The sequence below is a fragment of the Bos taurus genome, chromosome 29, assembly GCF_002263795.3.
Source record: "Bos taurus isolate L1 Dominette 01449 registration number 42190680 breed Hereford chromosome 29, ARS-UCD2.0, whole genome shotgun sequence".
Classification (NCBI taxonomy): domain Eukaryota; kingdom Metazoa; phylum Chordata; class Mammalia; order Artiodactyla; family Bovidae; genus Bos; species Bos taurus.
Window position 1 is genome coordinate 37,672,374 of NC_037356.1, and position 72,089 is coordinate 37,744,462.

A 72,089-nucleotide genomic window follows, 5' to 3' on the forward strand; every position below is an offset into this window, starting at 1 on the left:
TTGAGTTGTTGTGTTTTCATTTTCATTCGTTTCTATGCAAATTTTGATTTCTTTTGTGATTTATTGGTTATTCAGCAGCGTGTTGTTCAGCCTCCACATGTTGGAATTTTTAATAGTTTTTCTCCTGTAATTGAGATCTAATCTTACTGCATTGTGGTCAGAAAAGATGCTTGGAATGACTTCAGTTTTTTTGAATTTACCAAGGCTAGATTTATGGCCCAGGATGTGATCTATCCTGGAGAAAGTTCCGTGTGTGCTTGAGAAAAGGGTGAAATTCAATGTTTTGGGATGAAATGTCCTATAGATATCAATTAGGTCTAACTGGTCTATTATATCATTTAAAGTTTGTGTTTCCTTGTTAATTTTCTGTTTAGTTGATCTATCAACTAAACAGGTGTGAGTGGGGTATTAAAGTCTCCCACTATTATTATGTTATTGCTAATTTCTCCTTTCATACTTGTTAGCATTTGTCTTACATATTGCAGTGCTCCTATGTTGGGTGCATATATATTTATAATTGTTATATCTTCTTCTTGGACTGATCCTTTGATCATTATGTAGTGACCTTCTTTGTCTCTTTTCACAGCCTTTGTTTTAAAGTCTATTTTATTTGATATGAGTATTGCTACTCCTGCTTTCTTTTGGTCTCTATTTGCATGGAAATTCTTTTTCCAGCCCTTCACTTTCAGTCTGTATGTGTCCCCTGTTTTGAGGTGGGTTTCTTGTAGACAGCATATGTAGGGGTCTTGTTTTTGTATCCATTCAGCCAGTCTTTGTATTTTGGTTGGGGCACTCAACCCATTTATGTTTAAGGTAATTATTGATAAGTATGATCCCGTTGCCATTTACTTTATTGTTTTGCGTTCGAATTTATACACCCTTTTTGTGTTTCCTGTCTAGAGAATATCCTTTAGCATTTGTTGGAGAGCTGGTTTGGTGGTGCTGAATTCTCTCAGCTTTTGCTTGTCTGTAAAGCTTTTGATTTCTCCTTCATATTTGAATGAGATCCTTGCTGGGTACAATAATCTGGGCTGTAGGTTATTTTCTTTCATCACTTTAAGTATGTCTTGCCATTCCCTGCTGGCTTGAAGAGTTTCTATTGAAAGATCAGCTGTTATCCTTATGGGAATCCTCTTGGTGTTATTTGTTGTTTTGCCCTTGCTGCTTTTAATATTTGTTCTTTGTGTTTGATCTTTGTTAATTTGATTAATATGTGTCTTGGGGTGTTTCACCTTGGGTTTATCCTGTTTGGGACTCTCTGGGTTTCTTGGATTTGAGTGATTATTTCCTTCTGCATTTTAGGGAAGTTTTCAACTATTATCTCCTCAAGTATTTTCTCATGGTTCTTCTTTTTGTCTTCTTCTTCTGGGATTCCTATGATTCGAATGTTGTAGCATTTAACATTGTCCCAGAGGTCTCTGAGATTGTCCTCATTTCTTTTAATTCGTTTTTCTTTTTTCCTCTCTGATTCATTTATTTCTACCATTCTATCTTCTAATTCACCAATCCTATCTTCTGCCCCTGTTATTCTACTATTTGTTGGCTCCAGAGTGTTTTTGATCTCATTTATTGCATTATTCATTATATATTGACTCTTTTTTTATTTCTTCTAGGTCCTTGTTAAACCTTGCATCTTCTTAATCCTTGTCTCCAGGCTATTTATCTGTGATTACATTTTGATTTCAAGATTTTGGATCAACTGCACTATCGTTATTCATATTTCTTTATCAGGTAGATTTCCTATCACTTCCTCTTTTGTTTGGTTTGGTGAGCATTTATCATGTTCCTTTACCTGCTGGATATTCCTCTGTCTCTTCATCTTGTTTATATTACTGAGTTTGGGGCGTCCTTTCTGTATTCTGGCAGATCGTGGAGTTCTCTTGATTGTGGAGTTTCCTCGCTGTGTGTGGTTTTGTACAGGTGGCTTGTCAAGGTTTCTTGGTTAGGGAAGCTTGTGTTGGTGTTCTCGTGGGTGGAGCTGGATTTCTTCTCTCTGGAGTGCAATGAAGTGTCCAGTAATGAGTTATGAGATATATATGGTTTTGTAGTAACTTTGGGCAGCCTGTATATTGGAGCTCAAAGCTGTGTTCCTGTGTTGCTGGAGAATTTGCTTGGTATGTCTTGTCCTGGAACTTGTTGGCCCTTGTGTGGTGCTTGGTTTCAGTGTAGGTACGGAGGCGTTTGATGAGCTCCTGTCAATTAATGTTCCCTGGAGTCAGGGTTTGGACTTAAGCCTCTTGCTTCCAGTTATTGGTCTTATTTTTACAGTAGTTCAAAACTTCTCCTTCTATACAGCACCATTGATAAAACATCTAGGTTAAAGATGAAAAGTTTCTCCACCATGAGGGTCATCCAGAGAGGTTCACAGCATTACATGGAGAAGAGAAGAGGGAGGAGGGAGTTAGAGGTGACCCAAATGAGATGAGGTGGAATCAATAGAGGAGAGAGTGGGCTAGCCAGTAATCACTTCCTTATGTGCACTCCACAATTGGGCCGCTCAGAGATGTTCACGGAGTTATACAGAGAATAGAAGAAGGAGGAAGGAGACAGAGGTGGCCAGGAGGCTAAAAGGGGGGCATGAAAAGGAGAGAGACAGATCCAGCCAGTAATCAGTTCCTTAAGTGTTCTCCACCATCTGGAACACACAGAAATACACAGAGTTGGGTAGAGTAGAGAGGGGTTAGGGAGGAGACACAGGCAACCTGGTGGAGAAAAAGGAGAGTCCAAAGGGGGAGAGAGCAGTAAAGCCAGTAATCTCACTCCCAAGTAAAAAATGGGTACTGAAGATTGGGTTCTTAAAGGTACAAAATTGGTAACAAATACCTAAAAGCAAAAATTAAAAATCTAGAACAGAGTTTGGAATTTCAAAAATATAATATTAAAGAAAATAAGAAGGAAAATAAAGAGAGAAAAGAAAAAAAAGTCACAAAAATTATAAAGAAAATATAGGTACAAAATTGATAACAAATACCAAAAAGCAAAAGTTAAAAATCTAGAGTAGAGTTTGGAATTTCAAAAATACAATGTTAAAGAAAAGAGGAAAAAGAGAGAAAAAACAAACAAACAAAAACAAACAAAGTCACAAAAATTATAAAGAAAATATAGGTACAAAATTGATAACAAATACCAAAATTCATAAATTAAAAATCTAGAGTAGAGTTTGGAATTTCAGAAATACAATGTTAAAGAAAAGAAGAAGAGAAAGAAAGAGAGAGAGAAAAAAAAAGGTCACAAAAATTATTTTAAAAAATATATGTGAAGTTTGCTTTAAAAAAATAGGGTCTTTTTATTTTTTTTGAAAAGTAATAGTAGGTTATAAAAGTGAAAATTAAAGGAGTAACAGAGGACTTAAAACTTTTTAAAAAATTAAAAAAGAAAGAAAGAAAGAATGATCGTAAAAATAGTAAAAATATATCTAGGACTTTCTCTGGTGTTGTTGTAGGTACTGTGGGATCAGTTCATTTTTGGCTAGTTCCTTGGTCCGGCTTATATTTCTCAAGATCTATAGGCCCCTTCCTATGCAGTCGGTACTAACGACAAAACGACAGGGTTTTAATCTATTGCCTGTCGCTTCCAAGGCGGTTCCCTCTGTTATAGCTTCTTCTGTTTGCTGGTCTCTTCAGTGTCTGATTTCTGCCCTGATACAAAGGGGGCGGTGGTGGACACTTTTTTTTTTTTTTAGGCTCACTTTTCAGTCGCGCTGTGGGGAGGGAGGGACGCTGCAAACAAATAACACTGGTGTGTGCTGCAGTGCCTCAGCCACACTGGGCCTGCCCCCACTCCCGGCGCGTGTAGCCTCCCTGCCCACACTGCTCAGGTTCTAGGTTGCTCCACCGGGAACCATCCGTGGCTGGCCCTGGGCTGCTTGCACCTCCCAGGTCCAAGCCGCTCAGGTTCAGGCACTCGGGTAGTCCTCAGAGGCGCAGACTCGGTTGGGTCTGCATTTTGTGCCCTTCCCAGGTCCGAGCAGCTCAGGTGATGAGGTGTTTGGCGAGCATGGTTGCTGTGACTTATCGTCTCCCTGCCACTCAGTTTTCTGGGTGTACAACCGGCATACCTTCTCAGGCGGATGTTGACCGTCCAGAACCCCAAGAAGTCTTAGTTAGCAAAGAAGCCTGCTTACAGTTTTGTAGATAATCTCTCCCTGGGGCTGCGATTGCCCCCTTCCGGCTCTGGCTGCCTGTCACCGGAGGGGGATGGTCTGCCGCCGGCTATCTCTGTTCAGTCCTTTGTTCCGTGAGCGGGCCTGGCAGTGTCTTAGGTTAGGGCTGGCTTTTCGCGTGGTAGTTATCCCACAGTCTGGTTTGCTAGCCCAAATTAGTTTGCTCAGATAGCGCTTGGGGCATTCAGGCCAGATCCTTACTCTAAGCGATGCAGCCGCACCTCCCTGCCCAGCCCCCTCTTCCTAGTGGCGGGTACAGGCATCTGCGCTGCTTCTCCGCTGGGGGAGTTACCTTTGGGCTTGTAATCTGTGGGTTTTAATTGTTTATTTATTTTTCCTCCCTGTTATGTTGCCTTCTGTGCTTCCAAGGCTCGGCACAGACTCGGCAGTGAGAGTGTTTCCTAGTGTTTGGAAACTTCTCTCTTTTTAAGACTCCCTTCCTTCCTGGGACGGAGCTCTGTCCCTCCCTCTTTTGTCTCTTTTTTTGTCTTTTATATTTTTTCCTACCTCCTTTTGAAGACAATGGGTTGCTTTTCTGTGTGCCTGATGTCCTCTGCCGGCATTCAGAAGTTGTTTTGTGGAATTTACTTGGTGTTTAAATGTTCTTTTGATGAATTTGTGGGGGAGAAAGTGGTCTCCCTGTCCTATTCCTCCACTATCTTAGCTCCTCCCTAGAGATTCCTTAAATAAATGTAAAAAAAGAAAAGAAAAGAAAAGAAAAGAAAAAACCCTGCCATATGACCCAGAAAACCCACTGCTGGACTTACACACTGATGAAACTCTTTCAGAATTGAAAGAGACGCATGTACCCCAATGTTCATTGCAGCACTGTTTATAATAGCCCGGACATGGAAGCAATCTAGATGTCCATCAGCAGATGAATGGATAAGAAAGCTGTGGTACATATACACAATAGAGTATTATACTCAGCCATTAAAAAGAATACATTGGAATCAGTTCTAATGAGGTGGATGAAACTGGATCCTATTATACAGAATGAAGTAAGCCAGAAAGAAAAACACCAATACAGTATACTAACATATATATATGGAATTTAGAAAGAAGGTAACTATAACCCTGTATACGAGACAGCAAAAGAGACACTGATGTATAGAACAGTCTATTGGACTCTGTGAGAGAGGGTGAGGGTGGAATGATATGGGAGAATGGCATTAAAACATGTAAATTATCATATGTGAAATGAATCGCCAGTCCAGGTTTGATCCATGATACAGGATGCTTGGGGCTGGTGCACTGGAATGTCCCAGAGGGATGGGATGGAAAGGGAGGTGGGAGGGGCATTCAGGATGGGGAACACATTTTAAATGAGGGTCTGTCTTGATTTTAAAAGGAACATCTGTGTAGTTGCTCTGTACTGAATTGTGTCTACCCCCAAACTCAAGGGCTTTCCTGGTGGCTCAGACTAATTTGCCTGCAATGCAGAAGAACTTAATTCAATCCTTAGGTCAGTAGATCCACTGGAGAAGGGAATGGCTACCCACTCCAGTATTCTTGCCTGGAAAATTCCATGGACAGGGGAGCCTGGCAGGCTACAGTTCATGGGGTTGCAAAGAGTCAGACACGATCAAGCAACCAACACACCAAATTCAAATGCTGTGTCCCTAACTCCTGATATGATGGCATTAGGAGGTAGGGCCTTTGGGAGGTGATTATCTTGAGATGGAGTCTTGATGGTGGGGCCCTCATGATGGGATTAGAGGTTTTAGAAGAACCACCAGAGAGCTTCATCTATTTCTCTCTTTTCCCCTCTCTGATCCTCCCTCTCCTTCCCTCTAACTCTCTCATTCTTTCTCTCCACCTGCCCCCAAAGACATTGAGGATACAGCAAGATAAAACTGTCTGCTAGCCAAGAACAGTCCAATATTGAAGAACACTCTTCAATAGAACACTCCACTAGGAACTCAGTTGACCAGTACCTTAATCTTGGAACTGTAGCCTCCAGTCTATGACAGCCTGGGCTAACTAACAGATTAGAGTTGTATTAATGGTTCTTGATGCCAAGTCTTGAAATACAGGGTTCACGATATTATTCTTTTATATTTTTGTTATTTTTGATCTTCTTGTAATAAATTTACAAAATGGCCAATTGAGGTTTCTGTCTTTATGATACCCTCAGGGGCCCAAGGAAAGCAGTCTCTGGCAGGTCCCATTAGTTGAGTGGTTGGAGCCCATCTGCTCATTACACCAGCTTTTCCCCTGTCATCTGACCACTGCCCCCCACTCTGAGTTACACCCCCACACCACTCCCATCTCCCCCTTCCTGCTAAGCTGGGTGAAATCCAGGTGGAAACTCTGATGAGCCAGGACAGGCCCTGGAGGTAGAAGGAATGGGGACATCTTTAGAAAGAATGAACTGGGCATCACTTTCCCTAGTCTTCTCCTCTTTAGTGACATCTGCAGGTGAGGGATAGGGCCTGTGTAGGGAGGGAGCCATGGCGTGGGGCTTTGGGGATATTTGTAAGGGAAGGGAGGAGGAGTTCATTAGCCAGGAACCAAGATGTGGGAAGATTGCTCAGGATCCAGGAGGGAAGGAAGACATACTGGGGAAAGAATGGTACCTGCCAGAGGTCTAGACCCACCTGGGTCTTCCAGTAAACCTTGCTAGAGTTCCTGTCCTTTCTGCTAGAATTCCTGCTCTAGATGGGGAGGGGACAGAGCTGGCCAGAGGAAGAGTCACACTCAGGGGCTTTTTGATTCTAGCTAACTGTGGGCATCATCCCAAGCTGGACAGCAACATGGCAGGTCATGTAAAGCATTTAAAATACTATCTAGGGGGCGGTTCTAAGATGGCAGAGTGATAGGACGGGGAGACCTCTTTTTCCCCTACAAATTCTTCAAAAGAATATTTAAATGTGGAGCAAATTCCACAAAACAACTTATGAACGCTGGCAGAGGACACCAGACACCCAGAAAGGCAGCACATTTCTTTGAAAGGAAGTAGGACAAAATATAAAAGATAAAAAGACAGACAAAAGAGCTAGGGATGGAGACCCATTCTGGGAGGGAGTGTAAAAGAGGAGAAGTTTCCAAACACCAAGAAACCCTCTCACTGGCGGGTCTGTGGGGAATTTTGGAATCTCAGAGGGCAAAATAACTGGAAGGAGGAAAAATAAATAAATAAATAAACCCACAGATTACATGCTTAATGGCAACTCCCAGTGGAGAAGTAGCCCAGATGCTGACCTTTTCATGGGCTGCCTTGCTTAGGGCTAGGACCGGGCCTCAATGCCCTGAGGGCAATCTGAGGGAACTAAGGTGACATAGCAACCCAAACTGTGGGATAGCCAGAGAGAGACCAACAAATAAATAAATAAATAAATAAAAATAAAAAAGAAAGACAGAGAGTGAGAGAGAACTTTCCTTTGAAAAGCCCTAAGCTAAGGCACTGCTGGCAGGCTTACAGAACAAAGGACTGAGCTGCTGGCAGGCTTACAGAACAAAGGACTGAGCAAATACCAGAGGACAGCAAGCCAGCTGTGGACTGGCCCATCCCCTGCCAGAAGCAGGAAGGAAGATGATGGCAGCCAGAGATGGAAAGGGGTGATCTTAGCCACAGAGATGACATCATCTACCAAACTGTGAGCAGGCTCCTAGTTGCTAACCAAGTCTACTTAGTCTTCTTGGGATCCTGGATGGTTGACATCAGCTGGGAGGGTCGCAGCCAGATATCAGCTCCCCAGAGGAGACAACGGCATACCTGAGACGGCACTCCCACTGCGCACCCAGGAAACCGAGTGACTGGGATAGGGGAGGTGATAAGATGCAGCGCACCTTATCGGGGAGAGTGCACTCGCCAAGCACATGGTCGCCTGAGCTGCTGGGACCTGGGAAGGGCACAAAAAGCAGGCCCAACCACGTCTGCATCTTTGTGGACTACCTGAGAACCTGAACCTGAGTGGCTTAGACCTGGGAAGTGCACGCAACTCAGGGCCCACTTTAGACAGTTCCCCTGCAGAGCAACCTGGAACCTGAGCAGTGTAGTCTGGGAAAGCTCACATGCCGTGAGTGGGGCAAACCCAGTGTGGCCAAACACTGCAAGCACTCCCCACACATGCCAGTGATATTTGTTTGCATGGCTCTCACTTAACTTACTTGTAGTCCATGTGAGAAGATCTAGTTTCTATCTGTGTGGTGTGCTAAGTCTCTTCAGTTGTGTCCAAGTTTTTGAGACCCCATGGACTGCAGCCCTTCCAGGCTCTTCTGTCTTCGAGATTCTCCAAGCAAAAGTACTGGAGTGAGTCACCATGCCCTACTCCAGGGGATCTTCCAGACCTGGGGATCAAACTCACCACTCTTATGTTTCCAGCATTGGACAGGCGGGTTCTTTATCACTATTGGCATCTGGGGGTGCCTGTCTCTATCCACCAGACTCTGATGTCAAAACAAGGCTAACACACAGATTTGTTACTAGGCTATGGGTGTTAGGTTACAGGCTCAACTTCTGTACTCAAAATCTAAATAACCTTGTCTTAAATACATTTTCATTTCTTTTCCTGTAATAAGAGTAGAGATTGCTCCACAATGATGCGGACCCAGTTTTTTCTGGTTGCTTTGCTTTCATGAATATGTGATACTCACCTCTGGTCTTACATGGCTGCTCCAGCTCCTGCCATTACATCTGTATCCCAGCTAGCGGGAGAAAGAAGGGGACTCAGGATATGTCCCTTTCCTTTAAGGTCATAACCAGAAGTCATAAAATTACTTTCACTCATTTCTCAGTGGCTGCAATGAAGTCAGAGAGGCATTTTTAACAGAAAGATAGGCTAGGAAATGAACTATCAGCTGGGTGGCCCTAGACTAGGAATTTAGTTAAGTTTAGTTATTAAATGAAGAAGGAGACAAATAGGAGTTCATGTTATAGTCACCTCTTTCAGTGAAGAGAAAGTTACTTACAGTATGAAAACATAAAATGCCCAAATTTCAAAGTCTTAATAACAGATTTATTTCTCACTCACATCTGAGTTTAGTAGACAAGGGGCTCTGTTCAACACTTACTTTCAGGGAGGTAAGTAGATGGAGCTTTCCTCCGGATGCAGGGGAAGGGAGTGTGAGGCCAATTAGACTCTGGTTCTTAAAGGTTTCCATTTTGAAATGATATGTCACCACTACTCAAACTCCGCTGGCCAATGTAACTTCCATGGTCATGGCAAACCTGGGGCTGGTGGGTACACAGAGGGCAGGAGAATGTGATCCGACTGCAGAACATTCATGGTGAGTAACAAGGACCACCACCCTTCATTCATGTCCCTGTGCTGTGTTCTTTGGTTCTGCACACCCTGCTTCCTTCATCACTTTTGGCAGGTAATAGGATTCAGACAAGATTAAAAGAGAGGACATATGATAGGCTATACAAATGTGGGGAAAACAAGAAAGGAAAGAAGAAAAGAAAGAATAAAAATTCAAAATCTGTAAGAATAATTTTTTAACAATAATTTTGCATTTATACTATTTAGGTATATGTGCACTTTATGAACAAATCCTTAAAATAAAAAATAAGACAAATTTAAAATACAAATGTAATCACTAAACCCAACAAAATAATAAGGCTAACCATATTAGTATCAAGATTAAGTTGTATGCACATTGCAAAAAACTAAAACAACCATGTCTTTAACAAGATAAACTTGATTTTTTTCTCCCACTGGAATAAATCTGGAGGTGGGCCAGTCAGACCTTGAGTGGTATCCAACTTCAAGGTTACCTATTGGTCCAAATCAGATGCAAGAGTTCCAGCCATCACATCTGAGAACAAGACAGCACTGAGGAAGAAGGTAGGGAAGGAAAGAGACTCATGTTCCAGCTGAATGGGCTCCTTGAAAAAGCAGCCTTTCAAGAAATCGCTCTTACATGTCTGCTATATCACAAAGTTACCAGTCATGACTCAGAGCACTGACAGGTAGGAAATGCAGTCTTTTAGCTACCGGGCACGTTGCCTAATAGCAAAATACATTTGGTTTTGTAAGAAAAGCAGAGAATAGAGTTGTATGCAGTTTCTGGCTCCTGCCTAAAAGAACAAAACCTTTCTGGATGGATCAGCCTGAACTGCTGGGCACAATTTAGGAGCCAAGAGGAAGGAGCAGCAGTAAAAAACTGCTTGATGATCCAAGCTGCGTTCCAGGAAACAACAACAAAAAAGACAAACTCATCACTAGAGCTCTTCTAAGGATTGAATTAGATAGTATACATATCACATGAACCAATTTGTTTTGAAAACTGCTTTTCCAACTCAGGGCCAAATATATCTCAGTCCTTCAGCTTCTTAAATATCTTACTTTTGTTACCTTACATTCTGACCTACCTGTCTCACCTTCCCTACTCCTGTTCACATCACTTCTCCATCCAGTCCACCAGCATAACAAGATCCAGTACTGAGCAGCTAAACGACACTTTTTAGAAGCAGGTAAAAACAAGATAATTATTGCTATTTTAATATTTTTTGTTCCTGATTAAGGTCATCTGAAGGACTGAGATGTATTGGAGTAGGGAGAGCTCATATTTCCTCTAATATCCCAGCCAGGAATGTGACTTCTTGGACCTGGAGATGGTATGTTCACTTTTGTATCCACACATCTTAACAGAACAATAAGTCCCCTATATATGAACAAGTTCTATTTCAAAGGGTGTTCAAAACTGGCCTTTCAGACATTGTAGGTTTGAAATAAAGGTACTGTACTACTCTACTCCATATAGTTCTATACAATAAAGTATGTAAAAACACAATCACTTGTCAGAGATGTAACCAAAATGATGTGTGTCAGACCTGTGAACTAACTGATGTGTTTGGATATGCAAATGCACTTTTACATCTTTGAAAGTTCTCAACTTGAAGGTGTGTAAGTAACAGACTTGCTACACAGGCTTTCAGTGAATGTATGTCATGAAGGAACAAGAGAAGAGAGTAAGGAGCTGCCTGCTCTTTCACTTTTTGCATGTATTATGGCCACTCTGAAAAGAAATGCCACTGGGTGTGATGGAGGCCTGGTGTATAGGAACATAGCTGCAAGTGACAGAGGACCAGGATCCCGGGAGGTGGAGCAAGAGCCAGGGTTGGCAGAAAAGAACCAAAAGTACAAAATAGGAAGAAGCAAGGTTCACCGGTTTACTGGAAACTCAGCAAACACCATACAGATTTGTTTGTAGCGACATAACTGTGGCTTAGAAGACCCTGCGGCTTAAGATGGGGCAGACAGGAGAGGAGAAAGGAGACTGAAACGTGAAAATTAAACAAATAACACCAATCAGGTATGTCTAGTACTGGAGACATGTAAGTCTTGCCAATTTATCTGCTCCCTCCTGGGCAGAATTAAAGTAGTAAAAGAGGGAAGGTCGGCACTATGCTATCACCTTATTACTCTGCTGTCCAGTGAACACTGATTTCTAATTTCTTTATAAACAGAGAATATACTTTGTATGATTGAGTCCTAACGTACTGTTCCATATAAACTTTTGGGGCTGCTCTGTGCCCAGGCACATGGGCCCCGGAGCCTGGCAGGTTCTATTTCCGCTGTAGAGGGCAGCATATGGGGATCTGCTCTCATCTGCAGCCTGCGTTATGTCTTCAATCTGCGTTCACATGTGTGGGGTTAACTTTAGTTGGGTTTTATTCTATTACCTTGCTGTTTGTTTTCAATCTGTCCCATGTTCTTTCTTCCCCTTTTCCATTTTTCCTCTGACTTCTTTGCTTTGAGTAGTTTTTATGATTCCCTTTTATATCCCTTGTCAGTTTATTAGCTGTCACTCTTTTTTATGAAGTGGCTGTATTAAGAGTCATGGTATGCATCTTTACCTTGCTAGTTGACCATCAAGTGATCTTCTATTGCTTTACATGTAGAATAAGAACCTAACCATGCTATACTCTCATTCCCTCCTGCCTGGCCTTTTTGCTGTTATTGTCACACATTTCACTTCTACATCCATTATAAATCGCATGATATATTGTTACAATTTTTGCTTTAAACAGTCAATTCTTTTCTTTTTTTAAACAAAATTAAAACATGTTTATTGTAGACAGTTGGAGGAAAAAAAAAATCTCTTATAATCCACCCAACCTCAAAAGATTGTTATTAACATTTTAATTTATATTCTCTAAGTCTTTTTTCTATATGTATACTTCACCTAGAAATATATATATATATATATATATATATATATTTACAAAATGTAATCATATTGTGCGTGATGTCTTACAATTATTTTCTAAAGAAATTAAAAAGAACAGAAATGATGTTTCTGTGGGGCTCCAGTTACATGTAGTTTAGCATTAAAATTATTTCAAAGCTCTCTTGACGCACAATTTATTTTCCACCCCATCAATTTTTCTTTTAATTTGGGGTTGATTTTGCATAGTTTCTGCTGCTACTTCTTCAAGTACACTGATTTTTTTTTCTTCTATAGTGTCTAATCTGCTGTTCTTTCCATGCAGCATACTTTTTATTTTCTATGCATTTCTTTTTTTTTTAATATGTTCTTCATTACAATTTTTTTAAATTTTATTTTATTTTTAAACTTTACGTAATTGTATTAGTTTTGCCAAATATCAAAATGAATCCGCCACAGGTATACATGTGTTCCCCATCCTGAACCCACCTCCCTCCTCCCTCCCCCTACCATCCCTCTGGGTCATCCCAGTGCTCTAGCCCCAAGCATCCAGTATCGTGCATCGAACCTGGACTGGCATCTCGTTTCATACATGATATTTTACATGTTTCAATGCCATTCTCCCAAATCTTCCCACCCTCTCCCTCTCTCACAGAGTCCATAATCTATGCATTTCTTAAAATAATTTTATATACTTATTTTTGTCTTCTCGAGTTGCAATGAGCCAGGGCTACTCTCCATTGCAGCATGCAAGCTTCTTATTGCTTTGGCTTTTCCTGTTGGGAACCATGGGCTCTAGGGTATGTGAACTCAGTAGTTGCAGTTCCCAGACTCTAGAGCAGAGGCTCAATAGCTGTGGTAAATGGGTTTAACTGCTCCACTGCAGGTGGGATCTACGAGGATCAGGGATGGAGCCCACGTATCCAACATTGGCAGGCAGATTTTTACCACTGAGTCACCTGGGAAGTTCCTCGTATACTTTTATATACTTTATCAGTTAATTAGCTGTAACTTTTTTTTGATGGTAGTTTTAACATTCATGCTATTCATCTGATGGCTCAGTTCAGTTCAGTTCAGTCTCTCAGTCGTGTCTGCCTCTTTGAGACCCCATGGACTGCCGCATGCCAGTCTTCCCTACCATCACCAACTCCCGGAGCCTAATCAAACTCATATCCAATGTGTCAGTGATGCCATCCAACCATCTCATCCTTGGTCATCCCTTTCCCCTCCCGACTTCAATCTTTCCAGTATCAGGGTCTTTTCCAATTAGTTGGTTCTTTGCATCAGGTGGCCAAAGTGTTGGCATTTCAGCTTCGGTATCAGTCCTTCCAATGAATATTCAGGACTGATTTCCATTAGGATGGAGTGATTGGACCTCCTTGCAGTCCAAAGAACTATCAGGAGTCTTCAACATCACAGTTCAAAAGCATCAATTCTTCAGTGCTAAGCTTTCTTTATAATCAAACTCTCACATCCATACATGAATACTGGAAAAACCATAGCCTTGAGTTCAGTTCAGTTAAGTTCAGTTGCTCAGTCGTGTATGACTCTTTGCGACCCCATGAATCACAGCACACCAGGCCTCCCTGTCCATCACCAACTCCTGGAGTCTACCTAAACCCCTGTCCATCAAGTCGGTGATGCCATCCAGCCATCTCATCATCTGTCATCACCTTCTCCTCCTGCCCCCAATCCTTCCCAGCATTAGGATCTTTTCCAATGAGTCAACTCTTCGCATGAGGTGGCCCAAGTATTGGAGTTTCAGCTTCAGCATCAGTCCTTCCAATGAACACCCAGGACTGATCTCCTTTAGGATGGACTGGTTGGATCTCTTTGCAGTCAAAGGGACTCTCAAGAGTCTTCTCCAACACCACAGTTCAAAAGCATCAATTCTTCGGCGCTCAGCTTTCTTCACAGTTCAACTCTCTCTACCATACATGACTACTGGGAAAACCATAGCCTGACTAGATGGACCTTTGTTGCAAAGTAATGTCTCTGCTTTTAAATATGCTATCTAGGTTGGTCATAACTTTCCTTCCAAGGAGTAAGCGTCTTTTAATTTCATGGCTGCAATCACCATCTGCAGTTTTTTGGAGCCCCCCAAAATAAAGTCTGACACTGTTTCCACTGTTTCCCCATCTATTTGCCACGAAGTGATGGGACCAGATGCCATGACCTTAGTTTTCTGAATGTTGAGCTTTAAGCCAACTTTTTCCTTTTCATCAAGAGGCTCTTTAGGTCTACTACTTTCTGCCATAATGGTGGTGTCATCTGCATATCTGAGGTTATTGATATTTCTCCCAGCAATCTTGATTCCAGCTTGTGCTTCTTCCAGCCCAGTGTTTTTCATGATGTCCTCTGCATAGAAGTTAAGTAAGCAGGGTGACAATATACAGCCTTGTTGTTCTCCTTCCCTGTTTGAACCAGTCTGTTGTTTAATGTCCAGTTCTAACTGTTGCTTCCTGACCTGCATACACATTTCTCAAGAGGCAGGTCAAGTGATCTGGTAATTCCATCTCTTGAAGAATTTTCCACAGATTGTGGTGATCCACACGGTCAAATGCAGAGTTCCAAAGAATAGCAAGAAGAGATAAGAAAGCCTTCCTCAGTGATGATTGCAAAGAAATAGAGGAAAACAACAGAATGGGAAAGACTAGAGATCTCTTCAAGAAAATTAGAGATATAAAGGGAACATTTCATGCAAAGATGGGCTCAATAAAGGACAGAAATGGTATGGACCTAACAGAAGCAGAAGATATCAAGAAGAGGTGGCAAGAATACACAGAAGAACTGTACCAAAAAATCTTCACCTCCCAGATAATCACGATGCTGTGATCACTAACCTAGAGCCAGATATCCTGGAATGTGAAGTCAAGTGGGCCTTTGAAAGCATCACTATGAACAAAGCCAGTGGAGGTGATGGAATTCCAGTTGAGCTATTTCAAATCTTGTAAGATGATGCTGTGAAAGTGCTGCATTCAATATGCCAGCAAATTTGGAAAACTCAGCAGTGGCCACAGGACTGGAAAAGGTCAGTTTTCATTCCGATCCCAAAGAAAGGCAATGCCAAAGAATGCTCAAACTACTGCACAATTGCACTCAACTCACACACTAGTAAAGTAATGCTGAAAATTCTCCAAGCCAGGCTTCAGCAATATGTGAACCGTGAACTTCTTGATGTTCAAGCTGGTTTTAGAAAAGGCAGACAAACCGGAGATTAAATTGCCAACATCTGCTGGATCATGGAAAAAGCAAGAGAGTTCCAGAAAAGCATGTATTTCTGCTTTATTGACTATGCCAAAGCTTTTGACTGTGTGGATCACAATAAACTGTGGAAAATTCTGAAAGAGATGGGAATACCAGACCACCTGACCTGCCTCTTGAGAAATCTATATGCAGGTCAGGAAGCAAGAGTTAGAACTGGACATGGAACAACAGACTGGTTCCAAATAGGAAAAGGAGTACGTCAAGGCTGTATATGGTCACCCTGCTTATTTAACTTATATACAGAATACAACATGAGAAACGCTGGGCTGGAATCAGCACAAGCTGGAATTAAGATTGCTGGGAGAAATATCAATAACCTCAGATATGCAGATGACAGCACCCTTAATGCAGAAAGCAAAGAGGAAATAAAAAGCCTGTTGATGAAAGTGAAAGAGGAGAGTGAAAAAGTTGGCTTAAAGCTTAACATTCAGAAAACTAAGATCATGGCATCCGGTCCCATCACTTCATGGGAAATAGATGGGGAAACAGTGGAATCAGTGTCAGACTTTATTTTTTTGGGCTCCAAAATCACTGCAGATGGTGATTGTAGCCATGAAATTAAAAGATGCTTACTCCTTGGAAGGAAAGTTATGACCAACCTAGATAGCATATTTAAAAGCAGAGACATTACTTTGCAACAAAGGTCCATGTAGTCAAGGCTATGGTTTTTCCAGTGGTCATGTATAGATATGAGAGTTGGGCTGTGAATAAAGCTGAGCGCCGAAGAATTGATGCTTTTGAACTGTGGTGTTGGAGAAGACTCTTGAGAGTCCCTTTGCCTGCAAGGAGATCCAACCAGTCCATCCTAAAGGCTATCAGTCCTGGGTGTTCATTGGAAGGACTGATGCTGAAGCTGAAACTCCAATACTTGGGCCACCTCATGCGAAGTGTTGACTCACTGGAAAAAACCCTGATGCTGGGAGGAATTGGGGGCAGGAGGAGAAGGTGATGACAGATGATGAGATGGCTGGATGGCATCACCAACTGGATGCATATGAGTTTGGGTGAACTCTGGGAGTTGGTGTTGGACAGGGAGGCCTGGCTTGTGATTCATGGGGTCACAAGGAGTCGGACACGACTGAGTGACTGGCCTGAACTGAACTGAAAGTTGTTTCAAAGCTCTCTGACAGACAATTATTTTTTTTCCACCGTCTTTTAAAATAAATTTATGGTTTGTTTTGCATGATTTTTGTTGCTATTGCTTTAAGTTCACTGTACTATCAACAGTCAGTTGAAAACTGGAGAGCTGTATCCTACAAACTCATACTGTTCTCTATGTGTAGCTCTCCATGTGAACTCTAACTAATAGAGTCACAGCTCTTTCTTTCCAAATCTGGGGAGATTGTTTGGCTCTTCCTGGATACCCCCTCCCTGTGCCATGTGTTAGAAACTCTGTCTAGAGTTGGAACAATTGTAAGGCTCACCTCCGTTCCTTCCCCCTCTCAGGAATCCATTCTCTGGTGCCTGATGTTTGATGTACAAAAGCTAATGCTTCATTTATTTTGTCTGGTTTGGAGTTGTTTGAGGCAGGAGGATAAATATGGTCTTTGCTCCTGTAAGTCTGCCAAAATGGAGGTCCCCTTGCAGTCAGCACTCACTGAGTTCCTTGTGCATGCTAGGCACTGACCTCCATGCAGGGGTGCAGACATGATGGGGAACGTGTGTTGGGTCCTTGGGGAGCCCCTGTCTTTCTGGAGAAACATGCTGATTCTTACATAGTAATCGGAATGTGGTATGCACAGAGGACCATCAGGGAGCAGGAAGAAGTCTGTGGGGAATGAGGAAGGAACAATTCCTGGATAGCTAACAGGGATGGGTCAGCAGGCCATTTCAACCTGAAGAATGTACCAGGAAGAAATTCTAGGCCAAGGAATGGAATGGCAATAGTAAAGGCAGGAGCAGTAGTGTTGGGAGTTCCCAGAGGACAAGATCCCATTTCTATTCATCTTTATCAATGTTTAATGTTTGTTAGGTGATTGGAAACATGATTTCTGTTTTCGGAGTTGTAGAACAATATTCAGTGGAAGGACTGATGCTGAAGATGAAGCTCCAGTGCTTTGGCCACCTGATGCATGAGCCAGCTCATTGGAAGAGACCCTGATGCTGGGAAAGATTGAGAGCAGAAGGAGAAGGCGGTGACAGGATGAGATGGTTGGATGGATTCACCAGTTCAATGGGTATGAGTCTGAGGAAACTATGGGAGATAGTGAAGGACAGAGAAGCTTGGCATGCTGCAGTCCATGGAATCACAATGAGTTCGACATGGCTTAGTGAATGAACAGCAACAATGAGAAGAGAGGGTCCAGTGAAGCCTGTGGTTCATGTGGGAATGGAGAAAGATTTAGCTGGAAGGGGAGGTTCCTGATTCTCTGGTGCAGATCCTTCAGTCCCAAGACAAAGAACTCAAGATTTTGAACATGTTACCAAAGGCTGTTTAACAAACAAACAAACCAACAAACTGCTTGCAGCAGGATATGAGAGTTTTGACTGTGTTTGTTCTTTAGACTTTACTGGGGAATGTGGAAGAGACCTGGAGAGGGCTGAGTCTGCAAAAACCAGGCAGGCAGCTGCTGGAGGGCCTGGCTCCTGGTGGACATTCTGCACTAGGGAGGAAATGAATCCAGAGCTCACTGCGGCAGTAAAAGTGAACTGCCACATTTCACCTGTGTGGTGATGGCCTCTGTAGATTCCTGCCAGAATCACAAGTAGATTTGAGGAAAGTCTGGCCTGGCTTCTTGTTTTCTGTGGTGTGATTAGTTGTTACAAACTTCTTGGTGTCACATCTTTTGTTCTTGAGATCAGGTCTTGGTAAGGTAATGATGTCCCTATAAATCTCTGCCAAACAAATTTTCTCTGTTCTGACAAGAAAGGGCAAGGTCCCAAGGCGCAGTTTTCTCCTTCTAAGGTCCTGGTCTTAGTTAAGGGGAACAAGATCTTAATTTTCTGCTCCTTCAGGGCTACATCCCCATACCTTGCCCAGCTGCTACTGCTGACAGAGCCAGGGTCCCAGGACCCAACTGCCCCTCAAGCTCCACAGCCTGCCCACTGCAGGATGGGCAAGTCCTGCAGACTGGGACCCAGGCAGACTGGCACTGCTCTTCCCGAGGCAGGAAGTGGGGAGATGTTCACCACTGTCTTATGGCCAGACTCAGGACCAGGTGTGACCTTGGTGAGGGCTCTGGAGCCCTGTAGGATGCCCCCAAGCTGGTTCCCTGTGTATGCCAGCTAACCCATTGGCCCAAGGCCAGCTAAGCTGGAGGGCCCCAGGTAAAAAAATGGGATTCAACTCTTATTTCACTTTAGCCTGAGAACCAACTCTCCACCTACTGTAGGCTGAATGGGCCTCTAAGTGATGCTCATAGACAGCTGGTTGTTTCAGGAAGGGGCCACTTGCAGCACCAATCAATGGCAGAGCAAGATCACTAATGGTCTTGGGGTAACAGTTGCCTGGTAACACGGTAAGGGCCAATGGTGCACAGCAATGACCACCTGCTAAGGTCTGTGAAAGAGCGAACTCTGTTACAGAATTAATCCCATTTTATCAATAAGAAACAAATTAAGAGGATGAATAATTTGTCCAAGGTCCTGTAGCTAGTAAAAGGTCAACCTGGGATTTCAATCCAGAATATGGGTTCTTAAGCCTTGAAAGCAATTCTTTCTTTCATGCCATGTTAACTATTTAGGACTGAGGGGTGGTGAGATCTCCTACTGCAATCTCATCCCCAGAAACTGCTTAGAAAGAAAGAAATCTGAAACGTCTTCCTTCTGAAGTGTACATGCCAATGTTGCAGCAGATTTTTGCAGCAGATCACTTCAATGGTGTTTTGAGGCAAGTCACAAATGAGTGATGGGTGCTTTGATTTTGTTAAGTCCCGTGGGTAGTTAGATGACTAAACATCTGGTTACTTCTTTGCATGGTTGGAATCACCCTTGGAAAAGAAAGCTAGTTCAGGTTCACATGTATTTCCTCACTAAATAGCAGGCATAGGAAGGTTTCTAAGGCAACTGCCAGTGTTCTAGACATGAGGGGCCGAATGGGGACAGTTCCATTTAACAGGTTGAGATTGGACTGTGCAGGTTGCCATAGTAACAGATTCCTGTGCTACCGAGGAGATGCGGGGAACTGACAAGAGACCAAAAGCCTTTACAACTCTCCCTGCAGTGTGATTTTAGGCTAGAAGTATTTGGTAAGGAAAGGTTGGCTGATAAGTGTGAGGAGGGGAGTAAGTGAAGCCAGCTCTTTAGCTCCTGGTGGATCCAGGAAAAAGAAGTGCTGCTCAGTCAGAGTTCCTTGTCATGGTTCAGAAACAGAAGTCATTTTGCTTGACTCATATTGAGCCCTAAGCGTGGCGAGAGTTGTCTCTAAACAGAAGATTGCCACCTGAAGAGGCAGAATAATTCACATTTGCTCCAGACTCAGGAATTCAAAAAGCCTTCTCAGGGCTACTTGCTCCTCCCAGGCACACATACAGTCTCCAAGGTGGAATTATCATCATGATGCTCACTTTCCTAATGAGGAAACTGAGGTTAAGGGACTTGATCAAGCTCACACAACTAGGGATATGAGGAGCCAAAGTGCAAACTCAGGACATCAGATCCCAAATTGTGTGGTTTTGCTCTGCTCCCACCAGGGACGGAGGGTGGTGACCTGCCACTAATTGTGTAGGCAGAAGCAAGCAATATCCAGGCTTAAAATGATGAAAGGAGAGAAAACAACTAGACCGTTCAAGTATCACCTAAATCAAACCCCTTATGATTATACAGCAGAGGTGACAAATAGATTCAAGGGATTAAATCCGGTAGACAGGGTGCCTGAAGAACTAATGATGGAGATTTCTAACATTGTACAGAAGGTGGTGATCAAACCATCTCCAAGAAACAGAAATGCAAGAAGGCAAAGTGGTTATCTGGGGATGGCTACAAATAGCTGAGAAAAGAAGAGAAGTGAAAGCAAATGCAAAGGAGAAAGTTAAAATCAAAGGAATGCAGACTTCCAGAGAAGAGCAAGGAGAGATAAGAAAGCCTTCTTAAGTGAACAGTGCAAGAAATAGAGGTAAACAATAGAATTGCAAAGACAAGACATCTCTTCAAGAAAATTGGAGATACCATACAGACATGTGATCTGAGGTGGACTAGTCAGAGCACTCCCTTGAACCCTCAAGACTATGAGCTTCTTTCCTTATGGGTTAGACGCCTTAGGGATAAAAACCCTAAGGCATGTAGCTCTGGTCTCCCTCACTAGGTGTAGAAGCCTTAAGGAAGAAAGCTGTCAGGCTAGACATACAAAGGAAAGAGGGGAAAGAGCGAGGGTGAGAAAGAGAGAACTGATGACTTCTGATTTCTTGGGTCCAGTCACTGAGATCTCTCTGTCTTCTCTGGTTCCTATGTACACGATCTCCAGTGTTCTTATGAAAAGTCTCCCCTTTCCTTGAAATCAGCTGGAGTTGAGCTCCTCTCCCTAGTGGTTCAGACTTGGTTCTAGATCCTCCCTGATTATGATGCACCTCCCAGACCCAAAAAGAGGCACCCATTTGTTTTAGCACCATTAAGAGTGAAACATTTTATTCTTTACTGAGAATAGAGTTTGCAGAGCACCAAACACAGTTCACCAGCATCGCTGGGCAGGAGTGCCCTAGTGTGAGCGAGTGTGTGTTAGGAGTCGCCTGCTTGATTCCTGAAACAGTCCAAGCATTTACACTGCCGGAGCCAGGCCAATCCTTTCATTTTTTCGATCAAAAACTGAGAAGTACTGCCTCAGAAAGACGTCACCCAAGAGCCAGTTGTCTGGAGAGAGATTTTCTAGGCCCCCTTGAAAGATGCTAATGCAGGAGTTTTTATCCTGGGGGAGTTAGAGACATACACCAGTCAGCCTGTGTGCTTACCTGCTACTCCCTCCTCAATATCCAGACCTGACACACTTCTTCATTTTATTTCCCTTTTGTTGTAAGTATCAGGTGATTTTCTCAGCAGCTGGGGATATGAGGGTTCATCCAAAACCAAAAAGGGCCAAGTCGTGTGACTGACATATTCGGAACGTGGGGAGGGGAGGATTGGAAGTTTGGAGTTATCAGATGCAAAATAATATACAGAAAAGTAACAAAGTCCTACTTATAGTGCAAGGAACTATATTCAATATTTACTGATTAACTAATAAAAATATATTTAAATATGTACAGCTAAATCACTTAGCTGTGCAGCATAACTTAAGGCAACACTGAAGATCAGTTATACTGCAATACAGTTTTTTAGAAAAGAACAAGAGCGTCCCTTGGTTCTCCTCCCACTCTCTGTTTCTTTCCTTCTGACTCCTGCTCCTTGTTTTCTCTGCAGAGAATGCCTGTTCTTCTCCTGGGTTCCCAAAACCAGCTCTTTTTTTAAACTTTTAATTTTGTTTTGGAGTATAGCTGATTAACAGTATTTGAAGTTTCAGGTGGACAGTAAAGGGACTCAGTCATACATATACACGTATCCTTGTCCCAAAGACATCCTTTCCATCCAGGCTGCCACCTTATGTTGAGCAGTGTTCCCTGTGCTATACAGTAGCTCACTGTTGGTTATGCATGTTAAATACATTCAAAACAGTGCTCACAACATGTTCTTTAAGACTTCGCTCAGGCCCTCTGAGAAGCCTGTTTGGACCTACACTCAGCCTTGGCCACTCCAGGCTTGGCTGGGTGACTTATTCTGGTCTCCATCCCCACCTGTCGGTCCATAGCCCTCATCACCCCTAATAAGTCCCAGGGTCCCTTTGCAGAGCACTGTGGGGTGCCATTTGCATGGAACCCAGGGCAGATTTGCCTAGACCCAAGCAGACCTCCCTATGGTGCCATGAGTCAGGGGTTTTAGAATTACTGCAATTCCCTCTCTTCCTCAAAGCCTTCTTTGAGCCCAACAGCCTGCTCTGAACTCCCACAGGGAGCTGACGTGAAGCCTCCACCCTGTGTCAGGGCTGAGCAGTCACTGTGCACCCTTTAATCACCTTAGCATCCAACCTCCCCATAGAGGGGTCAGGTAGCCTGACTCACAGAGGGGAAACTGGGACTTAGCAAGGGGAAGTTGCAGTCAAGGTCTAAGGTAGCCATGTAATTTATTGTAACTGGGACAATTTCAATAAGGAAAGGGAGACTGTTAATCATTATGGTGGGAGCACACAGGGACTGCCACCAGCCAACCCCCCTTGTCACATGTCCCATTTTAAGGATCCCTAGAGCTGACTTCCTGTATTTCTGCATCTGAGGGGTCTAGTTGAACTGAAGATCTATGAGGGCAGAGGCCCTTAGTGTTCCCCTCTCCTTGTGACTCCCACCATGTCATCATGGAGTGGTGTCTCCACATTTATTTCAGGAGGATGGATGTCCCAGATTGTCCTCTACTCTCAAGTGGTTGATTTTGTGGGAGGCGCTGGCCCAGCCACAGGGGCTCAGCAGCATCTGCAAGTTGTGGCTTGGCCTGAGGAGCATGCCCTCCTCCCAGCAGTAGCCCAAGGGTTCCTGAAAACCCCAATTTAGAGAACAAACCCTCAGGGATGGCCCCTCACCTTGGTGATGTAGGCTTGAGGGGGCAGTGGATAGTCGATGCCATTGATGTTGAAGATGACAGGAGGCAGGGTCTTGACGGCATCACATAAAACTGCATACTGTTAGAGAGAAGGAGAGAGGTTGGCCCAGAGAATCCTTATTATGTGGGGAGACTGGGAGTGACCTTGTGGCATGACCCTTCACCTCAGAATTCTCAAGCCTGGCGTTCATGAGCTTGTTGATGTTGGTGACTAGGTCTGTTGGGCCGTAGATCAATGATGTCCCGGTGTCCACAAAGGCTTGACATCCATGAGAACAAGCAACAATATTCCCATTCATGCTGATGCTGAGAGACAGTAGACAAAGCGGGCCTCAGGGTCATGTGGAAGGCTCCCTCCTTGAGGGACTGTGAGCTCCCTCCCCCACAGCTGCCCCCTCCCTGACTGTCTCTAGAACAGTGAGTCATCTCTTGCCCTGACTTTTCTTTTGCTTTGATCACAGCACCTTCCTTGACATCCTTGAGCAGTACTTGAATACACCTTTTGTACCTTGGCTCTTTTATACCTTGCCACATGCTGGGCTTCCTTGCTAGAAGCGTCCCCTCGCCTTTGACTAGCTAATTTCTCCTCATTTTCCAGATTTCAGCTTAACTGTCATGGTTTCAGGGAAATCTTTCTCCCGGTGTATATCAGTCTCCTGTCTTGGTCACTCTCTGTAGACCCTTCCTCATGTCTAGCATGTACCAAGGTGACAGTTCACTCTGTGTGTGTGTCATTTCTTGTACATTTACCTTCTTAGATGTGAGGGCAAGCTTTATTCTCATTGCCTTCCTAAATTGCTTGGCACACAGTGGATGCACAATGCTTGTCTGTTGAATGAGTGAATGAAGACTGTGAAAGTAATGAAGACCATCCAGAGAGGTATATCTGATGTCTCACCAACAATGGGACAAACACACTGTGAAGATGGAAGTCCCTGTGGGCAGCAGATTCTCATAGGGGTGGGGGAGACTGGCTGCCCTGGGAGACGGTGTCTCTGAGCAGCACCTCCTCATTGGGCTCAGACACTGAGACCCTGACCAGGAGATACCTGACTAGACACAGAACCTCAAAGGACAGGTAAGCTTTTATCTGAGGGTCAAACACAGAATCTCATCAATTATTGCCTCTTCTTCTCAAGCTACTCCTGGATCTCACCTTCCCGATTCTTTCAGTTATAACCCCCGCCCCACTGTGTGCCCAGGGGTGTGGGGTGTCTCTTTTTATGAGTCATTTTCAGGTCCCAAGACCGTGGCCAACCTCTCTCCACTGCTGGCTAGCTTCTCCCTAAGGAGACCAGTTTTCCCCATTTCTTCAGGACTTTCCCTGTTTTTAACTGACATTTATCTTGCTGAGAACTTCCTTGGTCCTTTGTAGCCCTGGACAGTGGGTCATCTTACCACAGCTTTGTTCAGGCTGAGGTAATTCTCCCTGATTGTCTTTTCACCACACTGTAAAGTCCTATAACCATGCTCCCCACCTCACACTCAGGGGTGCAGTCCTCCTGCAGCTGCATAGGCCTTTCTGGACCTTGTGATGGACCCTATTCAGAGCCCTGGTCAGGAGGCCTGGGGTGATTATGAACCCCTGGGTGGTTTGTGTATTTATGTGTTTCTGTGTTTGTTTATGTGTGTTCATATATGGCTCTGTGTGTACTTGTGTGTCTCTGGCTGGCTATTCATGTTTATATGTGCCTGCTTATATGTTTGCATGAGTGCCTTGTGGCTGTCTGTGTCATAGTGGTTGATGTGTATGTCTGTTGACTGCCTGGGAGTGGATTTGTGTGTCTGTCTGTGTCTGTGTACAGCTGTGGGAGCATCACTTGTGGTGACCCTTAGAGAGAGAGGCTTACTGGTTCATGCTTATCAGCCAGTGGCGAGGTTGGGACACTGGTATCCAGTTGAGCTCTCCCTTGTAGTAGCGGTGGTCCACCCCACCAAACATCACCACACTGCCCTCCGGCTTGTATCTGTAGAGAGAAGAGAGGGGGAGATCTTTGGAAGAGATTCTGTCTGAGAGCTGTGCTTGTCTACTCATCAAGGCCCTAATAAGGTCTCCATCTACAGATGCAGAATTCGAGGCTAGGAGCAATTGAGAACCAGACTGAGGTCGGTTGCTGGCTAATGAGTGGCACAAAGGAGGTTAGAAGCCTGGCCACCTGGCAAGGCTCTATCCATTCAGTTTTCAGAAGAAGCCCTGGACCTCCTGTAACCTGAGTGCTCAGAGATACCCTCAGAGGTCAGTGTGCTGAAGGGTTTTGGCTTCCCCCTTGTCCAGCCTGTATTTTTTTCAGAAAAATCAAGGCCTGAAGCACTAGGGTGTGGATTCAAGTCACCCAGGGTTGGCTTCACTGGCCCATGACCTGTGTTGTCCATTGGGCCCCACACTCAGCAGGGCCCCCACCTCTGCTCTCCCTGTCTTGAAATTCCCAATACTTGTTGAAAAAGGAGTCCCACACTTTTGTTTTGGGTCCTACCTTTCTTTGTGTAGCTGGTCCTGGGTGCTCAGTGAAATGTTAGTGAGAAGGGAAAGATTTCCACCTTCCCTCTCTTCCCTTCCATGTCAAATTCATCAGCAAATCCTGTTGCCTTTTCTTACAACTCGTATCCTGACACCTTGCATTAGTCTTCCTTTTGGCTCACCCCCTACACCAAGCCCCAGCTCTTGTGCCCAGGAGCATGGTTGTGTTCTAATAAAACTTTATTATAAAAGCCAGTGGTGAAGCCAGGTGGGGCCCTGGGGCCATAGTTATCTTGGGTTAGATTATCTCTCAGGATACTTTTGTATCAATTGTCACATAATTTTCATGCAACTGAAAGCATCTTACAACTAATTTGGAGCCAGATTGTCCAGCTCAGACTTACTTGCTCAAGTAGAAGGCAAAGACAGGCTCAGAAAAGGCACCTCGCGACCACAAGTTGTCAAAGATGGGGTGGCACCTTTGGTGCTGATGCAGGGGAAGGCCAAGCCCAGGACGCCATCAAAGGGTGCACCATCAAACCCGTATTCCTCCTGGCTTAGGCCAAACGACTGTTTAAGGCTAACAAGGTTCCCGATCTGTGGGCGAGAAGAGTGTTCCCACATAAACGTTTGTTAAGTGGGCCTATGGCACCCCACTCCAGTACTTTTGCCTGGAAAATCCTATGGATGGAGAAGCCTGGTGGGCTGCAGTCCATGGGGTCGCTAAAACTCAGACACGACTGAGCGACTTGACTTTCACTTTTCATTTTCATGCACTGGAGAAGGAAATGGCAACCCACTCCAGTGTTCTTGCCTGGAGAATCCCACGGATGGGGGAGCCTGGTAGGCTGCCGTCTATGGGGTCGCACAGAGTCGGACACGACTGAAGTGACTTAGCAGCAGCAGCAAGTGGGTCTAGGCTTGGGCTGAGGAAGAGATTGCAGTAGCTCTGCAGAGAAGAACTGAGGTCTTTCTATGTCCTAGGTAGATCTCAGATGGTTAGACCGAGACTGGATGGGAATTTGGGTTCCATTTAGGTGCGTCTGTATATTTTAAAACATCTGCCCCTCTGAAAAACACCTTCTGAATGAGTCAAACTGGCCTCATGGCTTCCGTACAGGTGGGGCAACCAAGAGTCAGGCCAGGATCCAACGCTGTCCCCTTATGGACAAAATGAGTAAAGAGCAGGAAAGCCTTCTCTGGCGTCTCTATGAACTGATGAGAGAAATGGACTGAATTGACGGTAATGTATTTTGGGTTCTGCATCTGCCCAGAAAGACAGAAGTCCATTATACAATGTTGCTGGCAGCGTTCTTATGAAATTACTGCCTGGGAAATACCCTTTTGGGGGTATGTGTGTGTTTGTGTGAGTGTGTATGAGAGAGAGAGTAAAAGAGAGAGGCGAACTACTCAGGTACTTTGCGGGAGGGAGGCTATAGGTTTTATTAGACTCCCAAAGGCCCCATACATTGAGAACATACTTATCAGGCCCCCCTACATCTCAGTCCTCCTTCTTATCCACTCTGGATATCTGAAGTGCTTGATTTCCCTCAGGGTCCCCTGATCCTTTCCCCAAACACCCACCACCAGCTTCACCAATCCAGCCCAGCTCCATCGCTTACCACACGTGTGACCTCAGGAAGGCCCTTGCTGTCTGCACCTCAGTTTCCTCATCTGTGAAGTCGCTCAGTCGTGTCCGACTCTTTGCAACCCCATGGACTGTAGCCCACCAGGCTCCTCCATCCATGGGATTCTCCAGGCAAGAATATTGGAGTGGGTTGCCATTTCCTTCTCCAGGGGATCTTCCCAACCCAGGGATCAAACCCAGGTCTCCTGCGTTGCTGGCAGACGCTTTAACCTCTGAGTTACCAGGGAAGCCAATGTATCCTCATCTGTATCATTAGCTAATTAATGCACCTGCTGTGTGGGGTTGTTGTAGGTTTAAGCAAGTTATTACCATGGCAGTGCCTGGCACAGTCTGAGAATATAAAAGTAGCTGCTTTTTTCCCCCCTCTTCTGGCTCCCAGCAAAATGAACCCTGAGCTGCTCATGGGCAGAGGAGCTGCAAGTCCACAGCCCAAGCAACTCTCTGGGTTAGCTAATCCATTTGTTTGTGTGTCACTACCGAGACTGTCTCCCCAGGGACAGGATCCTGTGGGTAAGATGGCCAGTATCTATGGGAGTTAGGATAGGATGGTCCTGCCAGCTGGTACTGTATCTGTTTTGTAAGCAGTGGTCACTCCATAGTCAGTCCTGACTCAGCTTTTGTTTCCATGTTACCCGAACGGTGTCAGAGCCAAGAAATCCCTGAATTGTCCCAGATCCATAGAAGATGGTGATAGGCGAGCCTGCTTCCCGGAAGCTTGAAGAATTTTGAGGATTGAAGGTTTTGTGTGTATCTGCAGACACAAGAGATGAGTGTCAGTCAGGTGCCAAGGGTGGAGAAGGGAGTTGAGGGCAAGTAAAAGATGGGTGGGTTGGAGGGTGTTTGTACTCACAACAGGCTGGACTGGTACAGGTGATGCAAGGCACCCACAAGTTAGCTGAGCCTGTGTCAAAGACGACCCGGAACTCCTGAGGGGGTGTTCCAATGGTGATGTTACCCACGTAGGCAATCTGTGGGGACCAAGATGGGTGGGTTAGTGCAGATCTGGCTCCCCTCGATTCCCACACTGCTGCCTCCCTCTGGGTGTCACATGTCTTCTGAGATCACTTTCCAATCACCATGCAGCTCACAGCCTTTGTTCTCAGAGGTGCCTGCATTTGATATTTTTTCTTGCACCACGTGGTGTGTGGGATATTCACTCTATGACCAGGGGTTGAAAAAGTACCTCCTGCATTCGAAGCCCAGAGTCATAAGCACTGGACCTCCAGGGAAGTCCTGGTGCCTTCATTTGAGAAGCTCTCTAGTCTCCTCTTCAAACTCAGTCTGTGCACACCCTTCTCCAGGAGGGTCTCCTTGATCAATCCCAGCCACTCCCTCTAAACTCAGACCACATCCCATAAACACTGCACAGGTGACCCTTTCATTTGTCATATATTTACTCTTTGCCTATCCCTCAGGCTGCCTGCACAATCTTGAAGACAAAATGTGCTCTTTTTCCTAATCTAATAACAACATCCACAGTGTTAGATTCTTATGGCCTTACACAGAATAGGGATTCGGTAACTTTTTCCTGCTGTTATTCTTGCATCTGTGGAAGTTGAATTCTTCTGCCTGGGGGATTCACAATTGCTTTGCAGTTGGCTTTATCTTTTGACTAGAGATGGCTCACCCTTCATCTGTAACTGAGTGGCTCACTTAGTTCAGAAGGAACAATCTCCCTCAAACTAATGACATCTTTGACACAGACATGGATGTTTACCTGCCACCTGGTCATTGCTGGACCCAGTCACCACAGATCAAGAGTTGTGGATGAGAATGCCTTCTCCTCTGGAATGGGGTTCCTGTTCCCCAGTGTTTCTGCCTCCTGCAGGAGCCCCAGCCCCAACTTCCCATCTGCCACCTCCAGAAGAACCTCAGTGCTAGGCCAGAGCACCAGGGGGCGCTGTGAGAGCCATCCTCCCTACAAACTCACATCCAGATAGTTCCTCAGTGGGTGAATAGTTATTTTGGAGTCATTCTTGGACAGTCTGTAAGCTTGTTCCTCCAGGAAATTGTTCAGCAAGTTTTTTTCCCTCAGGGTTTCTCGCAAGGTCTTCATTTTCTTTAGAGGCAAACTTTCACCGAGGATTAGGAAAAGAAACAAAGGAGAAGATACCATTAGCTGTCTGTGTTAAGGTATAACTGTCATTGTAATACACTGTGTATTTTCCAAGCGTTTTTATGAATGTCACCTTATTATCGGAATGCCATGCAAATACCATGGCAAGGGTGTAGGTTTGAATACAGGTTCTGTTGTGTAACATTGGGTAAGACCATTTGGATTCTCAGCTTACCCCTGGGTAAAAAGGTGGAATGTAATGATTACCACCCTCCATATAGAAAATTTGGGACATAAGTGAAGTGATGATATAATGTATCTGATGTATAGTGAATCTCAACAATGACAGCTGTTAGTATTCCTATTGCCATCCCACTGTATTGTTCTTAAGGAAGATCAGGGAGGAAGGTTGTAGAAGGGGATCATTATCCTAATTTTATGGGGAAAGAATCTGAAATTCAAGGAGTTTGTCACTTGGCTGTGTTCACACTGCTTTTCAGATGTAAAACAATGTAGAAGTAGCTCTCTCAATCTTTCTCCAAATAGAAATGGAACAGAGGGTTGAGAGAAGAATCCAGAAGATAGGAAACAAATTAGGGAAATTAAGAGGCTAAAGAAGCAAGGATGAGTCAAAACTGAAAAATTAAAAGAAGAGAAAACAACACGGAGAAATCTGCACTCACAGGGACTTCCAAAGAGAGATAAATGAGAGAGATGCCGAGATGCAGACATAGACATATAGACATATACACACTGAAGTAGAGAAAGAACAGAGAGGACACCTAGAATAAAATGTACAAAAATGCTATTCCACAGGACCACACATACATTTGTACAGGTTGTGCACTAAACAATTGCAAGGTCTTCCATTTTCAGCAGGTCACCACATGATGGGGTCCCAAGAGTTATGCAACCATGGAAACCTACATCTCGATCCTTGGGACCCACAGTTTCTATAGCAAGGTGCCTGCATGCGTGCTAAGCCCCTTCAGTCATGTCCAACTCTATATGACCCTATGGACCACAGCCTGCCAGGCTCCTCTGCCTGTGGGATTCTCCAGGCAAAAATATTGGAGTGGGTTGCCATGTCCTTCTCCAGGGGATATTCCCGACCTAGGAACTGAACCTGCATCTCTTACATCTCCTATATTTGCACGTGGGTCCTTTACCACTTCGCACTACCTGCGAAGCCCAAGGCTAAAGAAGCAAGAATAAGTACCTATAGAAGGTGCTTATCAGTAAGTAAGAATTGAACCTTAAGACTATCAGGGAAATATTCTATTTCTTTCTAACCCAGAAAGGAAGATGATGCCACTTACAGTCCCCATACTTACATGACTACGCACTCTGAGAGGGCCACCAGCCCGAGGAGCACAAGCCACTTCATGCTTCTTTCCTGGGTCCAAGTACTCAGGGAAGCTTTAGTTCCTTGACATGCAGTGGTGACCAGGAGCTTCTAGTTATATGTACTCTAACCTGCCCTAAGTGTCCGCTATAGGGCACTAATGGATCTGATAAAAGTACAAAGCTCTCAATAAAATTTTTATCTCCATCCCTGTCTTTGGTGAATGGTCTTAGAAAATTCTCAGAATTCAGAGAATTCTACTGTGATCTCTTCCTTGAGGCTTGGCTTGAAAACCAAAGTGAAGCGCATGGACATCTAAGGCATGGAGAAACTTGCCAACTTGGAGAAAATAACTGCTAAGGACACCATAAAAGTGAATACGAGGGGCCATGCTAGACATTCATGATCTCATGTGGTCTGCCTAGCTACTACATGGTTTGCTGTCTTCGTTTGAGAGCTGATTGCTAGGAGGCAAAGAGGTCAAAAGGAAAAGTGTAGACTTCAGAGGCAGCCCAGGGACATATGAGTGGTTTTAGGTAGTGGGTCTAAGAAAAGCTTAGGAATCCATATGCAGAAGCCAAAACTGGGATAATTTTAGCATTACATCCATTAATTAGAACAAATTAAATATATAAAAAGTCAGAAATTCAAAGTACTAATAGACAACATCTCATTTGTCATTGTGACAGATTTCTAGGGCCCTAACACCATTCTGAGAGCTGAGAAAGGAAAATAATCATCAATATTTATGCCTTGTTTTTTTGTATGTAGCAGATTCCATGTAACCACAAACAGTTTAAGGAATCTTATTTTTATTGAAGAATTCCAGAAATTAAAACAGAAGGAGTGGTAGAAACAGGAAAGCACTATTTTGCAGCATCCTCATGAAACGATGGATCTGGGCAAAGGTCATCAATGGATGCTGAAACCATAAGTGGAAATAAAAAAGGGAGTATACAATGGATGCATGAAGCTGGCAACATCAGGATCCACTGCATTTCAGCATCTCTCAAAGTGAGGCAACTAGAAATAGTGAGACTCTTTAAGTAGCACCATAAGAAATATATATCTGCATATGAAATATCCCAATAAAAATTTTTGAACTCAAGTATAGATCTACCTGCCAGTCTCCAGGGAAAAACACAGATAAAGCTACAGAGAAGCAATCCCCCAACTTTTGTCACAAGGGGCTGGTTTCCTGGAAGACAATTTTTTCAAAGGGAGATGATTTTGGGATGATTGAAGGATATTTCACTTATTGTGCACTTTATTTCTTTTATTATTACATTGGGATATGTAATGAAATAATTATACAGATCATCATAATGCAGAATTGGTGGGAGCCCAGATCTTCTTTTCCTAAAATGAGACTGACCCATCTCTGGGTGATGAGAGAGCGATGGGGAGCAGCTGTAAATACAGATGAAGCCTCACTCACTGGCCTGCTGCTCACCTCCTGCTCTGCAACCTGGTTCTCAATAGACCAAGGAATGGTATTGGTCCTGGTGCCAGTGTTGTGGATTCCTGCTCTAACCCAATACTTGAGACATTCTATAAGACAAATCACGCCACTTCCTCCCAGTTTTTGAACAAACAAATGGCTTTAAAATTGGGAAAGAGACAGTTATTTAGTCTTAAAAGAGAACAACTTAAAAGTGAAACATATGAGTACATTCTTTCAATAAACTGTGAAAAGACATCTGTTTTTAGAGAATCAGGGAAATTTGAACATTGACTGAATATTAGATGTTAATTTTATTTGCAACAAAATACATTTTGGTTATCTATATTTTGTGAGATGGTAACCTTTTCCTTGCTTATTTAATTTATATGCAGAGTACATCATGAGAAACGCTGGGCTGGAAGAAGCACAAGCTGGAATCAAGATTGCCAGGAGAAATATCAATAACCTCAGATTTGCAGATGACACCACCCTTATGGAAGAAAGTGAAGAGGAACAAAAATCCTCTTGATGAAAGTGAAAGAGGAGAGTGAAAAAGTTGCCTTAAAGCTCAACATTCAGAAAACTAAGATCATGGCATCTGAACCCATCACTTCATGGGAAATAGATGGGGAAACAGTGGAAACAGTGTCAGACTTTATTTCTTTGGGCTCAAAAATCACTGCAGATGGTGATTGTAGTCATGAAATTAAAAGACGCTTACTCCTTGGAAGGAAAGTTATGACCAACCTAGACAGCATCTTCAAAAGCAGAGACATTACCTTGCCAACAAAGGTCTGTCTAGTCAAGGCTATGATTTTTCCTGTGGTCATGTATGGATGTTAGAGTTGGACTGTGAAGAAGGCTGAGCACCAAAGAATTGATGCTTTTGAACTGTGGTGTTGGAGAAGACTCTTGAGAGTCCCTTGGACTGCAAGGACATCCAACCAGTCCATTCTGAAGGAGATCATTCCTGGGTGTTCATCGGAAGGACTGATGCTGAAGCTGAAACTCCAGTACTTTGGCCACCTCATGAGAAGAGTTGACTCATTGGAAAAGAATCTGATGCTGGGAGGGATTGGGGGCAGGAGGAGAAGGGGACAACAGAGGATGAGATGGCTGGATGGCATCACCGACTTGATGGACATGAGTTTGGGTGACCTCCGGGAGTTGGTGATGGACAGGGAGGCCTGGCGTCCTGCAATACATGGGGTTGCAAAGAGTCGGACATGACTGAGCTACTGGACTGAACTGAACTGAACCTTTTCCTTAAAATACTTCAGCAGAGATGAATAAATAGTAAAAGAAAAAAGAAATTAAATGAGGCTCTGTCTTGATTTGAAAAGAGATCTGCATAGCCGCTATAGATTGAGTTTTGTTCCCTGCAATTCAGACCTTGAATCCTTAACTCCCGATGTGATGGTATTATGAGGTAGGGTCTTTGCGAGGTAAACTTGATATGGGTTTTTGATGGTGGGGCCCTCATGATGATGAGTTTAAACTCTTGCCTCCCCCCTTTCTCTCTTATTCTCCCTCTTCCTCCGTTCCCTCCCCTACCACACATGAGAATATAGAAAGAAGAGAACTGATGCAAGTCAAGAAGATTGTCATCACCAGGAACTGATTGTCCACCAACTGACTTGCACTTCTAGTCTCTGCTCTATGACAACCTATGGGACTCAGAGAGTAGTTTTGTAGTTATTGATGCCGAATGATGAAATACAGGGTTCATGATACTGTTCTTTCTTATTTCTGTTTTGTTTGACATTATTTTGTAATAAATTACCAAAATGTCCATTTTGAAGTCTCTATCTTAGTGGTACCCTGCAGGGCCCAAGAAAAGCAGATTCAGGTAGGCCCCCCAAAGACTGAGTGGTTGGAGACCCACCTGCTCTCTATCCAGCTCTTCTGTCCTCTGATCACCATCCCCCACACCCGAAGACCCCACCCTCACCCCCATCTGCACCCCCGCTGCTAACTTGCTTGTTCATCCAGCTGGAGACTCTAATGAGCCAGATCAGGGCCTGGCAGGAGAAGGGATGGGGACATTTTTAGAAAGAATGAACTGGGCAGCCCCCTCCCTGGTTTTCTCTTCTTTAGTGTCACGACTTCAGTGACACAACTGAAGCGACTTAGCAGCAGCAGGTGAGAGAGAGGGCCTGGGTATGGAGGGAGCCACTAGTGGGGCTCTGGGGACATTTGGAAGGAAAGGGAGGAGGAATTCATAACCAAGAGCCAAGACGTGGGCAGATTGCTCAGGATCCAGGAGGGAAGGAAGAAACACTAGGAAAGGAATGGTGCCAACCAGAGAGCCAAATCCACCCAAGTCTTCTGGTTAACCTTACTGGAGGTCATGTTCTTCTTGCTGGAATTCCTGCTCTGGACATGAAGGGGATAGAGCCATACTCACTGTTAATGAGTCATGGGGAGAGGGACAGCTTCCCCCAGGGGCCCTTTGATTCCACTCTAACTATGGGCATTATCCCAAGCTGGGCAGCAAAATGGCAGGTCATCCAAGCATTTAAAATACTTCCTAATTTATCTAAGCATCCTGGCAGGTCTTATGCCCAGAGTTCCTTTCAGAGAGTTAATTCATCAGCCCAACTCGGGTTTCTGCAGAGGAAACTACAACCTTCCCAGTTGGTAACTTCTGACTTGTAGCTACCTGATCTCATCCCAGGGAACCCAAATTGTGGTAAGTTCCAATGGGCAAGGCCTCTAAAGTCCTCCATCTCACAGCAGCTGTGTGCTAAGTTGTCTTCCACTCCCAGTCCTGAGCCCAGGATTCATGGACATCAGCAGGCAGTCACGGCCCCCTGCCCACTAGATGCAGCCCTAGCATTCTCAGTAACAGATACCTCTGAGCCACTTGTCCATTTATTGACATTGAACTTCAGTCAGGAACAACTATTCTGGAGCAAGTACAGTCTCCCTCATCCAAGAGATGGGAAACTGAACCATAGGGTTTATGACTCACTCTAAGGCTTCAGGTAAGTTAATGAAAACCTGGGAACCAGGACCTCTGGTTCTCAGGCTAGGAGAACTCCAGGAAGTGAAAGATGAGAGAAAGTTCAATTGCATTCACTGCTGGGCAGCTCTCAGAGGTCTGCAGGTACCAGAGTGGAAGTTCCTTTCCCATTGTCCCTCAAGTCTGGCTGCAATTCTATCAGATCTGCCTTCTTGTAGCAGCAGGAAAGCACTATCCGGAGCTGGTCCTGCTGGGTTCCAGGCACAGTGGGGGAGGCCCAGCTGGAGTGTCCCCAGGAAGCAGTCATGCAGGTGGTGCCTGACTGACTCCCAGCTCAGCAGGCCCAGAGCTTCCACTCCTCATTCACACAACACAGACCCTTGAGACACTGGGTCACATGGACCTGCATTCACAAGAAGGAGCATTCCATGTTCAGCCCCCTGAGAACTTAGACGCAGAGTGTTACTCTTTCCTCAGGGAACCCCTGCCTGAGCGAGGTTTGGATTGAGACAAGCCTGTAATCAAGGGACTTGTTCCCTCTTTGATGCTCAAAAAAGATCTTGGAGCTTTGAATGCCTTGAGAGGGGGTGAACCATTCATGTTCTTTGGGGACTTTGCTTTAGGGAACTGGTTGGAGAAAAAGGACAGACACTCAGGACAATGCTGGACATCTCTGGGTCTCAGCTGGTTGTGAGTTGAGTTCCAGCCACCAGACTTCAGGGTCAGGTGCTGATCTTATTCACAAGCCACCTTTGGAGAAGGAAGAGAGGAAGGAGATTTTGCCCAGAGAGCAGTGTAGTCAGCCGGCCATGGGATCACACAAGGCAAGATGGGACAAGAGCTTTTGTCTCTTGGCTCTATCAGTTCCCTGGAGTTTCCACCCCTGAGGACAAGCACACAGAGATAGCCAGAGTCACTGGTGATGCCCCTGGCACCTGATGCCCCTGGCACCTGATGCCCCTGGTGATAACCAGCTTGTGTACACGGCCCTGGGCCCAGGGCTGACTCAGCCCTGTGACAGCACCAGGATCTCCCTTCTGGGGAGCATGAGATGGTTCATTGCTGGTAACTCACAAGTGAAGTATGTAATGAGGTCCTGGTTGGTGACCTGTGGCCAAGTTCCAAGCATGAAACCAATATTGGAACTGGAAAAGTAGCTATTTATTACGCTTGGTTACCTTGGGCCTTTACAGTGACTATTTCTCACATCTAGAATGTTCTTCCAGCTTTTTGCTTTGCTGGCTTCTTCTCAATGTTTAGCATCATCTCAAATGTGTCTCCCTCAGACGGGCCTTCCTTGGCCACTCCAATCTCACAAGTACAGAGCCTGATCCATTCAAAGAGCCCACAGACACTGACTGCATTTCCCTCTGTGCTTTTCTTTTTTTTTTTTTTTTTTTTAATTTTATTTTATTTTTAAACTTTACATAATTGTATTAGTTTTGACAAATATCAAAATGAATCCACCACAGGTATACATGTGTTCCCCATCCTGAACCCTCCTCCCTCCTCCCTCCCCATACCATCCCTCTGGGTCGTCCCAGTGCACTAGCCCCAAGCATCCAGTATCGTGGATCGAACCTGGACTGGCAACTAGTTTCTTACATGATATTTTACATGTTACAATGTCATTCTCCCAAATCTTCCCACCCTCTCCCTCTCCCACAGAGTCCATAAGACTGTTCTATACATCAGTGTCTCTTTTGCTGTCTCGTACACAGGGTTATTGTTACCATCTTTCTAAATTCCATATATATGCGTTAGAATACTGTATTTATGTTTTTCCTTCTGGCTTACTTCACTCTGTATAATAGGCTCCAGTTTCATCCACCTCGTTAGAACTGATTCAAATGTATTCTTTTTAATGGCTGAGTAATACTCCATTGTGTATATGTACCACAGCTTTCTTATCCATTCATCTGCTGATGGACATCTAGGTTGCTTCCATGTCTTGGCTATTATAAACAGTGCTGCGATGAACATTGGGGTACACGTGTCTCTTTCCCTTCTGGTTTCCTCAGTGTGTATGCCCAGCAGTGGGGTTGCTGGATCATAAGGCAGTTCTATTTCCAGTTTTTTAAGGAATCTCCACACTGTTCTCCATAGTGGCTGTACTAGTTTGCATTCCCACCAACAGTGTAAGAGGGTTCCCTTTTCTCCACACCCTCTCCAGCATTTATTATTTGTAGACTTTTGGATCGCAGCCATTCTGACTGGTGTGAAATGGTACCTCATAGTGGTTTTGATTTGCATTTCTCTGATAATGAGTGATGTTGAGCATCTTTTCATGTGTTTGTTAGCCATCTGTATGTCTTCTTTGGAGAAATGTCTATTTAGTTCTTTGGCCCATTTTTTGATTGGGTCGTTTATTTTTCTGGAGTTGAGCTGTAGGAGTTGCTTGTATATTTTTGAGATTAGTTGTTTGTCGGTTGCTTCATTTGCTATTATTTTCTCCCATTCTGAAGGCTGTCTTTTCACCTTGCTAATAGTTTCCTTTGATGTGCAGAAGCTTTTAAGGTTAATTAGGTCCCATTTGTTTATTTTTGTTTTTATTTCCAATATTCTGGGAGGTGGGTCATAGAGGATCCTGCTGTGATGTATGTCGGAGAGTGTTTTGCCTATGTTCTCCTCTAGGAGTTTTATAGTTTCTGGTCTTACGTTTAGATCTTTAATCCATTTTGAGTTTATTTTTGTGTATGGTGTTAGAAAGTGGTCCAGTTTCATTCTTTTACAAGTGGTTGACCAGATTTCCCAGCACCACTTGTTAAAGAGATTGTCTTTAATCCATTGTATATTCTTGCCTCCTTTGTCGAAGATAAGGTGTCCATATGTGCGTGGATTTATCTCTGGGCTTTCTATTTTATTCCATTGATCAATATTTCTGTCTTTGTGCCAGTACCATACTGTCTTGATAACTGTGGCTTTGTAGTAGAGCCTGAAGTCAGGTAGGTTGATTCCTCCAGTTCCATTCTTCTTTCTCAAGATCGCTTTGGCTATTCGAGGTTTTTTGTATTTCCATACAAATTGTGAAATTATTTGTTCTAGCTCTGTGAAGAATACTGTTGGTAGCTTGATAGGGATTGCGTTGAATCTATAAATTGCTTTGGGTAGTATACTCATTTTCACTATATTGATTCTTCCAATCCATGAACATGGTATATTTCTCCATCTATTAGTGTCCTCTTTGATTTCTTTCACCAGTGTTTTATAGTTTTCTATATATAGGTCTTTAGTTTCTTTAGGTAGATATATTCCTAAGTATTTTATTCTTTCCGTTGCAATGGTGAATGGAATTGTTTCCTTAATTTCTCTTTCTGTTTTCTCATTATTAGTGTATAGGAATGCAAGGGATTTCTGTGTGTTGATTTTATATCCTGCAACTTTACTGTAGTCATTGATTATTTCTAGTAATTTTCTGGTGGACTCTTTAGGGTTTTCTATGTAGAGGATCATGTCATCTGCAAATAGTGAGAGTTTTACTTCTTCTTTTCCAATTTGGATTCCTTTGATTTCTTTTTCTGCTCTGATTGCTGTGGCCAAAACTTCCAAAACTATGTTGAATAGTAATGGTGAAAGTGGGCACCCTTGTCTTGTTCCTGACTTTAGAGGAAATGCTTTCAATTTTTCACCATTGAGGATAATGTTTGCAGTGGGTTTGTCATATATAGCTTTTCTTATGTTGAGGTATGTTCCTTCTATTCCTGCTTTCTGGAGAGTTTTTATCATAAATGGATGTTGAATTTTGTCAAAGGCTTTCTCTGCATCTATTGAGATAATCATATGGTTTTTATTTTTCAATTTGTTAATGTGGTGTATTACATTGACTGATTTGCGGATATTGAAGAATCCTTGCATCCCTGGGATAAAGCCCACTTGATCATGGTGTATGATCTTTTTAATGTGTTGTTGGATTCTGATTGCTAGAATTTTGTTAAGGATTTTTGCATCTATGTTCATCAGTGATATTGGCCTGTAGTTTTCTTTTTTTGTGGGATCTTTGTCAGGTTTTGGTATTAGGGTGATGGTGGCCTCATAGAATGAGTCTGGAAGTTTACCTTCCTCTGCAATTTTCTGGAAGAGTTTGAGCAGGATAGGTGTTAGCTCTTCTCTAAATTTTTGGTAGAATTCAGCTGTGAAGCCGTCTGGACCGGGGCTTTTGTTTGCTGGAAGATTTTTGATTACAGTTTCAATTTCCATGCTTGTGATGGGTCTGTTAAGATTTTCTATTTCTTCCTGGTCCAGTTTTGGAAAGTTGTACTTTTCTAAGAATTTGTCCATTTCTTCCACGTTGTCCATTTTATTGGCATATAATTGTTGATAGTAGTCTCTTATGATCCTTTGTATTTCTGTGTTGTCTGTTGTGATCTCTCCATTTTCGTTTCTAATTTTGTTGATTTGATTTTTCTCCCTTTGTTTCTTGATGAGTCTGGCTAATGGTTTGTCAATTTTATTTATCCTTTCAAAGAACCAGCTTTTGGTTTTGTTGATTTTTGCTATGGTCTCTTTTGTTTCTTTTGCATTTATTTCTGCTCTAATTTTTAAGATTTCTTTCCTTCTACTAACCCTGGGGTTCTTCATTTCTTCCTTTTCTAGTTGCTTTAGGTGTAGAGTTAGGTTATTTATTTGACTTTTTTCTTGTTTCTTGAGGTGTGCCTGTATTGCTATGAACTTTCCCCTTAGGACTGCTTTTACCGTGTCCCACAGGTTTTGGGTTGTTGTGTTTTCATTTTCATTCGTTTCTATGCAAATTTTGATTTCTTTTTTGATTTCTTCTGTGATTTGTTGGTTATTCAGCAGCGTGTTGTTCAGCCTCCATATGTTGGAATTTTTAATAGTTTTTCTCCTGTAATTGAGATCTAATCTTACTGCATTGTGGTCAGAAAAAATGCTTGGAATGATTTCTATCTTTTTGAATTTACCAAGGCTAGCTTTATGGCCCAGGATGTGATCTATCCTGGAGAAGGTTCCATGTGCGCTTGAGAAAAAGGTGAAATTCATTGTTTTGGGATGAAATGACCTATAGATATCAATTAGGTCTAACTGGTCTATTGTATCGTTTAAAGTTTGTGTTTCCTTGTTAATTTTCTGTTTAGTTGATCTATCCATAGGTGTAAGTGGGGTATTAAGGTCTCCCACTATTATTGTGTTATTGTTAATTTCTCCTTTCATACTTGTTAGCAGTTGTCTTACGTACTGTGGTGCTCCCGTGTTGGGTGCATATATATTTATAATTGTTATATCTTCTTCTTGGATTGATCCTTTGATCATTATGTAGTGACCTTCTTTGTCTCTTTTCACAGCCTTTGTTTTAAAGTCTATTTTATCTGATATGAGTATTGCTACTCCTGCTTTCTTTTGGTCCCTATTTGCATGGAAAATCTTTTTCCAGCCCTTCACTTTCAGTCTGTATGTGTCCCCTGTTTTGAGGTGGGTCTCTTGTAGACAACATATGTAGGGGTCTTGTTTTTGTATCCATTCAGCCAGTCTTTGTCTTTTGGTTGGGGCATTCAACCCATTTACGTTTAAGGTAATTACTGATAAGTATGTTCCCGTTGCCATTTACTTTATTGTTTTGGGTTCGAGTTTATACACCGTTTTTGTGTTTCCTGTCTAGAGAATATCCTTTAGTATTTGTTGGAGAGCTGGTTTGGTGGTGCAGAATTCTCTCAGCTTTTGCTTGTCTGAAAAGCTTTTGATTTCTCCTTCATACTTGAATGAGATCCTTGCTGGGTACAATAATCTGGGCTGTAGGTTATTTTCTTTCATCATTTTAAGTATGTCTTGCCATTCCCTCCTGGCTTGAAGAGTTTCTATTGAAAGATCAGCTGTTATCCTTATGGGAATTCCCTTGTGTGTTATTTGTTGTTTTTCCCTTGCTGCTTTTAATATTTGTTCTTTGTGTTTGATCTTTGTTAATTTGATTAATATGTGTCTTGGGGTGTTTCGCCTTGGGTTTATCCTGTTTGGTACTCTCTGGGTTTCTTGGACTTGGGTGATTATTTCCTTCCCCATTTTAGGGAAGTTTTCCACTATTATCTCCTCAAGTATTTTCTCATGGTCTTTCTTTTTGTCTTCTTCTTCTGGAACCCCTATGATTCGAATGTTGTAGCGTTTAATATTGCCCTGGAGGTCTCTGAGATTGTCCTCATTTCTTTTAATTCGTTTTTCTTTTATCCTCTCTGATTCATTTATTTCTACCATTCTATCTTCTAATTCACTAATCCTGTCTTCTGCCTCTGTTAGTCTACTATTTGTTGCCTCCAGAGTGTTTTTAATTTCACTTATTGCATTATTCATTATATATTGACTCTTTTTTATTTCTTCTAGGTCCTTGTTAAACCTTTCTTGCATCTTCTCAATCCTTGTCTCCAGGCTATTTATCTGTGATTCCATTTTAGTTTCAAGATTTTGGATCAATTTCACTATCATTATTCGGAATTCTTTATCAGGTAGATTCCCTATCTCTTCCTCTTTTGTTTGGTTTGGTGGGCATTTATCCTGTTCCTTTATCTGCTGAGTATTCCTCTGTCTCTTCATCTTGTTTAAATTGCTGAGTTTGGGGTGTCCTTTCTGTATTCTGGCAGTTTGTGGAGTTCTCTTTATTGTGGTGTTTCCTCGCTGTGTGTGGGTTTGTACAGGTGGCTTGTCAAGGTTTCCTGGTTAGGGAAGCTTGTGTCGGTGTTCTGGTGGGTGGAGCTGTATTTCTTCTCTCTGGAGTGCAATGAAATGTCCAGTAATGAGTTATGAGATGTCTATAGTTTTGGGGTGACTTTGGGCAGCCTGTATCTTGAAGCTCAGGGCTGTGTTCCTTTGTTGCTGGAGAATTTGCTTGGTATGTCTTGCCCTGGAACTTATTGGCCCTTGTGTGGTGCTTGGTTTCAGTGTCGGTATGGAGGCATTTGATGAGCTCCTGTGAATGAATGTTCCTTGGAGTCAGGAGTTCCCTGGAGTCAGGGTTTGGACTTAAGTCTCCTGCTTCCGATTATCGGTCTTATTTTTACAGTAGTTTCAAAACTTCTCCTTCTATACAGCACCATTGATAAAACATCTACATTAAAGATGATAAGTTTCTCTACAGTGAGGGTCACTCAGAGAGGTTCACAGGGTTACATGGAGAAGAGAAGAGGGAGGAGGGAGTTAGAGGTGACCCAAATGAGATGAGGTGAATCAATAGTGGAGAGAGTGGGCTAGCCAGTAGTCACTTCCTTATGTGCACTCCACAACTGGACCACTCAGAGATGTTCACGGGGTTATACAGAGAAGAGAAGAAGGAGGAAGGTAACAGAGGTGGCCAGAAGGATAAAAGGGGGGAATGAAAAGGAGGGAGACAGATCCAGCCAGTAATCAGTTCCCTAAGTGTTCTCCACCGTCTGGAACACACAGAAATTCACAGAGTTGGGTAGAGTAGAGAGGGGTTAGGGAGGAGACACAGGCGACCTGGTGGAGAAAAAGGAGGGTCCAAAGGGAGAGAGAGCAGTCAAGCCAGTAATCTCACTCCCTAGTGAAAAATGGGTCCTGAAGATTGGGTCCTTAAAGGTACAAAATTGGTAACAAATACATAAAAGCAAAAATTAAAAATCTAGAGTAGAGTTTGGAATTTCAAAAATACGATGTTAAAGAAAAGAAGAAGGAAAAGAAAGAGAGAAAGAACAAACAAACGAAAACAAACAAGGTCGCGAAAATTATAAAGAAAGTACAGGTACAAAATTGATAACTAATACCAGAAAGCGAAAATTAAACATCTAGAGTAGAGTTTGGCATTTCAAAAATACGATGTTAAAGAAAAGAAGAAGGAAAAGAAAGAGAGAAAAAACGAACAAACAAAAACAAACAAGGTCGCGAAAATTATAAAGAAAGTACAGGTACAAAATTGATAACTAATACCAGAAAGCAAAAATTAAAAATCTAGAGTAGAGTTTGGAATTTCAAAAATACAATGTTAAAAAAAAAAAAAAAAAAAGAAGAAGAAGAAAAATAAAGAGAGAAAACAAACAAACAAATACGAACAATGTCACAAAAATTATAAAGAAAATACAGGTACAAAATTGATATCAAATACCAAAAAGCATAAATTAAAAATCTAGAGTAAAGTTTGGAATTTCAGATATACCATGTTATATAAAAGAAGAAGAGAAAGAAACAGAGAAGAAGAAAAAAAAAAAGTCACAGAAATTATATAAAGAAAAACTATAGGTACAAAATTGATAACATATACCAAAAAGCGAAAATTAAAAATCTAGAGTAGAGTTTGGGATTTCAAAAATACAATGTTAAAGAAAAGAAGAAAAAAACAAAAACAAACAAACAAAAAAAACAAGGTCAAAAAATTATAAAATATATATATATGAAGTTTGCTGAAGAAGAAAAAAATTAGGGTCTTTTTTTTTTTTTTTTTTTGCAAAGTAATAGGTTATAAAAGTGAAAATTAAAGGAACAATAGAGGACTTAAATTTTTTTTTTTTTAATTAAAAAAAAAGAAAGAATGATTGTAAAAATAATAAAAATATATCTAGGACTTTTTTTTTTTTTTTTTTTTTTTGGGTGTTGTGGGTTCAGTTCATTTTTGGCTAGTTCCTTGGTCAGATTTATATTTCTCAAGATCTATAGGCCCCTTCCTATGTAGTCCGTAGTAACCACAGGGTTTTGATCTATTGCCTGTAGCTTCCAAGGCGTTTCCCTCTGTTATATCTTCTTCTGTTTGCTAGTCTCTTCAGTATCTGGTTTCCGCCCTGACTCAAAGGGCACGGTGGAGGACACTTTTTTTTTTTTTTTTTAGGCTTACTTGTTCAGTCGCGCTGTGGGGAGGGAGGGAGGGATGCTGCAAACAAATAACACTGGCGTGGGCTCGCAATGCCTCAGCCACCCTGGGTCTGCCCCTGCTCACGGCGCGTGTAGCCTCCCTGTCCACACTGCTCGGACTCTAGGTTGTTCCGCCGGGAACAATCTGAGGCTGGCCCTGGGCTGCATGCACCTCCCAGGTCCAAGCCGCTCAGGTTCAGGCACTCGGGTAGTCCTCAGAGGCGCAGACTCAGTTGGGCCTGCGTTTTGTGCTCTTCCCAGGTCCGAGCGCCAATTTGCTCTTCCCAGGCGAGCGCCAATGCTGCGACTTATCGCCTCCCCGCCACTCGGTTATCTGGATGTAAAACCGGCGCACCTTCTCAGGCAGATATTGACCGTCCAGACCCCCAAGAAGTTTTAGTTAGCAAAGAAGCCTGCTTACAATTTTATAGATAATGTCTCTCTGGGGCTGCGATTGCCCCCTTCCGGCTCTGGCTGCCTGTCACTGGAGGGGGAAGGTCTGCAGCCGGCTATCTCTGTTCAGTCCTTTGTTCCGTGCGCGGGCCTGGCGGTCTTAGGTTAGGGCTGGCTTTTCGCGTGGTAGGTATCCCACAGTCTGGTTTGCTAGCCCAAATTATTTCGCTCAGATAGCGCTCAGGGTATTCAGGCCAGATTCTTACTCTCAGCGATGCAGCCCACGCTGCGCCTCCCTGCCCAGCCCCGGTTTGCTAATGGCGGATGCAGGCGTCTGCGCTGCTTCTCTGCTGGGGGAGTTACTGTAGGGCTCGCAATCTGCGAGTTTTAAATTGTATATTTATTTTTTCTCCCTGTTATGTTGCCCTCTGTGCTTCCAAAGCTCGGCACAGATTCGGCAGTGAGAAGGTTTCCTGATGTTTGGAAACTTCTCTCTTTTTAAGATTCCCTTCCCGGGACGGAACTCCGTCCCTCCCTCTTTTGTCTCTTTTTTTTTTGTTTTTAATATTTTCTCCTACCTCCTTTCGAAGAGTTGGGTTGCTTTTCTGGGTGCCTGATGTCCTCTGCCGGCATTCAGAAGTTGTTTTGTGGAATTTACTCGACGTTTAAATGCTCTTTTGATGAATTTGTGGGGGAGAAAGTGTTCTCCCTGTCCTACTCCTCCGCCATCTTCCCCTCTGTGCTTTTCATGGGCACCTTTAGAGCTTGCAATTATTGAAATCAGTTGAGTTGGGCTCCTCTCACTAGTGGTTCAGACTTGGTTTTAAATCCTCACTGATTATTATGCACCTCCCAGACCCAAACAGAGGCACCCATTTGTTTTAGCACCATTAAGAGTGAAACTTTTTTTTTTGGAGAATGAACATTTATTACATATGATGAGTAAGAAGAACACCAGGGGTCTTTCCCAAAGCAGTGTCTCCTGGAACAGCAAAACTGAAGTTTTAAGCTAAGGGTACAAACACAGTCATGAAGGGGCTTGGCTGCAGACAAAATCCAAGCTTTAGTTGACTGAGGTCAGAAAAGGTCAATATTGTTGTCCTGTTTGTTATTGGTCAGTCACTAAGTTGTGTCCGACTCTTGGCAACCCTATGAACTGCAAGTCAGACTTCCCTGACTTCACAATCTCCCAGAATTTGCTCAAACTCACGTCCATTGAGTCAGTGATGCCATACAACTATCTCATCCTCTGTTGCCACCTTCTTTTGCTTTCAATATTTCCCAGCATCAGGGTCTTTTCCAGGGCTCTTCACATCAGGTGTCCAAAGTATTGAAACTTTAGCTTCAGCATCAGTCCTTCCAGTGAATATTCAAGGTTGACTTCCTTTAGGATTGACTGGTTTAATCTTCTTGCAGTCCAAGGGACTCTCAAGAGTCTTTTCCAGCACCACAGTTCAAAAGCATCAATTCTTTGGTGCTCAACCTTCTTTATGGTCCAACTCTCACATCCGTACATGACTACTGGATAAACCATAGCTTTGAGTATAAAAATCTTTGTTGACAAAGTGATGAAATATCAACAACCTCAGATATGCAGATGATACCACTCTAATGGCAGGAAGTGAAGAGGAACTTAAGAGCCTCCTGATGAGGGTGAAAGAGGAGAGTGAAAAAGCTGACTTAAAACTCAACATTTAGAAAGCTAAGATCATGGCATCTGGTCCCATCACTTCATGGCAGATAGAAGGGGTTAACGTGGGAGCAATGACAGATTTTATTTTCTTGGGCTCCAAAATCACTGCAGATGGTGACTGCAGCCATGAAAGTAAAAGAGCGTGCTCCTTGGAAGGAAAGCTATGACAAACATAGCCAGTGTATTTAAAAGAGTGAAACTTTTTATTCTTTACTGAGAATAGGGTTTGCAGAGCACCAAACACAGTTCACCAGCATCGCTGGGCAGGAGTGCCCTAGTGTGAGCTAGTGTGTGTTAAGAGCGGCCTGATTGATTCCTGAACCAGTCCAAGCAGTTACACTGCTGGAGCCAGGCCAATCCTGTCATTTCCTCGATCATAAACAGAGAAATACAGCCTCAGGAAGACGTCACCCAGGATCCAGGTCTCTGTAGATGTACTCACTCTGTTCTCTTTAAAGGTGCCAAAGCAGTGGCCTTGAGAATCCTGGGGGAGTCAGAGACACACACCAGTCAGCCTGAGCCCTTACCTGCTGCTGCTGCTGCTGCTAAGTCACTTCAGTCATGTCCAAATCTGTGTGACCCCATAGATGGCAGCCCATCAGGCTCCCCCGTCCCTGGGATTCTCCAGGCAAGAACACTGGAGTGGGTTGCCATTTCCTTCTTCAATGTATGAAAATGAAAAGTGAAAGTGAAGTCACTCAGTTGTGTCCAATTCTTCGAGACCCCATGGACTGCAGCCTACCAGGCTCCTCCATCCATGGGATTTTCCAGGCAAGAGGACTGGAGTGGGGTGCCATTGCCTTCTCTGGAGCCCTTACCTGCAGCTGCAGTCAATATCCAGACTCAGCACACTTTTTGGTTTTATTTCCCTCTTTTGGTAAGTATCAGGTGGTTTTCTCAGCAGCTGCAGATGTGAGGGTTCATTCAAAAATGAAAAAGGCAAAGATATGTGGTTGCCATATGGCAGGAGAGTTGGGGAGGGGAGGATAGGGAATTTGGGATTATCAGAAGCAAAGCAATATACCGAGGACTGATAAAAAACAAAGTCCTAGTGTATAGCACAAGGAACTATATTCAATATTCATTGATGAATTGTAATGAAAAGAATAAGAAAAAGAATATTTTTGTATGTTTGTAACTGAGTCATTTTGCTGTGCAACAGAACTTAATGCAACACTGAAGATCAGCCATACTTCAATACATTTTTTTAGAAAAGAAGAAGAGTGTCCCATAGTTCTCCTCACACTTTGTTTCTTTCCTCTGACTCCTGCTCCTTGCTTCGATGCAGAGAATACCTGTTTTTCTCCTGCATCCGCACAACCTATTTTTTTTTAAAGCTTCTAATTTTGTTTTGGAGTATAGCCAATTAACAATATTATGAATTTCAGGTGGATAGTAAAGGGACTCAGTCATATGTATCCATGTATCCTTGTCCCAAAGACACCCCCCGCCTCCATCCAGGCTGCCACATAACTTTAGCAGAGTTCCCTGTACTCCTCAGGAGCTTGTTGTTGGTTAGCCATCTTAGATACATTAATAGTAGTACACACAACAGATTCTTTAAGACTTTGCTCAGGCCCTCTGGGGAGATTCCTTGGACCCACACTCACCTTCTTTGGCCACTCCAGGCTAGGTTGGGTGACTTACTCTGGTGCTCCACCCCCACCGGTTGGTCCGTAGCCCTCATCACCACTAATCTGTCCCCAGTGCCCCTTTAAGAGCACCTTGGGATGCCATTTTCATGGAATTTAGTGTAAATTAGCCTAGACGAAAGCAGGTCTCCTTATGGCTCCATGAACTGCAGGGTTAGAATTACTGAAATTCCCTCTCTTCCTCAAAGCCTTCTTTGAGCCCATCAGCCTGATCTGAACTCCCACTGGGAGCTGACATGAAGCCTCCACCCTGTGCCGGGGCTGAGCAGTCACTGTGCACCCTTTATTCACCTTAGCATCCAACTTCCCCACAGAGAGGACTGATACCCCAACTCCCAGAGGGGGAACTGGGCTTAGCAAGGGCAAGTTGCAGCCAAGAACTATGGTAACCAAGAACTTATCATTCAAACCAGGAAAACTTTGAGAAGTGAAGGGAGACAGTTACTTTATGGTGGGACAGCACACTGAGACTGTCCCTAGCCATTCTTCTTGTCACATGGCATATTTCATGGAATGCTAAAGCTGACTTTTTGTGTTCATGTATCTGAGGGCTCTGATTGATTGAAGCTCTCTGAGGACTGAGGGTCTTAGTGTTCCCCTCTCCTTGTGACTCCCACCATGCCAGCATTGGGTGGTGTCTCCACATTTATTTCAGGATGATCAGTGTCCCAGACTGCCCTTTACTCTCAAGTGGTTGGTCTTGTGGAAGGCTCTGGCCCAGTCACAGGGGCTCAGCAGCATCTGCAATGGTGTGACATGGTCTGCAGAGGGCAGCCTCCTCCCAGCAGCAGCAAAAGGTTCCTGCAAGTTCCTATTTGAGAACCAACCCTCAGGGTTCTCCCCTCACTTTGAGGATGTAAGCTCGAGCTGGCATTGGGTAGTTGATGCCATTGATGGTGAAGAGAATTGAGGGCAGGGTATTGATGGCAAAACATGATACGTAGTGCTGTTAGAGAGAGAAGGAGAGAGGTTGGCCCTGGAGATCCTTGTTGTGTGGGGAGACTGGGAGTGACCCTGTGGTATGACCCCTCACTTCGGAACCCTGTGGCCTGGTGTGATTAGCTTCTGGATGTTATTTACCAGTCTTGTTGGGCCAACGGTCACTGGTGTCCCAGTGTCCATAATGACATGACATCCACGAGAACAAGCAATAACCTTTCTTTTCATGGAGATGCTGGGACATCAGGACAAAGCAGGTGTCAAGGTTTATCTGAATGTCCCCAGAGCTGCCCCTTCCCCGAGTATTTCCTGAACAGCCCTTCATCTCTTGCCCTGACTCTTTTCCTTTGCTCTGGACATGACACCTTCCTTGACATCCTTGAATGCAGTACTTGACTACACCAGGCTCTTTTGTACCTTGACACAAGTTGGTCTTCCTTTATAAAAGACCCTCCTCCCCTTTGACTAACTAACTTCTCATCTTCCAGATTCCAGCTTAACTGTCATGGTTTCAGGAAAGTCTTTCCCATGGTATATATCAGTCTCTTGTCTTGGTCACTTTCTGTAGACCCTTCCTCATGTCTAGTATGTACCAAAGTGACAATTCACTATGTGTGTGAGTCATTTCTTTACGTCTGCCTTCTTATGTAAGGGGAAGTTTTGTTCTCATCACGTCCCTAAAATGCCTGGCACACAGTGGATGAACGATGTTAGTCTGTTGAATGAGTGAATGAAGACTGTGAAAATAATGAATAAGGACCATCCAGAGAACTGTATCCAGTGTCGAACAAAAACAGGTCAAATGCACAGTGAACATGGAGGTTCCCAGGGGTAACAGATTCTCACAGGGGCAAGGGAGACCGGCTACCCTGGGAGAGGGTGTCTCCCTGCACTGCTCACTCACCCAGCTGAGATACTGAGGCCCTGGCCAGATGATAACTGACTAGCCCAGGGGACCTCCAAAGGACAGGTCAGCATTGTCTGAGGATACTACACAAAATCCCATCCATTATTGCCCCTTGTTCTCATTTCTGGATCCCACCTTCCTGATTCTCTGTTATAACACCTGCTGCACTGTGTGCCCGGGGTAGATAGCTATAGTTATGTGGGGTGTCTTTTATTATGAGTCGCTTTCAGATCTCAATACTGTGGCCAGCCTCTCTCCACTGCTGGCTAGCTTCTCCCTAAGGAGACCAGTTTTCGCCATTTGTTCAGCACTTTCCCTGTTTTTAAACTGACATTGATCTGTAATGAGAACTTAACTCTGTCCTGGGTAAACCTGGACAGTTGGTCATCTTATCATAACTCTGTTCAGGCTGAGGAAATTCTCCCTAAACCTTTTTTCACCAGACTGTAGGGTCCTCTAACTGTGCTCCCCACCTCACACTCAGGGGTGCAGTCCTCCCCCAGCTGCACAGGCCTCTCTGGACCCTGTGAAGGACCCTGGTCAAAGCCCTGGTCAGGAGGCCTGGGGTGATTATGGATCCACGGATGGTTTGTGTATCTTTGTGTTTGTGTGTTTATTTGTGTGTGTATTCCCATGTGGCTCTTTGTGTGTGCTTGTGTGTCTCTGACTGGCTATGCATGTTTATCTGTGCCTGCATGTGTTTCTATGTGCCTGCTGACATGCTGACATGTGCCCGCTTGTGTGTTTATGTGTGCTTTGTGTCTGTATGTGTCACTGTGGGTGGTGTATATGTCTGTTGACTGTGTGTCTGCGAGTGCATTTCTGTGTGTCTGCCTGTGTCAGTGTACACATGTGGGAGCATCACTTGAGGTAGCCCTCAGAGGGAGAGGCTTGCTGGCCCATGTTTATCCGCCAGTAAGCAATTTCGTTCAATGGTACCCAGTTGAGTTCTCCCTGGTAGTAGTCTTTGTCCACACCACCAAACATCCCACACAGCCACTTACCCTGCATCTGTAGAGAGAATAAAGATGGGGATCCTTGGAGGACAGTAAATAGTACTATTAGGGCTGTGCTTGTCCACCCATCAAGGCCCTAATAAGCTCCCTATTTACAGAAGCAGAGATTGAGCCCAAGAGGGCTTGAGAACCTGGTTCAGGCCAGTAACTGGCTAATCAGTGGACAGAGGTTAGAAGCTGAGTCACCTGGCCGGGCTCCACCCACCCAGGCTTCTGAAGAGACCCTGGACCTCCTGAGACCTGAGTGCTCAGATATACCCTCAGAGGACAGTATGCTGAAGGGTTTTGGCCTTCTGCTTGTCCAACTTGTCATTTTTCAGAAAAATCAAGGACTGAAAGCACTAAGAGTGTGGCTTCTGGTCACCCATATTGGCTTCATTGGCCATGACCTGTGCTATCTATAGGGCCTCCCATCAGCTGGGCCCACAGCCTCTGTTATCCCTGTCTTGAAATTTCCAATACTTGGTGAACAATGGCTCCCACACTTTCATTTTTCACTAGCTCCTGAAAATTGGGTAGCTGGTGTTTGGTTCCCAGTGAACTCATAGTGAGGAAGGAAAGATTTCTGCCATCCCTCTCCTTCCTTCCATATCAAATCCATCAGCAAATCCTGTTGTCTTTTCCTCCAACTTGTATGCTGATACCTTCCATTGGTCTTCCCCTTTCCTCACCCCTAGACAAAGCCGCTTCTTTTGAGCCTAGGAGCATGGTTGTGTTCCAATAAAACTTTATTTATAAAAGCCAGTGGTGAAGCCAGGTGAGGGCTGGGGCCATAGTTATCTTGGGTTAGATTATCTCTCAGGATACTTCTGTATCAAGTGTTCGATAATTTTTGTGCAATGGAAAGCATCTTACAGCTAATTTGGATAGAGGGCTTGTCCAGCTCAGACTTACTTGCTCAAGAAGAAGGCAAAGACAGGCTCAGAAATGGCACCTTGTTTCTTCAGGTTGTCAAAGATGGGGATGGCTCCTATGGCGGACATGTGGGGGTAGTTCAAGCCCAAGAGGCCATCAAAAGGTGTATTATCAAACTTGTTTATCTCCAAGCTTAGGCCAAATGGCTGGTCAGTGCTAACAAGGTCCCCAGTCTGTGGAGAGGAGAGTATTCCCACATAAAGATTTAGGAAGTGGGGCTGGGACTAGGCTGACGTGCATTGCCATTAGATCCTCAGAGAAGAACTGAGGCTAAGCTGTGTCTTTGATGGACCTCAGATGGCTAGACCAAGATGGGAGGGAAATTTGGGTTCCATTTGTGTGGGACTGTGGATTTTAAAACATCTGCCCCAGCCTTCTGTCCAGGTGGGGCAACCAAGAGACTCAGGTCAGGACCCAATGGTGCCCCCTTCAGGACAAAAAGAGTAGAGAGCAGGAGAGCCTTCTATTGGTGACACTATGACTGAAGACAAAAATGGACTGAATTGATTGCAATGTATTTTGGATTCTGCATCTGCCAGGATGGTAGAAGCCAATTACGCAATGTTGCTGGCAGGGTTCTTATGAAATTACCTCCTGGGAAATACACATTGGGGATATGTGTGTCTTTGTGTGAGTGTGTATGAGAGAGAGAGAGTAAAAGAGGGAGGGCAACTCCGGAGGTAATTTGGGGGAGGCAGGCTGAAGGTTTTATTAGACTCTCAAAGGCCCCTGAAGTGAGAAACCATTTATTAGGCCCCACAACATCTCTGGCTTCCTTCTTTCTCAACTTGGATATCTGAAGTGCTTGACTGCCCCCAGGGTCCCCAGATTAGTTTTATCCTGTCCCCAAACATCTTACAGCAGCTTCAGTCCCGACAAGCCAGTCCAGCTCCACCGCATACCACATATGTGACCTCAGCAAGGCCCTTGCTGTCTGCACCTCAGTTTCCTCATCTGTATCATGAGCTTAGCAAAGTACCTGCTGCATGGGTTGTTGCAGGATTGAACAAGTTATTACCATCAAAGTGCCTGGAACAGTCAGAGAAAATAAAAGTGCATGCTCTTTCCCCCCATCTTCTTGCTCCCTTCAAAATGAACCTGGAGCTGCTCATGGGCAGTGGAGCTGCAAGTCCACACCTCAAGGCACTCTCTGGGTTAGCTAATCTGGGAGTTTGTGTGTCAACACAGGCGCTGTCTCCCCAGGGACAGGATCCTGTAGGTAAGATGGCCAATATCTATGGGAGTTAGGAAAGGATGGGTTCTGCCAGCTGGTCCTGCATCTGTTTTGTAAGCAGCAGTCACTCCATAGTCAGTCCTGACTCAGCTTCTGTTTCCACATTACCCAAGTGGTGTCATAAGCAAACTTCATTATTCCAGTTTCATAGATGATGTTCAAAGGCTTATTGATATTCCAATAGGTGGAAGACTCGTGATACTTGAAGGTATTGTGTGTATCTGCAGACACAAGACATGAAGGTCAGACAAGTGCCAAAGGTGGCGGGCAAGTAAAAGATGGGTGGATTGAGAGGTGCTTATACTCACAACAGGATGGACTAGTGCAAAAGATGAAGGGCACCCACAAGTCAGATGAGCCTGTATCAAAGATGACCTGAAACTCCTGAGGGGGTGTTCCAATGATGATGTTACCCACAGAGGACAACTGTGGGGACCAAAAGGGGGTTGGTTAGCACAGACTTTGCTCCCTTCGATTCCCACACTGCTGCCTCTCTCTGGGTGTCACATGTCTCCTGAGATCACTTTCCAACCACTGTGCAGCTCACAGCCGTAGCTCACAGAAGTGCCTGCATTTGATTTTTTTTTTGCTGTGCTATGCGGCATATGGGATATTAGTTCTATGATCAGGCTTTGAAACAGTACCTCCTGCATTGGAAGCCCAGAGCTATAAGCACTTGACCCCAGGGAAGTCCTAGTACCTTCATTTGAGGAGCTCTCTAGTCTCCTCTTCAAATTCAGCCTGAGCACCCCCTTCCCCAGAAGGTCCACCTTGATCAACCCCAGCCACTCCCTCTAAACTCAAACCACATCCAATCAACACCACACAGGTGACCCTTTCATTTGACATGTATTTACTCTTTGCCTATTTCTCATGCTAGCCTGGGCATTCTTGAAGACAAATTGGGCCTTATTTAAAAAAAAAACTCTAATAAAAGAAGAGCAGTTTAGTAACTCTACTGAACAATTTTACTACACAACTTACTGCTATTATCCTTGCATCTGTTGAAGCTGAATTCCTCTGCCTGGGGATTCACAATTGCTTTGCAGTTGGCTTTATTTTTTGACTGGAGATGGCTCACCCTTCATCAGTAACTGAGTGGCTCACTTAGTTCAGAAGGAATAATCTCCCTCAAACTAATGACACATCTTTGACACAGAAATGGTTGTTTGCCTGCCACCTGGTAATGCTGGGCCCAGTCACCACAGACCGAGAGTTGAGGATTAGAGTGTCTTCTTCTCTGGAATGGGGTCCTTGTTCCCCAGTGTCCCTGCCTTCTGCAGGAGCCCCAGCCCCAACATCTAACCTGCCACCTCCAGATGAGACCCAGTACTAGGCCCTAGACCACCAGGGAATGCTGTGGACCGCCATCCTCCGAACACACTCACATCCAGGAAGTTCCTCATGGGTACAGATGTTATATTTGAATCATAAGTAGAAATCTGGGACAGTCTGTAAGAATGTTACTCCAAGATATTGTTCAGCAAGTTTTTTTTCACTGAGCATTTCTCGCATGGTCTTCACTTTCGTTAGAGGTATTCTTTCACCAAGCACTGGGGAAAGAAAACAAAGAAGAAGCAACAATTAGCTGTCAGTGTTCAGGTATAGCTGTCATTGTAATGACACTGTGTATTTTCCAATCATTTTTATGAGTGTCACCTATTATCAGAATTTTATGCATATACCATGACAAAGACATAGGTTTCAATTCAGATTCTGTTTTATAATCTTGGGTAAGCCATATGACCATGTCGGGGTCTCGGTTTCCATCTCAGTAAAAAGGTGGAATGTAATAATTTCCACCCTCCAAATTGAATATTCTGGGGATAGGTAAAATGATGGAGATAATGTACCTGATAAATAGGAAGTCTCAATAATGACAGCCATTAGCATTGCTGTTGACATCCCACTGTATCCTTCTCAAGGAAGCTTAGGTAGGGAGGTAGAAGGGGGATTCCTATCCTCTTTTTACAGGGGAGGAATTTGAAATGCAGGAAGTGTTTGAGTTGGCTGTGGTCACACTGCTTGTCAGATGTAAACAGTATATAACTAGCTCTCCCAATTTTTCTCCAAGTTGAAAGTGAAGAGAGGGTTGAAAGAAGAATCCAGGAGATAAAGAACAATTTAGGGAGATTAAGAGGCTCGAGAAGCAAGAAAGAGTCAAAACTGAAAAATTAAAAGAAAAGAAAAACAATACACAGAGATCTGCACTCACAGAGACTTCCAAAAAGAGGGAGACCTAAGTGAGGGAGATACAGAGATGCAGACATAGACATATACACACTGAAGTAGAGAGAGAACAGAGAAGAGATCTAGAAAAAACTGTGGAAAACTGCTGTTCCTAGGACCACACCTACCACTTCAGTTCTGAACTGAACAATGGCAAGGAGTTCCATTTTCAATAGGTCATGACATGACGAGGCCCCAAGAGTTCTGCAACCATGCAAACCTACACAAGACCCTTGAGACCCACAGTTCCTCTAGCAAAGTACTTATCAATAAATAGGAGTTGAACTTTAAGACTCTAGTGAATGATTGCATTTCCTTCTAACTCTGATTGGTGAAAGAATAATCAGATGAAAACAAGCATCTCAGAAAGGAATATAATGCCATTTACAGTCCTCATACTTACATGACTATGCACTCTGAGAGGGACACCAGCCCAGGGTGCCCAAGCTACTTCATGCTTCTTTCCTGGCTTCAAGTACTCAGGGAAGCTTCAGTTGTTAGCATGCAGTGGTGACCAGTAACTTCTAGTGATATATGCTCTGACCTGCCCTAATTGTCCCCTTTAGGCACTAATTTTTTTATAATAACACGAACTTTTCAATAATCTTTACCTCCATCAGTGATCTTGGGGAGTGGACTTTGAAAATCCTCCCAAAATAGAGAATTCTACTGTAATGTCTTCCTTGGGGTTTTGCTTGAGTATCACTGACTTGATGGACATGAGTTTGAGGAAACTCTGGAAAGTAATGAAGGACAAGGAAGCCTGGCTTACTGCAGCTCAAATAATCACAAAGATTTGGACTTAGCAACTGAAGAGCAATGAGAACATAGTATCTAGAGAAGCTGGTGTTTGGGTGGGAGTGGAGAAAGGTTTAGAAGAAAGAGGAGACAGTTGGGCACCGGTGCAAGTCCTTCATTTGCAAGCTAAGGAGCACAAGGTTTTGAATGTGTATCAAAGGTTAAAAAAAGAAATCAACTGTTTTCTGCAGGAGTGAGAGCTTTAACTAAGTTTGTTCTCTAGATTTTGTTGAGGGATGTGGGAGAGACTTGGGGTGGGCTGAATCTGCAGAAACCAGGTGACCAGCTGCTGGATGGCCAAGCTCATGGTAGACATTCTGCACTAGGTGGAAAAGGAGTCCAGAGAAAAAGTCTCCCTTCTGGAGTGTACTTACTAATGTATGAGGTTGTTGCGGCAGATCACTTCAATGGTGTATTGAGGCAAGTAAGAAATGCATGATGGGTGGTTTGCTTTGGTCAACTCCTTGGGCAGTTAGATGACTGAAAGTCTGGTTACTTCATTCCATGGCTGGAATCATCCTTGGGAAAGAAAGCTAGATCAGATCCACACATATTTTTTCATTAAACCACAAGCATAGGAAGATTTATAAGGCAATTGCAGATGTTTTAGACATGAGGGACCAAATGAGGTAGTTCCATTTAAGAGGTTGATATTGGACTGTGCAGGTGGCCATAGTTACAGCTTTTTGTGTTACGCTAGAGATGTGGGCAGAGAAGGCAATGGCACCCCACTCCAGTACTCTTGCCTGGAAAATCCCATGAATGGAGGAGCCTGGTAGGCTGTAGTCCATGGGGTTGCTAAGAGTCAGACACGACTGAGCAACTTCCCTTTCACTTTCCACTTTCATGCATTAGAGAAGGAAATGGCAACCCACTCCAGTGTTCTTGCCTGGAGAATCCCAGGGACAGGGGAGCCTGGTGGGCTTCTGTCTATGGGGTTGCACAGAGTCGGACATGACTGAAGCAACTTAGCAGCAGCAGCAGCAGCAGCAGAGATGTGGGAAACTGACAAGAGACCAACAGCCTTTACAACTCTCCTTGCAGTGTGATTTCAGGCTAGAAATAGTTGGCAAGGAAAGCCCTACTGGTAAGGCTGAGGAAGGGAATAATCTGAGCCAGTCCTTTAGCTCCTGTTTCAGCATGAAAAACAGAAACATCGGCTCAGTCAGAGTTCTGTGTCATCATTCAAAAATAGATGTGATTTTGCTTGACTCAATATTTAGCCTTGGGGGTGGCAGCCATAACCTCTGAACAGAAGATTGCCTCCTCCCAGGATGAATAATAATTCATATTTGATCCAGAATCAGGAATTCAGAAAGTCCTCTTAGGGCCACTTGCTCCTTGCAGGCACGCATGCAATCTCAAAGGTGGAATTATCATCATGATGCTCATATTCCAGATGAGGAAACTGAGGTTAAGGGACTTGATCAAGGTCACACAGCTAAGCACGTATAAAGTCAAGCACAAACCCAGGGCAACAACGGTCCTCAAATTGTGTATTTTTGCTCTGCCCCCACCGGGGGTGAAGGGTCATGATCTATCACTAATTGTTTAGGCAGAAGTAAGCAATATTCAGACTTAAATGGAAGAAACTAAGGAAAACTACTAGAACATTCAGCTATGACCTCAATCGAACACCTTATGATTATACAGTGGAGGTGACAAATAGATTCAAGGGATTAGATCTGGTAGGCAGAGTGCCTGAAGAACTATGGATGAAGTTTCCTAACATTGTACAGGAGGTGGTGACCAAAACCACCCCCAAGAAAAAGAAATGCCAGAAGTCAAAGTGGTTGTCTGAGGAGGCCTTACAAACAGCTGAGCAAAGAGAAGCCAAAGTCAAATGAGAAAGGGAAAGATATACCCAATGGAATGTAGATTTCCAGAGAATAGTAAGCAGAGATAAGAAAATCTTAAGTGAACACTGGAAAGAATAGAGGATAACAGTAGTATTGTAAAGACTGTATATCTCTTCAATAAAATTGGAGATACCATAGGAACATTTCATGCAATGATGGACACAATAAAGGACAGAAAAGGCAAGGATGTAACAGAAGCAGGAGAGATTAAGAGGAGGTTAGCAATACACAGAATTTTACAAAAAAGGTCACAATGGCCTGGATAGGCATGATGTTGGGGTCACTTATGTAAAGCAAGACATCCTGGAGTATGAAGTCAATTGGCCTAAGGAAATATTAGTTAGTGGAAGTGATGGAATTCCAGCTGAGCTGCTAAAAGTCCTAAGAGCTGATGCTGTAAAAGTGCTGCACTCAATACATCAGCAAATTTGGAAAACTCAGCAGTGGCCACAGGACTGGAAAATGTCAGTGTTCATTCCAATTCCTAAGAAGGGCAATTCCAAAGAATATTTAAACTATCAAAAACTGCACTCATCTCACATGCTAGAAGGTAATGCTCAAAATTCATCAAACTAAGCTTCAACAGTACACGAACTGACAGATTCCAGATGTAGAAGTTGGAATTAGAAAAGGTGGAGGTACCAGAGTTCAAATTGCCAACATCCACTGAATCATACAGAGAATAAGGGAATTCCAGAAAAAACACATTTGCATCTGCTTCACTGACTATACTAAAGCCTTTCATTGTGTGGACCACAACCAACTGTGGAATAGTCTTAAAGAAATGGTAGTCCCAGATCACCGTATCTGTCTCTTGAAAAATCTATATGCAGTTTAAAAAGTGACAGAGCCAGGTGGAACAGCTGAATGATTCAAAATTGGGAAATGAGCACAAGAAGGTATATATTGTTACTCTGCTTATTTAACCTATAAGTAAGACACATCATTCAACATGCTGGGCTGGATAATCCCAAGCAGGAATCAAGATTACTGGGAGAAATAACAATAGCAGATATATGAAGATGTTACCACCCTAATGGCAGAAAAGGAAGAGGAACTAAAGAACCTCTTGATGAGGGTGAAAGAGAAGAGGAAAAGTCTGCCTTAAAAGTCAACATTCAAAAAACTAAGATCATGACACTCAGTCCTGTCACTTCATGGCAAATAGGTGCAGGAAAAGTGGAAACAGTGGCAGATTTTATTTTCTTGGGCTCCAAAATCACAATGGACCTTGACTACAGCCATGAAATTAAAAGACACTTGCTCCTTGGAAGTAAAGCTATGACAAACCTGGACAGTGTATTAAAAAGCAGAGACATCACTTGGCTGACAAAAGTCTGTAGTGTCAAAGCTATGGCTTTTCCTGTAGTCTTGTACAGATGTGAGATTTGGACTATAAAGAATGGGGAACACCTAAGAATTGATGTTTTTGAATAGTGGTGCTGGAGAAGATTCTTGAGAATCCCTTGTACAGCAATGAAATCAAACCAGTCAGTCCTAAAGGAAATCAAACTGTGACCCCTGCTGTACCATCTTAGGCCTCTACTGAAGGTGTTCATGTGGAAAGAACTGATGCTTCCACTCCAAAACTGCCTAACCATGGCAATTCGAACCAAATGTTTTGTAGTACTACCCCTGGAGGAAGTTGAGAAAGGTTTAAGATTCTGCAGACCCTGAGTCCCCTAATTCTTGAGTTGCAGTCTCCCCATCAGAGTTGGAGGCCAAAGAAGGCGCATTCTGGGCCCTGGAGGAGGATAATGGCTCAGGGATCCACAGGGGCCGTCACTTGCCAAGTGAAACTGGAAAGGACACAGCAGGTGTGTGTGGCAGAGAGCTGGTGACTTGGGTGGGGGGACAAAAAAGAACCTTCTTAGTATGAAAAAGCTCACCTAGAGTCCCTGGAGCAGAAGCCCACTGCCAATGTTCATCTGAGATGTGATGATTGAATATTTTCATTACCCCTTATAATCCCTCTGATTAAGGAGGTGGTGGAGTTGGCGGTGGAAGAGTCATAAACTCTTTCATGGTCTAGACCATCCCCTAGCCACTATCTTTGAGGCTACATCTACCCAGCTCCATCTACCCAGCTCCACTCATGTGGTTCTGCAGGAAACTGACAATCATGATTGCTGCTGGATCAGGGCTACATAACCATGTAAAGCCACTCATAGGACCCCATGGCACTGCCAGTATGGTTGACCTCCAGCTGGACATGTGATCTGTGGTGGGCCATTCAGAGCACTCCCTTGAACCATGATGTCTCTGAGCTTCTTTCCTTACAGGTTAGATGCCTTAGGGATATAAAACCCTAAGGTAGGTAGCTTTGGATTCCCTCACTAGGTATAGAAGCCTTAAGGAACAAAGCTGTCAGGCTAAGACAATGAAGAGAGTGGGGAAAGAGTGAGGATGAGAAAGAGAGAACTGATGACTTCTGATTTGTTGGGTCCACTCACTGAGATCTTTGGATCTGCTCTGGTTCCTGTGTCTCAGATCCCCAGAATCCTTCCAATAAGTACCCCCTTTCTTTGAAGCCAGTTGGAGTTGGACTCCTCTCATTCATGATTCAGACTTGGTACCAGATCCTTCATGATCATTATGCATTATACATCCCAGAGCCAAACTGAGACACCCATTTATTTTAACACCATTAGGAGTGAAACCCTTTATTCTTTACTGAGAATAGGGTTTGCAGAGCACCAAATGCAGTTCACCAGCATTCCTGGGCAGGAGTTCCCTAAGTGTGAGCAAGTGTGTTTTAGGAGCAGCCTGATTAATTCTTGAACCAGTCCAAGCATTTACACTGCCTGAACTAGGCCAATTCTGTCATTTCCTCAATCATAAACAGAGAAATACAGCCTCAGGAAGATGTCACCCAGGATCCAGGTCTCTGAGTTGTTATCTTCCTCTGTGCCCCCTTCAATTCAGTTCAGTTCAGTCACTTAGTTGTGTCCGACTCTTTGCAACCTCATGAATTGCAGCACGCCAGGACTCCCTGTCCATCACCAACTCCTGGAGTTCACCCAAACTCATGTCCATCGAGTTGGTGATGCCATCCAGCCATCTTATTCTCTGTCCTCCGCTTCTTCTCCTGCCCCCAATCCCTCCGAGCATCAGAGACTTTTCCAATGAATCAACTCTTCACATGAGGTGGCCAAAGTATTGGGGTTTCAGCTTTAGCATCAGTCCTTCCAAAGAACATCCAGGACGGATCTCCTTTAGAATGGACTGGTTGGATCTCCTTGCAGTTCAAGGGACTCTCAAGAGTCTTTTCCAACACCACAGTTCAAAAGCATCAATTCTTTAGCACTCAGCTTTCTTCACAGTCCAACTCTCCCATCCATACGTGACTACTGGAAAAACCATAGCCTTGACTAGACGGGCCTTTGTTGGCAAAGTAATGTCTCTGCTTTTGAATGTGCTGTCTAGGTTGATCATAACTTTCCTTCCAAGAAGTAAGTGTCTTTTAATTTCATGGCTGCAATCACCATCTGCAATGATTTTGGAGCCCCGCAAAATAAAGTCTCACACTGTTTCCACTGTTTCCCCATCTATTTGCCATGAAGTGACGTGATCAGATGCTATGATCGTAGTTTTCTGAATGTTGAGCTTTAAGCCAACTTTTTCACTCTCCTCTTTCACTTTCATCAAGAGGCTTTTTAGTTCCTCTTCACTTTCTGACATAAGGGTGGTGTCATCTGCATATCTGACATTATTGATATTTATCCTGGCAATCTTGATTCCAGCTTGTGCTTCTTCCAGCCCAGCATTTCTCATGATGTACTCTGCATATAAGTTAAATAAGCAGGGTGACAATATACAGCCTTGACGTACTCCTTTTCCTATTTGAAACCAGTCTGTTGTTCCATGTCCAGTTCTAACTGTTGCTTCCTGACCTGCATACAGGTTCTCAAGAGGCAGGTCAGGTAGTCTGGTATTCCCATCTCTTTCAGAATTTTCCACAGTTTATTGTGATCCACACAGTCAAAGCCTTTGACATAGTCAATAAAGCAGAAATAGATGTTTTTCTGGAACTCTCTTGCTTTTTCAATGATCCCAACGGATGTTGGCAATTTGATCTCTGGTTCCTCTGCCTTTTCTAAAACCAGCTTGAACATCTGGAAGTTCATGGTTCACGTATTTCTGAAGCCTGGCTTGGAGAATTTTGAGCATTATTTTACTAGCCTGTGAGATGAGTGCAATTGTACAGTAGTTTGAGCATTCTTTGGCATTGGCTTTCTTTGGGATTGGAATGAAAACTGACCTTTTCCAGTCCTGTGGCCACTGCTGAGTTTTCCAAATTTGCTGGCACATTGAGTGCAGCACTTTCACAGCATCATCTTTCAGGATTTGAAATAGCTCAACTGAAATTCCATCACTTCCACTGGCTTTGTTCATAGTAATGCTTTCTAAGGCCCATTTGACTTCACATTCCAGGATGTCTGGCTCTAGGTGAGTGATCACATCATTGTGATTATCTTGGTCGTGAAGATCTTTTTTGTACAGTTCTTCTGTATACTCTTGCCACCTCTTCTTAATATCTTTTGCTTTTGTTTGAAAGGTGCTAAAGCAGTGGCCTCGAGAATCCTGGGGGAGTCAGAGACACACACCAGTCAGCCTGAGCCCTTACCTGCAACTGCCCTCAATATCCATACCTGCCACACTTCTTGGTTTTATTTCCCTCTTTTGGTAAAGTATCAGGTGGTTTTCTCAGCAGCTGGGGACGTGAGGGTTCATCCAAAAATGAAAAGGGCCAAGACATGTGGTTGTCATATAGTAGTGGAGTTGGGGATGAGAGGATGAGAAATTTGGGATTATCAGAAGCAAAGCAATATACAGAGGACTGGATAAACAACAAAGTCCTAATGTATAGCACAGGGAACTATATTCAATATTCTTTGATGAACTGTAATGAAAAGAATAAGAAAAAGAATATATATTTTTGTATGTGTGTAACTGAGTCAGTTTGCTGTGCAACAGAACTTAAGGCAACACTGAAGATCAGCCATACTTCAATACAATTTTTTAGAAAAGAACAAGAGTGTCCCATGTTTCTCCTCACACTCTGTTTCTTTACTTCTGAATCCTGGCCCTTGTTTTCTCCCCAGAGAATGCCAGTTCTTCTCCTGAATCCCCACGATCTTTTTTTTTTTTTAACTTTTAATTTTGTTTTGGAGTATAGCTAATTAACAATATTTTGGGTTTCAGGTGGACAGTAAAGGGAGTCAGTCATCGTATCCATGTATTCTTGTTCCAAAGACACCCCTCCCATCCAGGCTGCCACATAACATTGAGCAGAGTTCCCTGTACTACTCAGTAGCTTGTTGTTTGTTATCCACCTTAAATACATTCATAGCAGTGCTCATAACACATTCTTTAAGACTTTGCTCAGGCCCTCTGGGGAGATTCCTTGGACCCACACTCACCCTCTTTGGCCACTCCAGGCTTGGATGCATGAATTACTCTGGTGCTCCACCCACACCGGTTGGTCTGTAATACTCATCACCACTAATCTGCTCCCAAGGCCCATTTGAGAGGACCTTGGGATGCCATTTCCATGGAATCCAGTGTAAATTAGCCTAGACCCAAGCAGGTCTCCTTATGGCTCCATGAACTGCAGGGTTAGAATTACTGAAATTCCCTCTCTTCCTCAAAGCCTTCTTTGAGCCCATCAGCCTGATCTGAACTCCCACTGGGAGCTGACATGAAGCCTCCACCCTGTGCCGGGGCTGAGCAGTCACTGTGCACCCTTTATTCACCTTAGCATCCAACTTTCCCACCGAGGGGACTTGTACTCTAACTCACAGAGGGGGAACTGGGCTTAGCAAGGGGAAGTTGAAGCCAAGAACTAAGGTAACCAAGTAACTTATCATTCAAAGCAGGAAAACTTTGAGAAGGGAAGGGAGAGTGTTAATTTATGCTGGGACAGCACACTGGGACTGTCTGCAGCCATCTCCTTGTCACGTGGCTTATTTCAGGGACTGCTAGAGCTGACATTCTGTGTTCATGCATCTGAGGGCTCTGATTGAATAGAAACTCTTTGAGGACTGAGGACCTTAGTGTTCCCCTCTCTTTGTGACTTCCACCATACCAGCATCGGGTGGTGTCTCCACATTTATTTCAGGATGATCAGTGTCCCAGATGTCCCTTTACTCTCAAGTGGTTTTTTTTTTTTTTTTTTCTGGCAGGCACTGGCCCAGCCACAGGGCTCAGCAGCATCTGCAATGGTGTGACATGGCCTGCAGAGGGCAGCCTCCTTCCAGCAGTAGCCCAAGGGTTCCTGCAAATTCCTATTTGAGAACCAACCCTCAGGGTTGTCCCCTCACCTTGAGGATGTAGGCTTGAGCTGGCACTGGATACTTGATGTCGTTGATGGTGAAGATAATAGAGGGCAGGGTATTGATGGTAAAACATGAAATGTAGTGCTGTTAGTGAGAGAGGGAGAGAGGTTGGCCCTGGAGATCCTTGTTGTGTGTGAAGACTGGGAGTGACCCATTGGCGTGACCCTTCTCCTTGGAACCCCGTGGTGTGGCCCCGATGAGCTTCTGGATATTATTACCAGCGTTGTTGGTCTGACGATCAGTGATGTCACAGTGTCCACAATGGCATGACATCCTCCAGAACAAGCAATAACCTTACTTTTCATGGAGATGCTGAGACATCAGGACAAAGCAGGTGTCAAGGTTTCTCTGAATCTCCCCAGAATTGCCTCCTCCCAGACTGTTTCCTGAACATCTCTTCATCTCTTGCCTTGACTTTACCTTTGCTCTGATCACAGCACCTTCCTTGACATCCTTGAATACAGTATTTGAATACACCAGGCTCTTTAGTACCTTGACACAAGCTGGTCTTCCTTCCTGGAAGACCCTCCTCACCTTTGAGTAGCTAATTTCTTCTCATCTTCCAGATTCCAGCTTAACTGTCATGGTTTGTGGATGTATATCCACAGTGTGTATCAGGCTCCTGTTTTGGTCACTCTCTGTAAACCCTCTGTATACCCACATAAACTTAGGTATATGCTAGACCTAAGTGACAATTCACTATGTGACCGAGTCATTTCTTGTACATCTGCCTTCTTAGATGTGAAGGAAAGTTTTATTCTCATTGCCTCACTAAAATGCCTGGCAAATAGTGGATGCACAGTGTTTGTCTGTTAAATGAGTGAACAAAGACTGTGAAAATAATGAATGAGGATCATCCAGAGAGCTGTATCCAGTGTCAAACAAAAATGGGTCAAACACACAGTGAAGATGGAGGTTCCCAGGGGCAGCAGATTCTAATAGGGATGGGGAAGACTGGCTGTCCTGGGAGAGGGTGTCTCCCAGCACTGTTCATTTACCCAGCTCAGACACTGAGGCCCTGGCCAGGTGATAACTGACTAGTCCAGGGGACCTCCAAAGGACAGGTCAGCATTTGTCTGAGGGTATTACACAGAAACCCATCCATTATTGCCCCTTGTCCTCAAGTCATTTCTGTATCCCACCTTCCTGATTCTCTCAGTCAGCACCTTCTGCACTGGGTGCCTGAGGGAGGCAATAAGTAGCTGTGGTTATGTGGGGTGTTTTTTATTATGAGTTGCTTTAAGGTCTCAGGACTGTGGCCAACCTCTTTCCATTGCTGGCTAGCTTCTCCCTAAGGAGACCAGTTTTCCCCATTTGTTCAGGACTTTCCCTGTTTTTAAACTGATATTTATATGTACTGAACACTTCCTTGGTCCCATGTAGCTCTGGACAATTGGTCATCTTATCATAACTGTTTGGGCTGAGGAAATTCTCCTTAATCCTTTTTTCACCACACTGTAGGGTCCTCTAACCATGCTCCCCACCTCACACTCAGGGGTGCAGTTCTTCCGCAGCTGCACAGACCTCTCTGGACCCTGTGAAGGACCCTGCTCAAAGTCCTGGTCAGGAGGCCTGGAGTGATTATGGATCCACAGATGGTTTGTGTATCTTTGTGTTTGTGTGTTTATTTGTGTGTGTATTCTTATGTGGCTCTGTGTGTATGCTTGTGTGTCTCTGCCTGACTATGCATGTTTATCTGTGCCTGTGTTTTTTTTGTTTGTTTGTTTTCTGTGCCAGCCTATGGGAATACCAGACCACCTGATCTGCCTCTTGAGAAATTTGTATGCAGGTCAGGAAGCAACAGTTAGAACTGGACATGGAACAACAGACTGGTTCCAAATAGGAAAAGGAGTATGTCAAGGCTGTATATTGTCACCCTGCTTATTTAACTTATATGCAGAGTACATCATGAGAGACTCTGGACTAGAAGAAACACAAGCTGGAATCAAGATTGCCAGGAGAAATATCAATAACCTCAGATATGCAGATGACACCACCCTTATGGCAGAAAGTGAGGAGGACTTAAAAAGCCTCTTGATGAAAGTGAAAGTGGAGAGTGAAAAAGTTGGCTTAAGGCTCAACATTCAGAAAATGAAGATCATGGCATCCGGTCCCATCACTTCATGGGAAATAGATGGGGAAACAGTGGAAACAGTGTCAGACTTTATTTTCTTTTGGCTCCAAAATCACTGCAGATGGTGACTGCAGCCATGAAATTAAAAGACACTTACTCCTTGGAAGGAAAGTTATGACCAACCTAGATAGCATATTGAAAAGCAGACACATTACTTTGCCAACAAAGGTCCATCTAGTCAAGGCTATGATTTTTCCTGTGGTCATGTATGGATGTTAGAGTTGGACTGTGAAGAAGACTGAGCACCAAAGAATTGATGCTTTTGAACTGTGGTGTTGGAGAAGACTCTTGAGAGTCCCTTGGACTGCAAGGAGATCCAACCAGTCCATTCTGAAGGAGATCAGCCCTGGGATTTCTTTGGTGGGACTGATTCTGAAGCTGAAACTCCAGTACTTTGGCCACCTGATGTGAAGAGTTGACTCATTGGAAAAGACTCTGATACTGGGAGGGATTGGGGGCAGGAGGAGAAGGGGAAGACAGAGGATGAGATGGCTGGATGGCATCACTGACTCGATGGACGTGAGTCTGAGTGAACTCTGTCAGTTGGTGATGGACAGGGAGGCCTGGCGTGCTGCGATTCATGGGCTCGTGAAGAGTCGGACACGACTGAGCTACTGAACTGAACTGAACCCCTTGAAAGAAAAGCTATGACCAACCTAGACAGCATATTAAAAAGCAGAGACATTACATTGCCGACAAAGGTCTGTCTAGTCAAAACTATGGTTTTTCTGGTAATCATGTGTGAATGTGAGAGATAGACTATAAAAAAGGCTGAGCACTGAAAAATTGATGCTTTTGAACTGTGGTGTGGGAGAAGACTCTTGAGAGTCCCTTGGACTGCAAAGAGACCAGCTAGTCATTCCTAAATGTAATCAATCCTGAATATTCATTGGAAGGACTGATGTTGATACTGAAACTCCAATATTTTGGCCACATGACGGAAATAACTGATTCATTGGAAAAGACCCTGATGCTGGGAAAGAGTGAAGGCAGGAGGAGAAGGGGATGACAGAGGATGAGACAGTTGGATAGCATCAGTGACTTGATGGACATGAGTTTTAGTAGGTTCCAGGAGTTGGTGATGGACAGGCAAGCATGGAGTGCTTCAGTTCATGGGGTTGCAAAGAGTCAGACACAAATGAGTCACTGAACTGAACTGAGGACACATCATTCAAAGTGCTGGGCTGGATAATCCAAGCTGGAATCAAGATTGCTAGGAGAAATAACAACAGCAGATATGAAGATGTTACCACCCTAATGACAGAAGGGGAAGAGGAACTAAAGAGCCTCTTGATGAGGGTGAAAGAGAAAAGGAAAAAGCTGCCTTAAAAACTCAACATTCAAAAAACTAAGATCATGGCACTCAGCCCCAGCATTTAATGATAGTAGATGGAAGAACAGTGGAAACAGTGGCAGATTTTATTTTCTTGGGCTCCAAAATCACAATGGACCTTGACTACAGCCATGAAATTAAAAGACACTTGCTCCTTGGAAGTAAAGCTATGACAAACCTGGACAGTGTATTAAAAAGCAGAGACATCACTTGGCTGACAAAAGTCTGTAGTGTCAAAGCTATGGCTTTTCCTGTAGTCTTGTACAGATGTGAGATTTGGACTATAAAGAATGGGGAACACCTAAGAATTGATGTTTTTGAATAGTGGTGCTGGAGAAGATTCTTGAGAATCCCTTGTACAGCAATGAAATCAAACCAGTCAGTCCTAAAGGAAATCAAACTGTGACCCCTGCTGTACCATCTTAGGCCTCTACTGAAGGTGTTCATGTGGAAAGAACTGATGCTTCCACTCCAAAACTGCCTAACCATGGCAATTCGAACCAAATGTTTTGTAGTACTACCCCTGGAGGAAGTTGAGAAAGGTTTAAGATTCTGCAGACCCTGAGTCCCCTAATTCTTGAGTTGCAGTCTCCCCATCAGAGTTGGAGGCCAAAGAAGGCGCATTCTGGGCCCTGGAGGAGGATAATGGCTCAGGGATCCACAGGGGCCGTCACTTGCCAAGTGAAACTGGAAAGGACACAGCAGGTGTGTGTGGCAGAGAGCTGGTGACTTGGGTGGGGGGACAAAAAAGAACCTTCTTAGTATGAAAAAGCTCACCTAGAGTCCCTGGAGCAGAAGCCCACTGCCAATGTTCATCTGAGATGTGATGATTGAATATTTTCATTACCCCTTATAATCCCTCTGATTAAGGAGGTGGTGGAGTTGGCGGTGGAAGAGTCATAAACTCTTTCATGGTCTAGACCATCCCCTAGCCACTATCTTTGAGGCTACATCTACCCAGCTCCATCTACCCAGCTCCACTCATGTGGTTCTGCAGGAAACTGACAATCATGATTGCTGCTGGATCAGGGCTACATAACCATGTAAAGCCACTCATAGGACCCCATGGCACTGCCAGTATGGTTGACCTCCAGCTGGACATGTGATCTGTGGTGGGCCATTCAGAGCACTCCCTTGAACCATGATGTCTCTGAGCTTCTTTCCTTACAGGTTAGATGCCTTAGGGATATAAAACCCTAAGGCAGGTAGCTTTGGATTCCCTCACTAGGTATAGAAGCCTTAAGGAACAAAGCTGTCAGGCTAAGACAATGAAGAGAGTGGGGAAAGAGTGAGGATGAGAAAGAGAGAACTGATGACTTCTGATTTGTTGGGTCCACTCACTGAGATCTTTGGATCTGCTCTGGTTCCTGTGTCTCAGATCCCCAGAATCCTTCCAATAAGTACCCCCTTTCTTTGAAGCCAGTTGGAGTTGGACTCCTCTCATTCATGATTCAGACTTGGTACCAGATCCTTCATGATCATTATGCATTATACATCCCAGAGCCAAACTGAGACACCCATTTATTTTAACACCATTAGGAGTGAAACCCTTTATTCTTTACTGAGAATAGGGTTTGCAGAGCACCAAATGCAGTTCACCAGCATTCCTGGGCAGGAGTTCCCTAAGTGTGAGCAAGTGTGTTTTAGGAGCAGCCTGATTAATTCTTGAACCAGTCCAAGCATTTACACTGCCTGAACTAGGCCAATTCTGTCATTTCCTCAATCATAAACAGAGAAATACAGCCTCAGGAAGATGTCACCCAGGATCCAGGTCTCTGAGTTGTTATCTTCCTCTGTGCCCCCTTCAATTCAGTTCAGTTCAGTCACTTAGTTGTGTCCGACTCTTTGCAACCTCATGAATTGCAGCACGCCAGGACTCCCTGTCCATCACCAACTCCTGGAGTTCACCCAAACTCATGTCCATCGAGTTGGTGATGCCATCCAGCCATCTTATTCTCTGTCCTCCGCTTCTTCTCCTGCCCCCAATCCCTCCGAGCATCAGAGACTTTTCCAATGAGTCAACTCTTCACATGAGGTGGCCAAAGTATTGGGGTTTCAGCTTTAGCATCAGTCCTTCCAAAGAACATCCAGGACGGATCTCCTTTAGAATGGACTGGTTGGATCTCCTTGCAGTTCAAGGGACTCTCAAGAGTCTTTTCCAACACCACAGTTCAAAAGCATCAATTCTTTAGCACTCAGCTTTCTTCACAGTCCAACTCTCCCATCCATACGTGACTACTGGAAAAACCATAGCCTTGACTAGACGGGCCTTTGTTGGCAAAGTAATGTCTCTGCTTTTGAATGTGCTGTCTAGGTTGATCATAACTTTCCTTCCAAGAAGTAAGTGTCTTTTAATTTCATGGCTGCAATCACCATCTGCAATGATTTTGGAGCCCCGCAAAATAAAGTCTCACACTGTTTCCACTGTTTCCCCATCTATTTGCCATGAAGTGACGTGATCAGATGCTATGATCGTAGTTTTCTGAATGTTGAGCTTTAAGCCAACTTTTTCACTCTCCTCTTTCACTTTCATCAAGAGGCTTTTTAGTTCCTCTTCACTTTCTGACATAAGGGTGGTGTCATCTGCATATCTGACATTATTGATATTTATCCTGGCAATCTTGATTCCAGCTTGTGCTTCTTCCAGCCCAGCATTTCTCATGATGTACTCTGCATATAAGTTAAATAAGCAGGGTGACAATATACAGCCTTGACGTACTCCTTTTCCTATTTGAAACCAGTCTGTTGTTCCATGTCCAGTTCTAACTGTTGCTTCCTGACCTGCATACAGGTTCTCAAGAGGCAGGTCAGGTAGTCTGGTATTCCCATCTCTTTCAGAATTTTCCACAGTTTATTGTGATCCACACAGTCAAAGCCTTTGACATAGTCAATAAAGCAGAAATAGATGTTTTTCTGGAACTCTCTTGCTTTTTCAATGATCCCAACGGATGTTGGCAATTTGATCTCTGGTTCCTCTGCCTTTTCTAAAACCAGCTTGAACATCTGGAAGTTCATGGTTCACGTATTTCTGAAGCCTGGCTTGGAGAATTTTGAGCATTATTTTACTAGCCTGTGAGATGAGTGCAATTGTACAGTAGTTTGAGCATTCTTTGGCATTGGCTTTCTTTGGGATTGGAATGAAAACTGACCTTTTCCAGTCCTGTGGCCACTGCTGAGTTTTCCAAATTTGCTGGCACATTGAGTGCAGCACTTTCACAGCATCATCTTTCAGGATTTGAAATAGCTCAACTGAAATTCCATCACTTCCACTGGCTTTGTTCATAGTAATGCTTTCTAAGGCCCATTTGACTTCACATTCCAGGATGTCTGGCTCTAGGTGAGTGATCACATCATTGTGATTATCTTGGTCGTGAAGATCTTTTTTGTACAGTTCTTCTGTATACTCTTGCCACCTCTTCTTAATATCTTTTGCTTTTGTTTGAAAGGTGCTAAAGCAGTGGCCTCGAGAATCCTGGGGGAGTCAGAGACACACACCAGTCAGCCTGAGCCCTTACCTGCAACTGCCCTCAATATCCATACCTGCCACACTTCTTGGTTTTATTTCCCTCTTTTGGTAAAGTATCAGGTGGTTTTCTCAGCAGCTGGGGACGTGAGGGTTCATCCAAAAATGAAAAGGGCCAAGACATGTGGTTGTCATATAGTAGTGGAGTTGGGGATGAGAGGATGAGAAATTTGGGATTATCAGAAGCAAAGCAATATACAGAGGACTGGATAAACAACAAAGTCCTAATGTATAGCACAGGGAACTATATTCAATATTCTTTGATGAACTGTAATGAAAAGAATAAGAAAAAGAATATATATTTTTGTATGTGTGTAACTGAGTCAGTTTGCTGTGCAACAGAACTTAAGGCAACACTGAAGATCAGCCATACTTCAATACAATTTTTTAGAAAAGAACAAGAGTGTCCCATGTTTCTCCTCACACTCTGTTTCTTTACTTCTGAATCCTGGCCCTTGTTTTCTCCCCAGAGAATGCCAGTTCTTCTCCTGAATCCCCACGATCTTTTTTTTTTTTTTAACTTTTAATTTTGTTTTGGAGTATAGCTAATTAACAATATTTTGGGTTTCAGGTGGACAGTAAAGGGAGTCAGTCATCGTATCCATGTATTCTTGTTCCAAAGACACCCCTCCCATCCAGGCTGCCACATAACATTGAGCAGAGTTCCCTGTACTACTCAGTAGCTTGTTGTTTGTTATCCACCTTAAATACATTCATAGCAGTGCTCATAACACATTCTTTAAGACTTTGCTCAGGCCCTCTGGGGAGATTCCTTGGACCCACACTCACCCTCTTTGGCCACTCCAGGCTTGGATGCATGAATTACTCTGGTGCTCCACCCACACCGGTTGGTCTGTAATACTCATCACCACTAATCTGCTCCCAAGGCCCATTTGAGAGGACCTTGGGATGCCATTTCCATGGAATCCAGTGTAAATTAGCCTAGACCCAAGCAGGTCTCCTTATGGCTCCATGAACTGCAGGGTTAGAATTACTGAAATTCCCTCTCTTCCTCAAAGCCTTCTTTGAGCCCATCAGCCTGATCTGAACTCCCACTGGGAGCTGACATGAAGCCTCCACCCTGTGCCGGGGCTGAGCAGTCACTGTGCACCCTTTATTCACCTTAGCATCCAACTTTCCCACCGAGGGGACTTGTACTCTAACTCACAGAGGGGGAACTGGGCTTAGCAAGGGGAAGTTGAAGCCAAGAACTAAGGTAACCAAGTAACTTATCATTCAAAGCAGGAAAACTTTGAGAAGGGAAGGGAGAGTGTTAATTTATGCTGGGACAGCACACTGGGACTGTC

At 43.8% G+C, this 72,089-nt stretch overlaps 1 non-coding gene and 1 pseudogene across 1 annotated transcript; both read right to left on the bottom strand.

Moving 5' to 3' along the window:
• Positions 1 to 21,239: 21,239 nt before the first annotated feature.
• LOC519862 (pregnancy-associated glycoprotein 2-like) lies at positions 21,240 to 30,653 on the bottom strand. Its single transcript, XR_003033231.2, has 9 exons — positions 30,601 to 30,653; positions 29,141 to 29,282; positions 28,061 to 28,178; positions 27,843 to 27,961; positions 25,967 to 26,159; positions 24,955 to 25,071; positions 23,269 to 23,410; positions 23,085 to 23,183; positions 21,240 to 21,386 (listed from the first exon to the last, which is right to left on the bottom strand). It is a non-coding gene; the product is annotated as a pregnancy-associated glycoprotein 2-like (transcript).
• A 15,586-nt stretch (positions 30,654 to 46,239) lies between these two features.
• LOC614737 (pregnancy-associated glycoprotein 1-like) lies at positions 46,240 to 55,253 on the bottom strand (annotated as a pseudogene).
• Between the last annotated feature and the right edge of the window lie 16,836 nt (positions 55,254 to 72,089).